Source organism: Silene latifolia, chromosome 1, assembly GCF_048544455.1.
Source record: "Silene latifolia isolate original U9 population chromosome 1, ASM4854445v1, whole genome shotgun sequence".
NCBI lineage: Eukaryota > Viridiplantae > Streptophyta > Magnoliopsida > Caryophyllales > Caryophyllaceae > Silene > Silene latifolia.
The window spans coordinates 24090183-24162271 of record NC_133526.1 but is presented as its reverse complement, the minus strand read 5'-3'; the positions used below and the strand labels follow the sequence as shown (position 1 = coordinate 24162271).

Below are 72089 nucleotides of genomic sequence, written 5' to 3'. Positions count from 1 at the left end.
GTTCTTGTATCATGACCATTGTTATCGCAAGATGCAGAAAGCATTGAATGGAAGACAAGAACTTCGTCAACCTCCTAGAATTTTGAGTGGGCATGAAGTTTATCAGAAAGTAAAGCATATTCAGATAGATTATGGGAAGAAGAGGGACTCTAAATTGTCTACTTGTGGGTATAAGAAAAGATCCATATTTTTTGATAAACTTCCATATTGGCCTGACCTGGAGGTCAGACATTGCCTCGATTTCATGCACATTGAGAAAAATGTCTGTGATAATATTATCAATACCCTTCTGAATGTTCCCGGTAAAATAAAGGATAACGCCGCAGCTAGGGAAGATATGAAAATGATGGGTATTAGGCTAGAGTTGGCACCACAGAAGAGAGGTAATCGTACATTTTTACCGCCAGCAGCTTATACCCTTTCACGGAATGAGAAAAAAGAGTTATGTGCATGCTTGAATGGAATTAAAGTGCCACATGGTTATTCGTCGAACATCAAAAGCCTAGTGTTGATGCAAGACCTAAAACTCACTGGGTTAAAGTCACATGATTGTCACACTTTGATGCAACAATTACTACCTGTGGCTATTCGGTCCATTTTACCTGAAAAGGTAAGATATGTTATAACTAGATTCTGTCTCTTCTTCCAGTCCATATGCGAGAAAGTCATCGATCCCGATGACGCGGATTCATTGCAGAACCTCGTTGTAACCTCTCTTTGTCAGTTGGAAATGTATTTTCCACCCTCTTTCTTCACTATCATGATTCATCTGACCATTCACTTGGTTAGGGAGATTTTGTACCTTGGGCCCTTGTACTTGAGATACCAGTATCCTTTCGAAAGATTGATGAAAGTCTACAAGGACTATACATCTAATCGGTATCGTCCGGAAGGTTGTTTTGATGAACGCGCTATTTTAGACGAAGGTCTTTCATATTGTTACGCTCATCTCTCCCCTGAGGATTTTATTGGCGTTCCTAAGAATCGTCATAGTGACTGGATGACCGGAAAAGGTATTAGGGGCCGGGTTGAAAAAATTGTGACACGTGAAATGTTGCATTTAGCACATACGTATATGCTAAACAACGAAGATGAGGTGCAACCTTATATTCAACAACACAAAGATGAGCTCAAATACGATCACCCAAACAAGACCGAGAAGTGGATTGCAAACGAGCATACGGAGACGTTTGCAGAATGGTTTAGGAATATTGTCTTAGAGTGTACGAATCAAACTGGTGATGACATCTCTCCTAGGTTACTACGTCTTGGTTTAGGTCCAAATGCCAGGGTCACCTTTTACAGCAGTTTTGCCATTAATGGATATACTTTTTACACCCGCGAGCAAGATGAGTTGAGCACAATGCAAAATAGTGGTGTGAGTTCTGAATTTGAGGCAATGCACTTTGCTACTTCAAAAGATAAAAAGCCTATTTGGGGAAAATGCCTTTATTATGGTGTTATTCAAGAAATATTGGTACTATATTACATTGATTTCACAATGCCTTTGTTTCGATGTAACTGGGTTGATAACAACATCCATTGTGTCCGAAAGGATAAGATGGGATTTACGTTGGTCAATCTGGGTAAGGTTGGCAATAATAAGGATGATCCTTTCATAATGGCATCCCAAGCTAAACAAGTGTTCTATGTCACCGATCATATGGATAAGAAGTGGTCTGTTATACTGTCTATAAGGAGTAGAAGGAGTAGTCCATCCGATAATGGTGATGATGATCAGGATGTCGTTTTTGAGGGAATGGATCACTCTACCACTGTATCTTATTTCGACGATGTTGACACTGATCATGAGGACACTGAAAGCATCTATATGCGTGATGACCATGGTGAAGGTATTTGGGTTAACGAAGAAACTATGATATCCAAGAAACCTCCCCGATCCTGAGATGGTCCATAATGTAAGTTATTACTTCCTCCGTTCTCATATGATCTACCCACTGTATCTTATAATGAAATAGTAGCTTTTATTTTTATTTTTATTTTTTAAATATATATATATCTTCCTTTTAGTTTTTTTTTTAAATAACAATCTCCACTGAACAGATTAGTAGAAGGAACTGCATATTTAATACAAACGTACTGGAAATCTTACAAGACCACAGGGTTACACATTATCTTTATTTAAGTTGCCTTTTCATACAGGCCCACGACACTGCTTATGATAGGTGGATACAGACACATACACAGTTTGACACTCAACAAATAACACACGACATTGCTTGGAAGTTTCAACCACAACCTGGTTGTAGACACGGACACATTTTGTAGGGGTTTTAGGGGTACATTGCTTGGAAAATAGCCACAACCTGGTTGTAGGCATCGACGCTTTCTGACCTGGCCGACTGCTGCCCATTAATGATGGTCGCATATGGCACTTGGACATAGTCCACGGTATTCTTCGAAGCTCAAAGATCCGAGTCCGTGGCTACCAGCAGGTATGGTTCGAGTGTTGACCTATTCGGAGCATTCGGTCGTTCTGCCATGGCCTCCGAGTTGAAACATCATGTCAAGCTTAAATGCGATTCTCGCATGTGCGGTGATGTTCCAAACTGAATGAGTAGACTCCCTTTGAATCTCCATGGCCCCCATTGTGGCTTAACTTTGCTGACCGAGTATCCCAGCTCAATAAGCTTATTCCTCAAAGGATTAAAGCTCTTGGCAGCAAATTTTCCATTGTCTATATCTATGTGGTCTGGGGCATTCATCAGGACACAGTGATATGGAAGACCAACATTTTGAGTCATTTTCAGACCAGTAATTTGATGGTTTAATTTATTTGTGAGTTGTGGGGAGCTAATGGGATACCTCTTTTCTGAATTTATAGCAAGTTTGAGATGTGTTGTCTTTAACTTTTGGTAGCTTTAAAAAGCCAATAGAAGCAATGGTAATTGTTAAAGATTCCCAAATTTGCATGGCATGGTAAATCCTGTAGATATGCGATGTATGCATGCATCTTTGGTGTTGTCTTATTTTCTTGATCTTATTATTAGATGTGGATCTTGTTGTTTAAATTGAATAATGTTGCGGTATATAGTGCTTCTCTCATTACGATGTATGTATTATTCTGAGTTTGGGCTGTAATGGAATTGAGTAATTTAAAAAAAAAAGGTTCAACAATAACAACGGTTATATTTAAATTACCCGTTGTTAATACTTTCAACAACGGTTATAGTTACATTACCCGTTGTTATTACTATCAACAACGGTTATAGTTACATTACCCGTTGTTATTACTTTCAACAACGGGTGTAGTACCCCTACCCGTTGTCATTTATTTTTTAGACATATTTCATTTTGGCGCAAATTTGGTGAAAATATATTACAACGGGTATATTTTAACCGTTGTAATAAAGTTTTGACAACGGTTGACTTTTATTGACCCGTTGTTATTAACATATAACAACGGTTTTGTTTTGAGGACCCGTTGTCAATAGTTTGTCTTAATAAAAAACTAATTTACAAACACATACAGCATACCACACAACACCAGTTCAACCGTTGGTATCCTGAGTTTATTATTCTCTCTCCCCCGCTTTCTACATTCTCGTTGCCGGCCGTCGCCCAGTTTCCGACGCCCAGATTCCGTTGCCTTCCCTTATCATCCTGCTCGTTCTCTTTATCATCATCATCATCATCATCATCAGGTATGTTCATTTTAATTTTGTGTTTCGTCATTAGGGTTTTAAGACGATCATCTTTTTTTCTTTTTCATGCATCTGTTTGTTTTTCGTATTCTTTGTTATCTTTATCATCCCATATCATCTACTTCACTCCTCTTATTAGGGTTTAGGATTTTAGAAGCTCAAACTGTTGTTTTAAATTTTCATTCCTCTTTAGGTTTTAGATAATACACTGCATGACGTTGTTAAGTTGTTCATTTACTATTTCATTCATATTTGGGTTTTAGGATTATCATGGGTGAAAAACGGAAAAGAAGTCAAAAGAATAATAAGCGTGGGGATGATAATAAACCTGGTGAGAGGGGTGGTATGAAGTGCCCGCAAGCCCTTGCAGCTATAGAAGTTAAAGATCCGCTTAAAATAACATGGAGCTCGAAGGGTTTCCCTACTGGTCCAAATGCGGGTTTTTTATCCAGTTGGATTGGATGTTGTACAAGACAGTTTGTGCCTATCCATTTAGATGATGTTAGAAATCTGAATCCAAAATTGGGGAAGTTATACTTGGCTCGTATAAAGGAAGCCTTTGATATACCCGATGAATGCCATGATAAGTATTTAATGCAGAAGGCAGGGGGTGCCCTAAGGCAGTGGAAGTGTGACGTTGCTAGGGATTGGTTGTATGTGGACAAGGCAACGGGGGAGATGCGTAAGAGCCCACCGGGAGACAATAAGTGTCCCACCACCAGTCAGGAACAATGGGAGCTTTTCAAAGCGATGAGAACTAGTGAGAAGTTTCAGGTTAAATATCCTCGCCTTTTAACGATTTACCTATCATTTTTTTAATTAATGAGTTCTTTATATAGTCTTTTTATTATCTCATCTACTTGCGATTTTATATAATTTGAAGGCCGTTAGCAGAAGAAATCGTGCTAATATTTCATGCAAGAAGGGGAAATGGTATGGTTCTCGAGGCGGTTACAGATTGATAGAGGACAACCTCGTAAGTAGCATGCATTCCCCTGTGAGATTTGATTTTTTTAATCACACTTGGACTTAATACACATTTACATGTATAACTGTTACCATGTTAATGTGTAGGTGGCAAAGGGAGTGACCGACTTGGATCGGCATGTAACTTATAAAGAAGGGCACACGCCTAAAGGATCCCGACCGCGTGACAAATATGATGAGGAAGTGTTGGCCAACATAGTAAGCATTATTTTATTAAGACGAGTTCATTACTAACTTTATTATTTTAGTCACAAATATAATTTGAAGTTTATTTAATATATTATAGGACAAGGTAGAAGAAGGAGGTAGAAGAAGGGAAATTCACTCCCAATGGTCGTGAAGACGTTCTTGCTAGAGCGATTGGCCGACCCGAACATCCAGGTCGATTGAGGGGTGTCCCGTTACAGGTTGGAGTAACGAAATATTATGGGACAACTGCCCCGAAAAAGAAGAAAAGGAAGACTAAGGCTGAGAAGGTTGACATGGTACCATTTATTCTATTATTTTCATTTAAGTTCAATTCACATGTTATTGTTGGGATAAAAATTGCTGAAACATTACATTCTTGGCACGCAGCTTCAGTTAATGGCATCCGTACTACTAAAGATGAATGCTGGAGGCAAGCTTTCCGAAGAACAAGTGAAGATGATGGAGGATGTCATTAAAGGGGGTAATAAGGTACAACAGATTGGTCAAGAGACCGAGAACACTACTACCTTGGCAATACATGAGAAGGAAGTATCGGTCAACGAGATTCAGAAAGATCGGGTACCTAATGCTTCTGAAGTTGTAACAACTAAAGCCGATCAGGTACCTAATACTTCCTTATTTTTCTTTTCTTTTTTTAGGGTAAGATCAGGGGGTGTGTTCCCTGCCAGCTCTAATGCTATAACTTCTGACATCGTGCCATTGGTTAATTTTATTAGGTAAATAATGGGTCTGAAAAGGAGATGCAACTTGAGAAGATGGCTGATGGAAAACAGCATACATCCCCTTCAAGTCAGTTCACTGTTTTCAGTAAGGTATGCATGAAGTGTTTAATTAGTTAAATTTATATGAATTCTATTAAATTTTGGGATATAATAATGTATGTGTATTCTTCAGGCCGTAAACAAGAGGCCAGTTATTCTTGCTGACCCTAAATTCGATAACCAATTGTGCGTGTTGGCCGGGCTCTCGTAGAAGTGCCCACCAAATCAGCAGCGGAAACTAGAGTGGTTGTTCATGGCGAAAAACTTTTGCCGAATCATAGAAAAGTGGAGATAACTGAAGTCTTTCCAGGCCATGAAAACTTTTAACTGCCCGTCCCAGTTCCTGACGACATTACCATTCTGGGAGATGCGGTTGGAAGTTTCATCCAATGGCCTGAATCTCACATCTTCCTGGCTCGTTCGTCTCCGCCTCAGCCGAAAGCAGTTGGGGTTAGAAAAAATACCTTTATATGTTAAATTTTTAATTGTTGAATGTTTTTATATGTTAAATTTATATGTTATTTTTTTTATAGGGAACAAAAAAGCTGGCTAAGGCAGATAAGCCTAAGTCCACAGACATGCCAACTACCTCGTCGAGATAACAACTTGATGATGTATTTAATTAACTTCTCCATTTTTTTGAAAACCTCCCTTTATTTATAATTTTTCTGTATTTCTAAAAAGCATGGAAATTTTTTGTAGGGAACAAAAAAGCCGGCTAAGGCAGATAAGCCTAAGTCCCCGGACATGCCAACTACCTCGTCCAGACAACAACTTGATGAGGTATTTAATTAATTTCTCCATTTTTTTAAAAACTTCCCTTTATTTATATTTTTTCTGTATTTCTAAAAAGCATGGAAATTTTGTGTAGGGGACAAAAAAGACGAATAAGCCTAAGTCCCCAGTCATACCTGCTACTACTACCTCATCATTGAAAGAGCAGGTTGATGAGGTATTTAGTTAAGTACTCTTTTATTTTTATTATTCCAACTAGCTAGCTAGGATATGTTACCTTTGGATTTTTTATTATTTTAATTATTTACATGTGTAGGCTGGTGGTAGTAGCACAAAATCAAAGAATCATTATTTCCCCAAACTGAAAGATGTTAGGAGTTTAAATTCCACAAAATATTCTGGGAAGGATTACATGCTAAAAGTAAGAACGGTGACGATGAGGAAACTGCATGAGGAGGCTTGCGATAGCATAGAAAACGAGCAATTGATAATTATTCCGCTCGAGGAGCATATTCTAGGGGTTGAGCGCGAAGCAATTATGTCATGGGATATGCTAGCCATTTGGGCTGGCCTAGACGAGATTGATGTCCAACACCTATTTGTTTGGATGAAGTAAGTTTCTTAATAAATAATTTCATATTCTAATATTCTGACTACTAGATAGTGTTTTAAATACCGGAATTAATACCGTAATAATGTAGGATATTGAAATTGAGAGTGATCCCCGAGAACAAGATTCCAAGTGATCAATACAGATTCTTGTGCCCCTATGTTTTATCTATGTTTATCTAGATTTTTTCGTTCGAAGATCGGGTAGATTATATTGCTCAGCAATTGGCGACAATCAAGAAGCTGGTTTTTGCCCCTTATAATGAAAACGGGTAATAAACAAATTAATATTACGTTTCCCCTACAATTGCATTTTCATAACTTATATATGTACTTGTTAATAATGATGATGTCTCTTGATGTAGGACTCATTGGGTGCTAGCAGCCATCATGCCGACGAAGAAGAAAGTTTTTTGGTTGGACTCTATACATAATCCACCAAGCGAGACTTTTAAGCGCTTGATTATTAAGTAAGTTTATAATACTGATTTATTTATAATAACATTTTCAATTTTTATTTATAGCAAAAAGCTCAATTTTGCCGCTAAAAAAATGAGTTTCTGCCTCCTTTTTTTTTTTTTAAAAAAAAGGGCCTTTGAGAAGAAAAGAGCTAACGAGCAGGATCAACCCACGAAAGATTCTGATGATGGCCCTACTTTTATTACGATAACAGGGGTACGTGCTCAAATACAATACCTTAAGTGCAAAAATCTCTGTTTAATACTAATATAATACCTAAAGTTCAAGATTCTGATGTGAGCCTTCTCTCGTCTGTTTGTTTTTATGTAATAATAGGTCCCTCGCCAGCCGGCTAGCATACAATGTGGATACTATGTTTGTCGGTTCATGTACGAGATTATTATGCGAAGATATATCCTTATTCCAGAAAAGGTTAGTAATTTAATAATGTGTTTATTACTTTTTTTAAATTAGAGCTGATGTTGTCTTGCTTGCTGCTATACCATGATGTTGCTATGCTGAATGATGTATGTTGTTACAATAATGTCTTGTCTTTGTTTTTTCCGCAGTATGTAATCAGCGCACCACAAGAACTTCAGCAGTACAAATCGCAACATATAGACGAGGTAAGGGACATGTTGGGCAAATACGTCTTAGAACATAGCAATGCTGAAGGCTAAATGCATGATACTCAGCTTAGATCAGCTTATTAGTAAAAATTTTGTTGAAGTTAGGGAATGATTAGTTCATGTAAATTTAACTCCTTGTAAGTATATATATATATATATATATATATATATATATATATATATATATATATATATATATATATATATATATATATATATATATATATATATATATATATATATATATATATATATATATATATATATATATATATGATCTTTGCTATTGTGGTTGAAATGAATCTATTGAGTTCGATGAACCCAATTTGTGATTTATCTTTGGTCTTTGATATATGCAGGTTTTTGAATGGCATGAAACAAATTTAATTTTTAAAAACATTAGGAGTTGGTAATAAAAACGGTTACTAAAACAAAAACTGTTGTAAATACCTTTCACAAATACCCGCCGTAATATTCAACAACAGGTTTTAAAATAAGAACCATTGTAAATACCTTTCACAAATACCCGCGCATAATATTCAACAACAGGTTTTAAACGAAGAACCGTTGTTACTACAAATTTCAACAACGGGTTTTTAGCATATACACGTTGTTAAAAGTCTTTACAATTTTGGTGGGAAAGTTACAACAACGGTTATTTATATGATAACCGTTGTTATATTTTTCCCACCAAATTTTTGAAGCACTTTCCACAACGGCTTACACGCAACAACAACGGCTTTTAACCGTGGTGAATACTTTCGACAACGGTTTAAGTAAATAACCTAGCCGTTGTAAATACCTTTTACAACGGCCGCTATAACAACGTCTGCTTTTTGTTTTTACAACGGTTTTTACCCGTTGTTATAGCCTGTATTTGTAGTAGTGAAGTGCAGCGTGATCTGTATAAATAACAACTTTAGTGCCAAGCAAATAAGAACGAAATTTTTCTAAAGCAAACACAACAGCCAACATCTCTTTCTCGTTGAATCACAAAATGGGGATTTTAGAGAGAGGTTTCTCTGCCTTCTCTCTAGGGTTTTGATTGCACAATGGCAAGAAAAATCACCAAAAAATCCCAAAATAATAACAAAAAACATACAATTCGATCTAGGGCTAAACTTCGTCTTTCATTTTCTCATTGCTCTGATTTGAACTTAGATATGGATGTTGCGGAATCGTCTCAAGCTACTGTTTGTCCTCAATCTGAGAATGCGAAGAAGACAAAATCTATGAGTGAAGTTGTGGGTATTCCTGAAATTAATCTCTCGGAAATAGTTGTTGAAGATGCTGTTATTCCTGAGCAGGCGGATGATGGCGGCGGTTGGACGGAGGTTTCAGGTAAACGGTCTTCTCCTATTAAGGTCTCGGCTTCTGTTCCTTCTCCCTCTAAGTCCTTGTTGCAGCTTACTCAGGAAGATGTGGATGAAGAGATTAAATTTTGGGATACTGCTGTGGTTTGTTATGTTCTTGGGGGTAATCCTCCTTAGGAATTACTTTCTGGTTTCATTACTAAGTTGTGGGGAGTCTACAAATTCGATAAAATATCGTTTCTACCCAATGGAGTTTTTCTAGTTAGATTTCCTACGAAAGAGTGTCAGAACTTAGTTTTACAACAAGGTTTCCCTATGTTTGATAACAAGCCTCTGGTTGTCAAGCCCTGGACTGAGTCGTGTAGCCTATTGAAAGAGCGTGTCAAATTTGTTCCTACTTGGATGCGTCTTTGTGGGTTGCCACTTAAATTCTGGGAGAAGACTAGTCTTGAGAAATTGACAGGTCTTATTGGAAAATTCATAAGAAGGGATGGAGCTACTGAGGATAAGACAAGGCTTGGTTATGCTCGTATCCTGGTAGAAGTGGAAGTTGGGCAAGAATTTCCTGATAAGTTGCTTTTCTTAGATGAGAAGGGTAACCAAGTGTCTTGTCTTGTTGAATTTGAATGGAAACCTACTATTTGTGGAGTATGTAAAGGGATAGGACACACTACAGAAATGTGTAAGAAAAAGAAAGTGGAGGTTCCTAAACCCAAGCCAGTCCAGAAGGTGTGGAGACCAAAGCCACCAGGACCTGCTGCTAGGCAATCTGGTAGCAAGGTTTCTGCAGTGTCAGAGGTGCCTTTTGGGGGGCCAATTCATCATGACTCTTCAAACATCCCATCTGTCTCAGTGCTGCAACAGGTTTCCAGACATGAACACCAGTTAGAAAAGACCCATCTATCTCCATCAAAATCTTATGCTGAAGCACTAACTGATACAACAGGTGACATTTCAATGGAAGGGGGACTGGAGGAACCACCTGGGATTATAATTAATGGATAATATAGGCAGTTGGAATGTTAGGGGAATAAATGGGATCAATAAACAAATGGATGTTAAAAAATTCATTTTTCAGAATAATATTGGTCTCTATGGATTAGTAGAAACTAAGATTAAGGGGCATGATTTTCCCTCTGTTTTGAATAATGTTGCTCCTACTTGGCAAGGTGTTAATAATAATGATTTCCATCCTGGGGGAAGAGTATGGATAATCTGGAATCCTAGTGTGTTTTCTATTACAACTCTGCATACTGATGCTCAAATTATTACTGTTAGAGTAGTTGAGATTTCTTCTGGTGATTCTTTCTTATTCTCTGTGGTATATGGCTTTAATGATGACAGTCAGAGGTCTGATTTATGGGCTCAGCTGAAGCATACTCATGACTTGTATATTGGGCCTTGGGGAGTTTGTGGTGACTTCAACAATGTGTTACACTATAATGAAAGGATTGGGAGAGATGTAACTTGGAATGACATTGTTGAATTTAGGGAGTGTGTCCATTATTGTGGTCTTACTGATATTAAAGGTCAAGGTGCATTTTTCACCTGGAATAACAAGCAAAATCCTGCTTCCAGGGGTTTCTCTAGGATAGATAGGTTCCTAGTTAATGATGACTGGATGAACATGTACCCTAATTCTTATGCTCATTTTCTTCCTGAGGGCCTTTTTGATCACAACCCTTGTGTATGCTACAGAAGACATACCAGGGAACAAAGGAGGCCTCAATTCAGGTACTATAATATGTGGAGTTTGGATCCTTCATTTAAGAGTGTAGTGCAAGCTGTCTGGAATCAACCTGTGACTGGTACTTTAATGTTTCAAGTGGCTACAAAACTTAAAGCATTGAAGAAACCTTTGAAATTACTTAATAGGAACAAATTTGCTGATATGGAGAAAGCTGTTGGGGTGGCCAAAGTTATTTTGGATGATCTGCAAATTCAAATGCACAATTGTCCTACTGATCATGTTATTATGGCAGTTGAGTCTGAGGCTGCTATTTCTTATCGACATTTGTGTAAGGTTCTGCACTCTTATCTTAGTCAGAAAGCAAAGATTGATTGGCTTAAGATGGGGGATGAGAATACAAGCTTTTTCCATGGTCAGATTAGAGCTAGGCAGATTCATAACAGGGTGATGTCTATCAGGGGCATTGATGATATTCTTTATACTAACTCTCATGATATAGAGGCTGCTTTTTTAACATACTACAAGGAGCTGCTTGGGAGCTCTCACAGTACCACACCTGTTCATTTTCCCACTGTTAGAACAGGGCCTGTCATTTCTGAGGCTCATGCTGATCTTCTTTTGGCTCCTGTTACTGCTGATGAGATTCATTCCAGTTTTCTCTCCATTCCTTCTGTGAAGTCTCCTGGGCCTGATGGCTTCACTATTCAGTTCTACAAAGACTCATGGGAGGTAGTTGGAGCTGATACTGTAGCTGCAATCCAAGATTTTTTCAAAACTGGTAAAATTTTGAAGCAAATTAATACTACTACCCTTACTCTTATCCCCAAAGTTTCTAATCCTAAGTCAGTTTTGGAATTTCGACCTATATCTTGCTGCAACACTATTTATAAGAGCATTGCTAAGGTCTTGTGTAATAGACTCAACAAAGTTTTACCTGATATTGTTAATGAGAGTCAAGGAGGATTTGTGAAAGGGAGGAATATAGTTGAGAATGTTTTGATTTGCCAAGATTTAGTGAGGCTTTATAATAGAAAATCCTCTTCACCTAGATGTATGATCAAGATAGACCTGAGGAAAGCCTATGATTCTGTTGAGTGGTCCTTCCTTGAGCAAATGCTTCAGGCATTAAAGTTCCCAAAGAAATTTGTTGACCTTGTCATGGCTTGTGTGACATCTCCTACCTATTCTTTGTCTGTTAATGGTAGCTCATTTGGCTTTTTCCCTGGCAAAAGGGGTCTGAGGCAAGGAGATCCACTCTCCCCCCTCCTCTTCACTTTGTGCATGGAATATCTCTCCAGGATTTTAGAGGTGGTTGCTCTACAAGATGGCTTCAGATTTCACCCTTTATGTGGTCACATCAGACTAAATCATTTGTTATTTGCAGACGATTTGCTTCTTTTTTGTAAGGGTACTGAGACCTCCATCATGTGGCTGTTGAGGAGCTTCTCTACTTTTTCTAATGCTTCAGGCTTGACCTTGAATAAAGCTAAGTCTGAGATCTTTTTTAATGGCATGCCCTCTTCTGCTATGGAGAATATTTTGCAAGTTTCTGGCTTCCATAAAGGCCAGTTGCCTTTCAAGTACCTGGGAGTTCCCATTTCTGCAAAAAAATTGTCTAAAGCTGAAGGTATGAAATTGGTGGATAGAATTGTAGCCAGAATAAGAGGGTGGGGATCCAGACACCTTTCTTATGCTGGTAGGCTTATTTTAGTTCAGTCTGTCCTCTCAACTCTCCACTCCTACTGGGCAACCATCTTTTTGATTCCAAATGGTATTATAAACAAAATTAATTCCATTTGTAGGAACTATTTATGGAGTGGAGGGGATGAGTATAAAAGGGCTCCAAATATAAGTTGGGATACTTGTTGTCTTAGCAAAGAGGAAGGTGGTTTAGGTCTAAAACATGCTAAGAATTGGAACATGGCTCTGTTGGGTAAATCTACTTGGTGGCTTGCTAAAAAAAGGATCATCTTTGGGTCAGGTGGGTCTCTCATGTTTATATGAAAGGCTGTGAATGGTCTAGTTACAGTCCCCCTGCTGATTGTAGCTGGACATGGAAGAAGATCACACATATTATGAAAAAATTTCAGCAAGCATACACCAATAACCAGTGGCTAAACTCTTCTACTGAGTATACTGTGAAAGCAGGATACTCCTGGCTTTGTGGCAACCAGCCTAAGGTAAGATGGAGATTCCTTTGTTGGAATACTTTAAATATTCCTAAATCCTCTTTTATCTGCTGGGGGATCATGCATCAACGTTTGCTTACTAAGGATCGTTTGTTGAGAATGGGTATCATTGTGGATGGTGGATGTGAAATTTGTGCAGCGGCTAATGAGGATCACAAGCATCTATTTTCTGATTGTCAGTACACTAGACAGTGTCTGGGTCTTTTTCAACAGAAAATGCAAGTCCCTATGGACTTGAATGATATGATCACCTGGTTTTCCAAGTGTAGAGGCATTACAAAGTTCCAAAAGAGGTTTGTAGGGGCATGTTATGTGGATCTTTTATACTCTATTTGGCTTGTCAGGAATGATGCTAGGATAAATGGTCTGGTAAAAAGTCCAAGCTTTGTCATACAGAAGGTTATAGAGGATGTGCTTCATCGTTTTCAGAGACTGAATACTAGTAATCTGCAGTCACGGGAGAGGGCCTGGCTGCAACAGATTTCCTGAGAAATTTTTTGGTTCAGTTTACTCAGTTTTGGTTTGATGTAAATAGCATATATGTTGAGTTGTTTTTTTTTGGGAAAATGTAAGTCTTATCATTAAAATATCATAATCACCATACAAACAGCTTCTAAGGCAAAGTCCAAATGACCTTTGTTCCTTAATGACTCCTAATTACATTCAACCATGCAAGTATACGACCATTCTGACACTTAATCCTACAGTTTTTTAACCTATGGATAACATCACTTTTCACCTGCTCTACCAGTTTCTCAGGACGTAACAGAAACAAGTCCACCCTGCTCTTGTTACGGCCCATCCAGATATGATACATCAGTGATGAGACAATGATGCCAATTACCTTCTTCTGAGTAAGAGTCCTAGACCTCAAACCTATCCACCATTGTATACAGTTTGCCAGTGGTATCTGAACGGAACACCAGTCAGACACCATCCTGCAGCATTTAGAACTGTAAACACACTCAAAGAAAAGATGCTTGTGATCCTCAGGCGAAATTCCACAAAGAAAGCAGACATTCTGTTGAGCAATCCCCATAGCCATCAATCTGTCCTGAGTGAGAAGCCTATGTTGAACAATCAACCAACATATAAAACGATGCTTAGGCAGCACCCATCTGTTCAGGTGCCATGAATACCAATCAACAGAGTCAGTATCTGGCAGCAGCCATCTGTAACCAAAATTAATAGAATACTGAACATTCTGAGACCAAATGCAGTCCTTCATCAGTGTTTTAATTTGACAGATCTTTCGCCATGCCCAGCTGGAATTAAGAGGGGGTTCATAAGTTTTCCATGTAGCACCCTTGATATAAATTGCATGGACCCATTTTACCCACAAGTGATCTTCTTTTTTCTCAATCCACCATACATACTTAGCTATGGCAGCACAATTCCAAGAATGAAGGTTTTTGATACCTAAACCTCCATGTTTCTCATCTCTGCAAACCTTAGCCCAAGCCACCATGGCAGGCCTACTCCCAGTCTCCTTGCCATGCCAGAGAAAATCTCTACATATGGCTTCAATCTGCTTGATCACCATTTTGGGCAGGATAAAGATTCGTGCCCAATAGCTGTGAAGTGTACTAAGTACTGATTGTATAAGTACCACCCTCCCAGCATAAGAAAGCTGTTTTGATCCCAGACCACGAATTCTGTCAACAACTTTGTCCACAAGGCAATTGCAATCCAAGATAGATAACCTCTTGGGGGAGACACTAACCCCAAGATATCTAAAAGGAACTTTACCTCTACACATGCCCGTAGTTCTCTCAACTTCTTGTACCAGACCGTCATCTACTCCATTATAATAAAAGTTGGATTTACCTCTATTCAGCTGTAATCCTGAAGCTTTGGAGAAGAAATTGAAAGCATTCACCATTAACTCTATTGAGGCTCGATCTCCTTTGCAAAACAGGATCAAATCATCAGCAAAACATAGATGAGTAAGCCCAATCCTCTTACATAAAGGGTGGAATCTGAACCTAGGATGTTTCTGAACTGTTTGAAGTATTCTACTGAGATACTCAAGACAAAGGGTGAAAATGAGAGGGGAAAGGGGATCCCCCTGTCTAAGACCCCTTTGTCCCTTAAAAAAACCAAATACTTCTCCATTTAGAGCAATGGAATAAGAAGGTGTACTAATGCATTGCATGATAATTTGCACCATCTTATCAGGGAACCTCAAAGCTCTTAACACTTTGATTCTTTGATATTAATATACTTAACTTTCCCCAAAAAAAACATCTCTTTCTCAGTAGCCGAGTAGTTGCGTTGTGCATCATTAAGGGTCATAGATGCATAATGAATAACATGAGAAACTCTCCCATTATTTTGGCCCAGGACCGCTCCAAGAGCATAATCGCTCACATCACACATGATCTCAAAAAAAAGAGACCAATCATGGGCCTGAATAATCGGAGCATTTATAAGACGGATTTTCAGCTGATCAAATGCCGTCTTACAAGCCTCATCAAACACAAAGCCAACCTCCTTTTGCAGCAATTTGCACAATGGTTGTGCAATCTTGGAAAAATCCTTAATGAACCTTCTGTAAAAACCTGCATGTCCAAGAAAGGAGCAAACTTTGCGCACATTAGTAGGATAAGGTAAACTCTTAATTGTATCAATTTTAGCTTTATCTACCTCTATCCCCTTACCCGACACAACATGTCCCAAAACTATACCATGTTCAACCATGAAATGGCACTTCTCAGAATTAAGCACAGGGTTAGTTTCAATACAACGCTTCAAAACAAGTGATAAATGATTTAAACATGCATCAAAAGAATCACCATGCACAGTAAAATCATCCATAAATACCTCAATGAAATTTTCCACATACTCAGAGAAAATACTAATCATACAACGCTGAAATGTTGCGGGTGCATTACATAACCCAAATGGCATGCGGCGATGCGCGAATGTACTAAAAGGGCATGTAAGAGTAGTCTTCTCCTGATCCTCAGGAGCAATAGCTATCTGAAAATAACCTGAATATCCATCCAAAAAGAAGTAGTATGCTTTTCCAACGAGTCTCTCTAACATCTGATCAATGAAGGGGAGGGGAAAATGGTCTTTCTTAGTTACCGTGTTCAGCCTACGGTAATCTATACACACTCTCCACCCATTCTGGACTCTAGTTGGTACTAAATCCCCATCTTTATTCTCTACAACAGTGACTCCGCTTTTCTTAGGGATAACCTGAGTGGGGCTAACCCACTTGCTATCAGAAATAGGATAAATCATACCTACTTGGAGAAGTTTCAATACCTCCTTTTTCACAACATCCATCATAGGAGGATTCAACCTCCGCTGCGGTTGCCTTACCGGTTTTGCTACATCCTCGAGCAGAATCCGATGCATGCAAGTTGATGGACTTATGCCTTTGATATCAGCAATAGTCCAACCTATAGCTTGTTTGTGCTCCTTCAACACCTCAACCAACCTCTCTTCTTGTTCCCCGGTGAGCTTACTAGAGATAATTGCAGGGAATGTATCTCCTTCACCAAGAAACACATACTTCAAGTGATCAGGGAGTGGTTTTAATTCTACAACGGGTTCCTGCAAAATAGATGGTAACAAGGTTTCACTAGGCACAGTTAGTTTTAAAGGAGGTGGCTCTGTGTGCATGAATGACACCCCCGTCAGCTCAGTAGCTCTTTCCTGCAGGTTAGTAGGCAATAAATCATCAAAATCATCTTCTGCTATACCCTTCTCAATCACAACCTGGTACTCATCTGGATTGTTAAAATCAAAGGTATCCTGCACTAATGACTCAAACGTATCAATAAGACACAAAGAATGATCATCAGTGGGGAATTTCATAGCATCAAAAATATTATATTCCACCACTTGACCATCAAATTCCATAGTAAGAGAACCGCTAAAAACATCAATCTTAGTTTTTGCAGTTTTCATAAATGGTCTCCCTAACAGTATAGGGGCAGCTTGTCTATCATGCTCCATATCTAGCACATAAAAGTCCGCATGGAAAATCAATTTATCAACCATAACTAATACATCCTCAACTATTCCCTTTGGATAAACATTGGACTGATCCGCCAATTGAATGACAACATTTGTTTTACTCATAGGTCCGAGTTTTAATGACTGATAGAAGGAATGGGGAATTACATTGATCGAGGCACCTAAATCTAACATAGCGTTATAAATTTTGGTGTCTCCAATAGTGCAAGGTATTGTGAATATTCCTGGGTCTCCACACTTAGTGGGCAATTTTTGTTGAAACATTGCCGAGACATGTTCACTTACCTTCACCTTTTTGACTCCCTTAAGCCTATTATTCCTCTTTATAGTACAAAGTTCTTTTAAAAACTTTGCATATCGAGAGACACTTTTAAGTAACTCTAGAAGGGGAATATTTACCTCACATTTACGAAAGGGCTCGTAAACATCGTTGTCATGCTCCTTCTTGCGGGTATCCTTCAATGCTTCGGAAAAAGGTGGTGTGGGCTCATAAATCTGGATCGGTGGATCCTTAGCAATCGAATTAGGCACCACAATATCTTCCTCAATCACTTGTGAACTCCCCTCTTCTATCACAATCTCCTCTTCCTCTTGGATTGCAACTGCTTTAGACTTAGCTTTAGGCTTCTCTACTTCTACCAACTGCCTTTCATTTCTCAAAGACACTACACTCATATTCTTCCTCGGATTCTCTACCGTTTGAGATGGTAGAGAACCCGACTGCTTAGCTTCCAACCGATTGACAGCAGTAGCCAGTTGACTCACCTGGTTTTCAAGATTCTTAAAATTTTGCTTATTATCTGCTCTATCTTGAGTAACACTGAGAGTAATGGAACGAATCATATCCTCCGTAGACATTGATGAGCTCGGTGGTGCTTGTTCAGCTGCTTGTTGTGGCACTTGTTGAGTAAATTGTTGTCCTTGTGGTCGTTGGAGAAACTAGCCTCTAGGAGGGCCAGATGATGGACCGACTTGCGAATTTCCCCAACGAAAGTTAGGGTGAGCCTTCCATCCTTTATTATAGGTCTTAGAATATGGATCCCATTTCCTGTTATTTGTAGTACTCTCCCAAATACCATTCACCTCTTCTTGGCCACTTTCTCGTAAGTAAGGACACAAATCATTAGGGTGACCCTCAGTAGCGCATATGCCACAAACAGTAGCCATTTGTCTCCCAGATAACATGTCACGGAGAGTGGAAACAATATTATCAACCTTTTCCTCTAAACCAGGACTAACACCCATAGCATTCACTCCTTTTCGTGATGGTGTCCTCTCAAACTGTCTAGAGGTCTCAGCTAGCTCTGAAATAACCTCCCAAGCCTCATCTGGATTTTTGTTGGCTATATTTCCTCCACAAGCAGAGTGAATCATGCGACGGTCATCTTAGTTCAGTCCACCACAAAAATACATAATGAGATCATAGTCAGAGTAGCCATGATAAGGGCAACTAGCACAGAGCTTCTTAACTTTCTCAAGGTACTCATACATAGTTTCCCCGTCTTGCTGTTCAACATTACTAATGGCTCTTTTCAGTTGAGATAATCGAGAAGGAGGAAAATATTTCTCCAAGAATGCCTTCTTCATACCTACCCAAGTAGTGATACTTCCCGGTGGTAGATAGTTTAACTAGTCTCTTGCATTGTCCTTCAAGGTGAAAGGAAATGCTCTCAATTTCAACTGCTCGTCAGTAATAGCAGGTGGCTTCATACCAGTGCACACAATATGAAAGTCTGAAAGATGCTTATTTGGATCCTTAATGCTCATCCCACTGAAACTTGGTAATTGATGTATCAAACCAGATTTCAATTCAAAAGTAACCCCCATCATCCAATGCTAGGAAAGTGATGCACAATGGTTGAACGTTAAGATTTGGATCTGTGAGCTCTCTTAATGTTCGAGTCTCCCTAGCCATATTCTCAGTAGTGACAGGAATTTCTGCAGTATCTGAATCAGAGTGTATATCCTTCTCGGAATCTGGGTGCTCAAAAACAACTAATGAACCTTCTCCAATTTGCCTTAACCTGAAAAATATGCGTTCAATCTCTGAGTCGTAAAGCTCGAGTGGTTGGTCAGAAGAACGAGTATTAGGCATAAACTAAAACAATAAAATAAAAGTCTATACTAAAGAAACACAAAAATTACCTATTGCCCTCCCCGGCAACGGCGCCAAAATTTGGTGAGCCGAAGTCGTATGCTCCCAAAGATAGTATTTATAACACTTAGTACCTCTAACCAAATGATAGTATATGGTAATAAGGATCGATCCACAGAGAAGGCGATGTAATTTATGTGAATTAAAGTATAGAAAACAGGTAACCAAAATGGGGGGATTTTAAACGACTGAGTAACTAAACAAGAGATTAAATAAGCAGTTGAATGAAGAATAATAAATATGAATTCAAATGGTTTAAATGGTCTCGGGGTAAGAATTTCCACAAGCTGATTATCAAATTGATCATAGACTAACAACTTCCAATTGACTCTTGAGCAAACTATCATGGGAACAATTTCCCAATTCCTTTGTAATATTATTTGACTCGAAACGCGATAATCAAATAACCTAATTATCAAACAATCTAATACACGCGATTAAATTTAATTCAATAACAGCATGAACGAATAAGGAACGATAAAAGTGACGACCAATAAAACACGCGATTATTAGTTCGAATCACAAGTTAATTCTTTCTTTAACCTAAATATGATGAAACGCATCCAATAAAAAGGGTAAAGATTGTTACTTTATCTAGCGAGGTTGAACAATTACGGATTCATTCACTAGAATAACAATAGATTGATAATTGCGAAGATTAATTAGCTACTTTAATCTAAACATTCAACAACCATAAAATTAAAACAAAGAATTCACATTACTCAAGAGATAAAAGGAAGATGAATAATAGTCTCACAATTTGAATAAATCAGATGCTTCAAATCTTAATCCGAGATGGAAAGATTAGTTGCTCATGTCTTTCTTGCTAAAAAAATTAATTAGGGTTCTTGTTCTAATGATAATAGCTAAAATCCAAGATAGGAAAACTAAGTAAAATAAATAAGTCCTTTTATTCCAACAAATAACAAAACACGAGATTAAAGATCCGTCCGTCTTCAGTACTGGGCGGCTAGCCTAGTGTCAGGCGGCTCGCCCAAGAGGTGGGCTACTCGCCCGCCATGCTTCCGTGAATCTGATAATTGCACGCTCTCCCATGGCTCGCCCAACGCTCGCCCAATCCTCCATACACGCTTCTTGGGCTTCTTCTTCGGGCTATAATCACACAAGCTTCATCTTAATTTCTCTTGTTCAAAACATCAAACTCCAACACTCCATATGGTCCATGAAATCACGCACTAAACCCGTCTTTTATCCAACCCAAGACAATCCTCCAACATCACAACACAAAGATAATTAGCGATCCAATTCCAACAATTTAACACTTCAAACTCACCTATATCGCCCTCTTTAACACCTATTAAACACACTATATCAGCGTCGTTAATTCTGTGAAAGATAGTGACGCTTTCACCCTTTGAACCATGAAAAGAGTAGCTTCTTGAGCTTCCATCATAGATAGGGAGCAAACCCTTTGCTGCATACTACTGTTGTTATTGTTCTTGTCTTTCCATTTGACCCTGTACATGGGTGTAAACAGCTAATATTTATGAAGGCCTACTGTATTGCTAATTAGTCTCTACACCAGTTCCCAAACAACAGGCAATCCAAACGCCCCAATATCGCGCAGTACAGAATATACAATACTAACGCAGCCACTACTCGAATGGAATTTTTCCGAAACAACCAGGCAAGCATACGAGCGGAACTGTACCAAGGTATACTTGACACTCCAAAGTGGGCCAGGGAACGCAGTGTAGTGCAGCAAATGTTGGGCACTCTCCAAAGTGGGCTATTTACGTCGCGAGGTGACCTACTTACAGGTTCCCTATGCAATGAGGATCGCTGCCCAGGACCTTGCAAAGGCTCATAACAACAACGCTTATGCAGCTGTCTGCAGTACTCTTCTGCGTGCACTGTACCCATGAATTATAGTGGAAGCAAAAGACCAAGGCAGCGACGCAGTGTAAAGTCCGTTTAAATAGCTATTTGGCAAGCTATTATGTTTTCTTCTGCATTTTAAATGTGGGTTTTCAGCGTTCATTTATATAACTCGATTTGATGTATGGACCTTTTCCTGCAGTCTGTAACAAAGGCACAACGGTTTTTGCGCCTTGCCTGATCTAAATATTATGTGACGTTCAGTTATGCTTACTAATAGGTGTTCGACAGTTATGCTCATCACTCTAATACTCTAGTGAAGCAAATGTATGTTGGACTCTGATGGCATGATTAGGCAGGCCATCAGAGTTGCTGGGTTAAAATTACCAACTTTATCTTATGTTTGATTGATTGATTTTGATAAGTAGATATTCTCCCCAGATAACATCTCCCTAATCCCTGTCTTCGTATTTTTTTGGTTAGGTATGGCGTTAGCAAGCTAGACGAAGCTTTCAACTCGGTTCTCTGTGACTTGTACCTCATGTCAATTTCTAATTTCTCAATTCTAATTTCTATACTTCCATCTCAATTCTTTCTCAAACATACGTTACCCATTTTCGAGTGATTTTGAATCAAAAGTTTTATATGCTAACGTGATTCCCAATATTTTTCGAGCTTATCATTGATTTTAGCTTATTCCCCTTCTATATAACCCACTATATTTGATACCCTTCTATATTTGATATTAATTTAGAAATCTATATCTATCTGTATTATTAAAAGAAGCTTTTTTCGAGTGATATCATAGTCTCCAACTTGATAATGGACACCGATATTAATCACCTGCCTTACGAAATTCTAACATAACTAAATATCTATAAGAGTTCAAGTCGATCTCGAACTTTGTAGAAGCATAGAAAAGACTATATATATGCACCATACGCAAAAGTCAAATATTATGATTTATTCTTCATTCTTGAGGCTTGATTGATTGCAAGCCGACTCTTTTTTTTTCGTCTTATATATGTGTATTAATTTTTGTATAGAAGCACCTGACAAGTTACATGAATATACTTTATTGCATCTCTTTTTATGCTTTTACAAATAACAAAAAGTTTTGTTATCATTAATACGGAGTACTATAGAAATTATTATCTTTTGTATTAATAATTTGGATTAAAATTTAAGGTACGACTTAAATTAAGCGCGTGAGATGGTTGAATTTATGGATGAAAGCTCGAATCATTTATTCTTAAAGGTATGGTAGAGACGTATATTTTTGACAGGTTTTCTTTACTCAACCACATAATAGCTTTTTTTTTTTAATTCTGAATCATACAAATTCAACAAATATAATAAGCATGCATGTATAATATTGAGTAAAATTATATAAGAATACGGATCTACTCCTTTTTATCCTCTATGGCAAGATTTTGCCACAGCGTACCCCTCCTCTATGGCAAGATTTTGACAGAGCGTACCCGGGATAATGAATTTGATTATTATCAGGTGGTACTATTTTATTTTCGTGTTTGAAATAATAAAACTCACTAAAATAATATTGGATAGTGTAATACTCCGTATTTATGAGTCTTTGGGTACTCTATCGAGTAGGCCTTACTCTGTCGAGTAAGGGTAAATTGCGTTCTAGAAAAGTTTCTGACCTGTTGGGTACTCGATCGAGTAGCTGGGGTACTCGATCGAGTAAGGGGGTACTCGATCGAGTACCTTGGATACTCGATCTAGTAGCCGGTTTTACGGGAAGTTTTCTCGGGTTTTGTTAATGATGCGATTAAGATATATAACCTTCCGTCATTGTTTCTAAATCACTTTTGCAAAACCTAATTTACTGTTTAAGAGAGAAAGCAAGCAAGTTCACCATCTTAATCGCATTGTTAGCAATTCCTGGAGTTTGGGAGATCAGTTCTCATCGTTGGTTATACCGTTGAGTTCCTTGCGTCGAGGGTAAGATCTATGTACCCTTTTTATTGTCTTTCCTTTAATTTGGTTAAACCCTAATATAGGGATTTGGGGGTTTTTGAGTAGTATGTGACTTGGTAGCATTTATATGTCGTATGATAGGAGGAGGGTTCATAGAGGAAGCTTTTTGATACCGCAGTAGAGACCGTCTGACAGTGTGCTTTCCAGGTAGGATTTCCTACTCAGTATTAGTCCCATAATGGGATGATTGTTGATGTGTTGAGATTGGTTGTTTGATATAGTAATTATATTGTGACGGTTGTGATTGTGATTGTGATTGTGACTGCTGTTTGTGGTTCTCGAGGCGTGTCCTCGGCTGAGTGGGGTCACTTGCAGGAGTGGCTTCACGCCCTAGTTTCGCCTTCTGTGGAACCCGCCACAGAAGGGATGTGCACATTAATGGACAGGGTTATCGCTCACTATGTGGAGCGGGGATTTGGTGGGTACAGTGCGGTCCCCCCGCGTAGCGGGTCCGGTGGAAAGGGATCGGTGATTGAGATGATTGGAATTGGTTGGTTGTGTATCCGTGATGTGATTAAGTCATCTGTTTATCTTATTGTATATATATATATATATTGAGTTGTGTGATTAGTGACGACCCGGTTGTTGTTTTGTAAACTGCGGTGATCCATTCGGGGATGGTGAGCAGATATTGAGCAGGTATGAGATGAGAAATCTTGGGATAGCTGGGATTGCCACGACATGATGATAGGAGTCTTCATCTGTAGCTTATTAGTTTATCTACATTTCAGTTAGAACAGTCAGTTTGAGAACATGTATTACACTTTTGGTTTGGTTTTGAGAATTGTAACTCTTCGCTAAGTATTTATATTTAAACGTTGTTTCTTCATTGTTTATTTGATTATCATTGCCTCGGGTAACCGAGATGGTAATATCTTCATACCTGAGTGGTCCTGGTAAGGCACTTGGAGTATGGGGGTGTTACAAATGGTATCAGAGCCAGGTTCCTGAAACCTGTAACCAAAGAACCTAATGAATATAGGGAGTCAATTAAAATGAACCCGGGGTAAAGGTTGTAGGAGCTAATGCAAAGGCTTGGGAGACGTCCTGAAGCCGCGAAATCGCCCTACAATTTTGAACCGGTCACATGGGGGGTGTATGTCAAGGTCATATGTGTTGTTTGGTTAACTTGTGTGTGAATGTGATGAAGTGTGTGTAATTGTTGGATGTTTGAAGTAGAAATTTGAGAATGTGAAAGAAAGGTTGATGATATATGGAAACTTGTTGTGGGAATGATAACATGTTGGATGTTTACAAGGTGGCGTTTAATAACATGATATAATGATCTCGTAGATCGTATGAAAAGATGCGTAGTATTATACGTTTAGTTATGATATAATATGTGGTTTTATGAAGTTTTAGCATGTTAGTATATGACATAGCATGCGGGTAGCGTTTCTGAGTTAGCATGACTCAATCGAGTGGGACTGACTTGATCGGGTGGGTTTTTGATGATTTCGAGTCCAGAATCGTGTTTTTGGGCACTCGATCGAGTACCTGGGGCACTCGATCGAGTAGGGGGTCACTCGATCTCGGTCGAGTATGTTAGAGATCAGAAGGTCTGTTTGGGGTCTGATGTTGGGGCACTCGATCGAGTAGCCCGTTTCTCGATCGAGTATGTTTGGGCACTCGATCGAGTGGGTTCTGGACAGCGTGTTTTCGTGTTTTGAGGTTTAGTACGTGTGTTTATGTCTACCCTTTCTTATATAGTTTCAAGATGCCGCCCAAGAAAAACGCTTACTATGCCAGAGCTGAGACCATGAATATGGATGATATCGTTAAGATGTTGGAGCACCAAGATGCTCTTACTGAGGCTTTAAAGACTGTGGGGAAGGATAAGGATAAAGATAAGGAGAAGGAGGTTGATCATTCTAAAATCAGCCTCTATATAGCGAGGTTTAACCCGAAAGAGTACAAGGGAGTTGGGGAGCCTAACCTTCTTGATAGTTGGCTTAGAGAGATGGAGAACATATTAGATTTGGTTCTTTGTCCGACGAGATGAGAGTGGAACAAGCTGCGTTCTATCCGAGGGAGGCGGTGGTAAGTGGTGGGATACGGTGAAAGTGAGTGCTAAGGAGATATATACAAACCAAGGTTTACCTGCTATACCTTGGGAGGAGTTTCGTAGGGTTGTGAGAAAGGAGTTAAACCGGAGCATGTGAGGAGTAAGTTGAGGGAAGAGTTTGTCAGTTTTAAGATGACCGCCGAGATGTCCGTGGTCGAGTACTATAGGCGAGTTCAATGAGAAGTCTAGGTATCCGAGGATATGGGTTTGAGTGAGGAGAATCGGCGTTGAGGTTTGAGAGGGGTTGACCACCAAGATTATGGATAAGTTACCCGTGGGAATCCTTGCGATGTTAAGGAAGCTTATGAGAGGGTCGGGAGAGCGATAGGTTGGTGGAGATGGCTCGGGAGAGGTCGGGTGGTGAGAAGAGGAAGTCGAGAGCGAGGGTGGTGGCCAATCTAATCACAAGAAAGGCAACCACAATCGCCTAAGGGGTTTTCTTGGGTCGGGTTCGATCTTTGGGGCTTCCTTTGGGCACGGCCGTGGAAGTGTTAGTGGTAGTTGGGGAGTGACATGCTATAGTTGTGGTGGTGTAGGCCACAAGAGGCATGAGTGCACAAGTGCACCGGGATCTTTCCGAGAGACCGGTGTGAGCTATGCGAGCAATGCAGACCGGTGGGTCATGGCCAAACCAGGGAAGTCAAAGTTACCAGAGTGGAGGCAACCGCAACGGCGGTAATTCTTATCAGAAACCACCAACGAACAACAACAATCAAGGGTCGGGTGCTAAGCCGACCACTTCACTAATCTTGTCCGGGGAGGTGGACAGAAGACCAGTGGAAAGTTATTCATGATGGAGAAGAAAGCAGTTGAGGAGGATGCGCACGTTATCACCGGTACTTTCCTTGTTAATGGTATTCTTACCTTTGTTTTGTTTGATTCGGGGGCTTCTCAGTCGTTTGTATCTTCAAGTCATGTTAAACGGTTGGGTTTGAGGGTATATGAGTCTGTTAGTGAGCAAGTTTTTATACCTTCGGGTGAGTCTGTATCATGTGGGAGGTTGTTTAGGGATGTATCTATGATAGTTGGGCAAGTTGATCTACCTGTAGACTTGCTAGAGTTTCCTTTTGACGGTTTTAAGATGATAGTCGGGATGGATTGGTTAGGAAAGTATAAAGCTAAGATAGACTGTCATCAAAAGAAAGTGTCTTTAAAAGGTCCTAAGGGTGTTAGTGTGTCTTATCGTGGGTTTCTAGTCAAACCCAAAGTTAAGTTGATTGCAGCTGTCACCTTGAAGTCTTATCTGAGGAAGGGATGTCCTTTGATCTTGTGCCATGTGAGAGATGACCGGATAGAGAGTCCGACAGTTGATGAGATACCAGTAGTGGGAGAGTTTGCCGACGTTTTTCCTGATGAGATTCTGGGGTTGCCACCGAAGAGGGAGATAGATTTCACCGTTGAGTTGAAACCAGGGACGGGGCCAATCTCTAAGGCACCGTATCGTATGGGTCCTAAGGAGATGGAGGAGCTTAGGAAGCAGTTGGATGATTTGATAGAGAAGGGATACATTAGACCAAGTGTATCGCCGTGGGGAGCACCAGTTCTTTTCGTGAAGAAGAAAGATGGGAGTTTGAGGTTGTGCATAGATTACGGGGAGGTGAGCCGAACCGAGTGACGGTGAAGAACAAGTATCCTTTGCCAAGGATAGATGACCTGTTTGATCAGTTGAGTGGTGCATCGGTCTTTTCCAAGATTGATTTGAGGTCGGGGTACCATCAGGTGAAGATTAGAGAGGTGGACATACCAAAGACAGCTTTCACGTCGAGGTATGGCCATTATGAGTATGTGGTGATGCCGTTTGGGTTGTCTAATGCACCGGCAGTGTTTATGGATTTGATGAATAGAATCTTCAGACAGTTCTTGGACCAGTTTGTAGTGGTATTTATCGATGATATCTTAGTCTATTCTTAGACTAAAGAGGAGCATGAGGAGCATCTGAGGATCGTGTTGCAAACGTTGAGGGAGCATGAGTTGTATGCTAAGCTGTCCAAGTGTGAGTTCTGGTTAGAGAAAGTTGCTTTTCTGGGGCATGTGATCTCTAAGGAGGGAGTGGCGGTGGATCCGGCGAAGATTGAGGCAGTGACAAAGTGGGAAGCACCAAAGAATGTTGCTGAGATCAGGAGTTTTCTGGGTTTAGCTGGATACTACAGACGGTTCGTGAAAGATTTCTCCAAGATAGCTAGACCTATGACAGCGTTGATGAGAAAAGAGAACAGGTTTCGTTGGGATGAGAGTTGTGAGACGGCGTTCCAAACATTAAAGGAGCGTTTGACCACAGCTCCTGTCTTAGCATTGCCTGAAGGGAGCGAGAACTTTGAGGTTTATACAGATGCCTCGAAGAATGGGTTAGGATGTGTGTTGATGCAAAATGGTAAAGTGATTGCCTATGCTTCTAGGCAATTGAAGCCTTATGAGGAGAACTACCCTACTCATGATCTGGAGTTGGGTGCGGTGGTGTTTGCTCTCAAGATTTGGAGACATTACCTTTATGGAGCAATCTTTAAGGTATTTTTTGATCACAAGAGTCTCAAGTACATCTTCACTCAAAAGGAGTTGAACATGAGACAGAGGAGGTGAAGGGAGCTGATTGGCGATTATGACATGGAAATCATCTACCATGAAGGGAAGGCCAATGTTGTTGCTGACGCTTTGAGTAGGAAGAGTGTACATTCTCTGTGTACAGCTCTATCTTTGATGAGGCTGAGAGATGAGGTAGCACGGTTTGGGATACATATGATGCAGAAAGGTGATGCCATGGGTGATATGACAGTACAGCTTGAGTTTTATGATGACATTCGAGGTAAGCAGGCTTTGGATCCAAAGATAGTTGAGTGGAGAGTTGGAGTAGAGAAGGGGACAGTGTCCCGATTTTCTATTCATACAGATGGTAGTTTGAGGTTCGATGGTAGGTGGTGTGTCCCTAATGATGAGGAGTTGAAAAAAACTATCATGACAGAGGCACATTGTACACCATATTCAGTACATCCGGGTGGTGACAAGCTATACAAGGATTTGAAGAAAACGTTTTGGTGGCCTGGGATGAAGAGAGAGACAGCTGAGTTTGTGTCCCGTTGTTTGACATGCCAGAGAGTTAAAGGGGAACAGCGACGACCACAAGGTAAGATTCAATCTTTAGAGGTACCTGAGTGGAAGTGGGAATCCATTTCCATGGATTTCATTGTGGGTTTGCCAAAGAGTCAACAAGGTAACAACATGATTTGGGTAATAGTGGATCGACTGACCAAGTCAGCTCACTTTGTACCAATGAAAGATACATGGACTAAGGCACAATTGGCTATGGCCTATCGAAAGAACGTGCTTAAGTTACATGAAGTCCCTAAGGACATAGTGTCTGACAGAGATGTGAGATTTATATCAAGGTTTTGGAAAGAGTTGCAGGAATCGTTGGGAACAACTTTGAAGATGAGTACAGCATTTCATCCTGCGACAGACGGGCAGACTGAGAGAACAATTAAGACTCTTGAGGATATGTTGCGAGCTTGTGTGATGGATTTTGGTGGTAGCTGGGAACAGAGGTTGGACTTGATAGAATTTTCTTACAATAACAGCTATCACACTAGTATTGGTATGGCACCGTTTGAGGCTTTGTATGGGAGGAGATGTAGGAGTCCAATCTGTTGGGACGATAGTGCTGAGGCAGTGGTTTTAGGACCAGAGATGGTGCATGAGATGGTGGAACAGATTAAGATGATCAGGGAACGGATGAGAGCAGCTCAGGATAGGCAAAAGAGTTATGCAGATCTACATCGCCGAGACATAGAGTTCCAAGTTGGGGACAAGGTTCTTTTGAAAGTGTCTCCTATGCGTGGGGTTATGAGATTTGGGAAGAAAGGCAAGTTAAGTCAGAAGTTTATAGGGCCTTATGAGATCTTAGAGCGAGTTGGGGAAGTTGCATATCATCTGGCTTTACCAGCTGCATTAGAGAGAGTGCATAATGTGTTTCATGTATCGCAGCTGCGGAAGTATGTGAGTGACCCGTAACATGTGTTAGAGGCAGAGAGCTTAGAGCTAGATGATTCCTTATCATATCATGAGGTGCCTAAACAGATTCTTGACCGAAAGGTTAGAAAAACTAGGAGTGGTGAGACAGTTTTGCTTAAGATCCTTTGGTCTAACCACGAGACCGAGGAAGCTACATGGGAGCCAGAGGAAGCTATGAAAGAGCGTTACCCTTTCCTTTTTGATCAGGTATGTATGGTTACCGGGACGTAACCATGTTTCTTTTAGGGGGTAGGAGATGATCGCGAGCAGTTTTTAAGAGTTTTTATACCCCTTTTGTATGTTGTGTCGGTATGTTTGTCGGGATGAGTTGGGTTAGTAACATGTTTTATGTTGAATTTTGTTTCGATTGTTGAGTCGGGAGTGTTATGGGAGTACCTTTGTTAGTAGTGGTTTGAACTTCGGGGACGAAGTTTTTTTAAGGAGGGAAGACTGTAATACTCCGTATTTATGAGTCTTTGGGTACTCTATCGAGTAGGCCTTACTCTGTCGAGTAAGGGTAAGTTGCGTTTTAGAAAAGTTTCTGACCTGTTGGGTACTCGATCGAGTAGCTGAGGTACTCGATCGAGTAAGGGGGTACTCGATCGAGTACCTTGGATACTCGATCGAGTAGCCGGTTTTACGGGAAGTTTTCTCGGGTTTTGTTAATTATGCGATTAAGATATATAACCTTCCGTCATTGTTTCTAAATCACTTTTGCAAAACCTAATTTACTGTTTAAGAGAGAAAGCAAGCAAGTTCACCATCTTAATCGCATTGTTAGCAATTCCTGGAGTTTGGGAGATCAGTTCTCATCGTTGGTTATACCGTTGAGTTCCTTGCGTCGAGGGTAAGATCTATGTACTCTTTTTATTGTCTTTCCTTTACTTTGGTTAAACCCTAATATAGGGATTTGGGGGTTTTTGAGTAGTATGTGACTTGGTAGCATTTATATGTCGTATGATAGGAGGAGGGTTCATAGAGGAAGCTTTTTGATACAGCAGTAGAGAGACCGTCGACAAAGTGTGCTTTCCGGTAGGATTTCTACTCAGTATTAGTCCCATAATGGGATGATTGTTGATGTGTTGAGATTGGTTGTTTGATATAGTAATTATATTGTGACGGTTGTGATTGTGATTGTGATTGTGATTGTGATTGTGATTGTGATTGTGACTGCTGTTTGTGGTTCTCGAGGCGTGTCCTCGGCTGAGTGGGGTCACTTGCGGGAGTGGCTTCACGCCCTAGTTTCGCCTTCTGTGGAACCCGCCACAGAAGGGATGTGCACATTAATGGACAGGGTTATCGCTCACTATGTGGAGCGGGGATTTGGTGGGTACTGCGGTCCCCCATCGGGTGGGGGTCCAGTGGACGGTCAAGTGATTGAGATGATTGGAATTGGTTGGTTGTGTATGTGTGACGGTTAAGTCGCATCTGTTTATCTTATTGTATATATATATATATATTGAGTTGTGTGATTAGTATCGACCCGGTTGTTGTTTTGTAAACCTGCGGTGATCCATTCGGGGATGGTGAGCAGATATTGAGCGGTATGAGATGAGTACTGGGATTCTTTGGGATTGTCACGACATGATGATAGGAGTCTTCATTCGTAGCTTATTAGTTTATCTACATTTCGGTTAGAATAAATCGGTTTGAGAACATGTATTACACTTTTGGTTTGGTTTTGAGAATTGTAACTCTTCGCTAAGTATTTATATTTAAACGTTGTTTCTTCATTGTTTATTTGATTATCATTGCCTCGGGTAACCGAGATGGTAATGTTTTCATACCTGAGTGGTCCTGGTAAGGCACTTGGAGTATGGGGGTGTTACAGATAGTGAGTCTTTTACCAAACTAACAATTTCATTAAAACTATTTACCAAAATAACTATATAACTATGTTATTTATCAAATTGACAATTTTCCTTTAATTAAAAGGTTGTCAAAATAAGCACTAAACCAATTTATTTGTTTGAATGAGCCGGTTCACCAATGCTACACAAAAATCTCTTTAAGTAATCCGGTTCAAAGAAATTTCAACCCCAAATAAAATCGGTTAATCAGGAAGATTAAAATTAGCCATAATAATAAATGGCAATGAATTTGAAAGAAGAACAAGACTACCACGAACGAGCTTACGAATTACTATAAATGGATGCAAATACGCCAGAAATTACTTTCACTTTTGAGTTTTGAGTTTGTTTTCATTTTCTTGAATTTATTCTGGGCATTTATTAATGGTAGATTAATACTCCCTCGCATTTAGTTACGGAATACATCGTAGTTGTTTACATTTTATAAAAATACACCTCACCAAAGATTAATAGCATAATCAACTGATGTGAGGGACTATAATTGTAAGTGATATTTCGAAAATAAATACCAGTTGAAATTCAACCGCATGAACTTGGATATTGAGAGCTTGTGGTGCTTCTTTGGTTATGGACTTCACTCTTTACATTGTTCTCTACGAGTATTTGCATCAATTTTACAACGTAAAGTCTCGCCCTATTAAAAATTAATTAAAACAAAGAAGCCCCCGGCTTTGCATGGATCTATTTACAGAGCAACTGAATTTTGGAAATAGGACACTAAAAACCAATCATAATCCTAATACTCCGTTACTATCATTTTCGATTGGACGAATAATTAATTAAGACTGATTCCTGTATCAAGTGAATTACTAATGAAGTTCTTTAGCTAAAATAATTCCTATCTAATCTGTTCGATTTTCAAAACATTATCATTGTTTGTTAAAAACATATAGTTGATCTTACAAAATATAGAATTACATTTTCAATTGATCAACCGGCTGGAAGATGAGCCTGCAAGGCTGCAAAGAGCAACTAAGCAAGATAGTAGTGTGTATATATGAATACTCCGTAATACATATGGCATGCACTTATCTTTTGGAAGTTTAAACCCTCCTTATAACCCAAAAAAGTACTAAAATACATATGGCTTAATTATTTGACCTTTACATATTTATATCGAAACCAAAGCTACAAAGACCTATAATATTTATAGGTGAAAAATTAAATGACTTAATACTATACACTAATATTCTTATACAAAATTGATTATTACTGCTTCTTTAATAGATTAAACTCCATGTTTTATACACGGAAAACAAAAAAAGAATAGTTGAATAACATTTTGTAAGTAATGACCACATTATATACAATAAAACACTATAAATAAGCCCAAGCGCCGAACATGCCGGTTGTACGGGTATTTAATATCTTCACAAATTAACTCTTACTTCAGATCATTCCAGTTCACCGCCATTCAGTTTAGTTTAGTTTTCAGCTCCATTCAGTTCATTTCGGCTCTTTTCAGCCAAAAAGATCACGACCTTACTTCAGTACAGTTTCATTTAGTTCCATTCAATTCAGCCTCTTTAAGTTCAATTCAGTTTTATTTCGATCTTTTCAACCGAAAAGAATAGAGCCTTAACTCTTACAGTCTTCCTTCCAGTTCAGCTCCATTCAGTTCAGTTTAGTTAACCTCCTTTAAGTTAGGTGAAGTTCAGTTCAGGTCTTTTCAACCGAAGAGAACAAGGCTTAAATAAAGTATTCTGAGGGTTGACAAAAAAACTCTACCAAGCGGCCCGTGCATCGCACGTGCATTAAATCTAGTATATATATAAAAAAGAGTTTTTTCGAGCGATCTGAGAGCGTCCACATCATCAAAAATAAATTTAGGAAAGTATAATTTTTGATGTAAAAAATAAAGTGGAGAATCTTTTAATTATTATAATATGTATATTTCTTAAATTATATTCAAGTGATATTTCCAATTTTTATATCAAACTTTTACATTTCATTTGTCAAAAAAATATTGTTAAAAAAATTATGAAAATAATATAATTAGCTTTGTGGTAAAAAAATGCTATCATTAGAGTATAAATTTCATATTATTTGCACATATTAAAGATGGTGTACTTCTTAATATGTAAAATTGTGTACTTTTTAGTATGTTTTGTCCCACATTAGAAAATAAGTAGGTGTAGTGAACATACTGCATATAAATAGTAGAATTGTCTCATATCAAAAGATTAGTATAAGGTGGGTGATTCTATAATTATAAATAGGAGGCATACTTGGAACTTAGACATCAACCCAAAATCTTTTGAGTCTCTTAAGTATCTTGAAGAGCTCTTAAACGTTTATATCATTATTTTATATGTACCACATTGAAAAATAATGTAGGTGTGATAAATATATACTACGTTTAAATAATATAATTAGAATTGTGTTAAAAAAATTCTATCATTAGAGTGTAGGTTCACATCATTTACACATATTTTAATTATGATAAAAAAATAAAAAAAAACAAACGTATGAATATTAATAGATAATATAGTATTTGCTTATTATTAAATCAAGTTGGATATCGAATTAGGTTCAAAAAATATGGTGTACTTTGAAATATGTTATTCGTCTCACATTGAAAAATAATGTAGGTGTGATAAATATATACTACGTATAAATAGTTGAATTGTCCCACATCATAAGATTATCATAAGGTAGGGTGATCCCATGATTATAAATAGGATTTATCCTTGGAACTTAGGTATCACCCCAAATATATTGAATCTTTCAAAGTATACTTATTATATAAGAGATTTTAAACATAATCTTGAATTAAATGTTAAATTTTTAAAGTTGTAACATTTTTTAGGTGTGAGAAAGATCGATAAAATGGTCAATATTATAACGGAAATTTTTCATGGTACCCTCGAATTTTGTTAGATTACACATAATACCCCTAATTTTAAGTTTGTACATAACGCCGTTACTCCTATGAGTAACTAGATGAGTAATTGAGCATGCCATGCTATCTGTGTTTTGTTATTTAGGTATTAAATGTTAGTTTATTAAATAAAATATGGATTTAAGAATTAGATGATGAAGTGTTTGTGTAATAGATAACTAAAGAAAAAGGCGTCAAAAATCATAGGAGTAATGACGTTATGACGGAAGTTGTCAAATGGTATTCTGGGAAAGAAAAAGGTGGACACATGGGTACCATTTGTAGAACCTTAAAATTAGGGGTACCATGTGTAATCTATCAAAGTTTAAGGTTACCGTGAGAAATTTCCAATATTATAATGATATAGTTAATTAAATTTTCATGTAAAAGAGAGAGATATCCGTTACAATAAAACAAGAAAGGGGGTATTATTTTTTAATTGTTATTTTATTGTCACGCCATCAAACTTAACGTCCATTTAACAGCCTTTACTTTAGGGGGTACCATGGGCAAAAAAAAATTGCAACCTCAAGGATACCATAGGCAGATTCCTGACAAAATTAAGGGGTACCACGGAAAATTTCTGTATCTCAATTATGATAAAAAAAAAATGAAGAAAAACAACGAAAAATATTAATGTAGAGTACTTGATCATATTATTAAATTTAAATATAACTATTAGATATAATGAGTATCAATTGTCCGTATTCGGTATTCGGGATCTGGTTGAGTGTCGAACTATGTACAAAAAAGATGGTGTAATTCTGAGTATGTTATTTGTCCCACGTTGAAAAACAATGCAGGTTTGATGATATACTACGTATAAATAGTAGAGGTGTCCCACATCAGAAAAATAATCCAAGTTTGGTGAATATATTACTTATAAATAGTAGCATTGTCCCACATCGAAAAAATAGTACAAGGTGGGGTGATTATATGATTATAAATAAGAGTTAACCCACATATATATATATATATATATATATATATATATATATATATATATATATATATATATAGAGAGATAGGATCTTGTGAGTTTTGTTTCTTACGGTGAGTTGTGAGTTTTGAGCTTTGAAATCTCAGCCACTAGATTATATTAGAGATATGTGGCCTTGATTTAATCTCACGGATCATATATAAATGAGTTTTCCTTCTTTTTCTTGTCATTTTCTTTATTTTATTTCTCTCTCTTCGCGATCGAATCCTACTAATTTTTCTCACTTCTCTCTCATTTGTTACTCTGATATTACACTACATTTTCATCTGTTTTCTCATCACAAGTCATCATATTTTCTGCAATTTAAGGTATTTTATTGACTTCTTTCTCCTCTTATTCTCTTCTTTTATACTTTTATTTAATATTTAATCTTCGATTTTTCTCTTCAGTATCTCTATTTTTGCTTTGTTCGGTATTTTTATGTGGTTTTTCTTGTGTATATATGTTTCCATTGATTTTTACTTTGCTGTTAACTAATGATTAATGATAAACTTATACTTCCTCAACTCCAAATTCTCTCCTAAACTCGACCTCAACCTCTTCGAGTCAACTCACCGAGTCTCCCAACTTGATTCTGAGTGATTTCAATAGACACACAAACTCGCTGATCTGATTTACCACCTCGAAGCGTTGCTTCTTTCTTATGCTTCTTCTTCTTATCATATTAATGGCGATGTTGCACAAGTTTTTAAGTCCGCATCTTCTAGCGACTCGAATTCAGGTAATTTTATGAATTATTGTGTAAATTAGTTTTTTTATGCTTTGATTTCGTAATTCTTCGACTCGAATGTGTTTTTCAATCACAAATTTTCTATCTGCAACTGATTCATCTTAGCTTCAAGTTGCCTTTCAAATTCATCCACTAATGATACATCTTATCTCAGTTCAAGATCTGCTTAGTTTTCTCTTGCTAGAATGTACAATTTTCGAATTTCATGTTGTATATCGATGATGAGTCTGATGATCATGATTCCTTTCATTCCTTAAAGGATGATGATTTAGAACGCTCGGACTCGGTTATTTTAGGCGAATGAGTTATTCTTTATGTATGAACAGAAAATAAATGAAATATCAAATTGTGTTATGTTAACATTATGTTCTGATTTGTACAATGTTGGTCTGTAGCATCTAGTGGATGTTACAATTTATAATCAGTACTAGATTACTTCATGAATTGTACGGAGTAATCGTGAAATAAGAGCCGAAAAATAAAATTCGTGCACGAATCTATATCTTATCTATACTATCTTCCAATTCCATAATTTGAGAATTCGTGCACGAATCTATATTTTCTGAATTCAAGTATTTTTGTGTGAAATTTGATTTCATTAATTGTGGTTACATTTTGGCGACGAAGTTACTGGTATATCTTATCTATACTATCTTCCAATTCCATAATTTGAGAATTTGTTTTGCGTTTTTGTGTGAAATTGAAGTTTGAATTTAGTGTTAGTTTGTTAATTTGTGTGATTATTATAGTCAATTATGTGTGGAAGCTTGTCGATGGAACTGAGATCGATACCTCAACAATCTCCCCCTTTCACATGTGTGTGTGCTGAAACTCCCCCTCACTTGGCGCTACTCCGCACCCGACACAACCCCGCGTCAGGCCGACCAAGCTACTCCGCACGATGCTACTCCGCATCTCTGGTCAACCAAGGGAGAGAGTCCAACGGTGGTGCTACTCCGCAACCACGACGTTACTCCGCGCCATCTCGAGCACCGTCACCACATCGCACCTTGCGGTCCCAAGCCGAACCATCGGCTCTGATACCACTTGTTGAGTCCTCCGCAGCGGGCTTATAGAATTAGGTGCATGAGACCGGCCCACAAGCAAGTGAGGTTCCATCCTAAAACCAATTGGTGATAGGAGGAGTAGCCCACTTACTTATAAGCTAGTCCCCTCACTATTATTCTACCGATGTGGGACAATGCCCCTCACACACATATGGGAAGAGACCTCAACACATCTTATCATTTCAAGGAACTATTAAGCCGACTATGGTTTTATGTCAATGTCAATTAGACTATACACGCCATATACTAATTAACTTCTGACAAAATTCGTGTCGATGTGTCATATGTTCAATGCTCTTCAATTTCATCTTACTTTCTCTCTCTTCCCATTTCTTTCATTTTTCCAAAATAATATTACTCTTATCAATTTGATCAGTTTTGAGCATGCCAAATTTGTTGATGATATGTCCCTTTCTTGTTGATTTTTAATTGATATGTGCATCGGCTTTATCTTTTCTCTGGTGGTTCTCATCTAATTGATAGTATTAACATTGAAGCTTGACGAGTTTCGTAATTTTTTTGGTTGCCGGAATGTTAATTAGGCACAAATATAATAAGGATGATGATAAACGTTCTGGCAAAGATTGAATTGAGGAGTTGCTGGATTGACAGACGAAGTATTGACCTTTGCGTGTATACTTTTTTTCAATTAAATTGATGCACTTAAATTAGTTATTATGTTTTCGGTTATTATGCTGAAAATAGCTCATGATCGTAGGAATGACTTTTACACGTTTACGTTTTTGTCGATTTTGAAATCATTTGATGATTATTTGCTTCAATTGTGTTTTGTAAATCTCTCCATCACATCTGCATCTCTTCGAGATTTTCAAGACCGATTTTGAGTCTGACTGAAGGAGGAGGCAGACGAGCTGATGTTTTCTTATTTTTGGTGAAAATTGAAATGTGCTATGTTTTCTTATCTTGATCCAATGATTTTGATGTTTTTGTCTTCTTCTTATGATTAGAATGTTTTAATTTTGGTTTTATGGTGCCTTTGGTCATGATCTACTCCATCTTATGATTTTACTGTTTTAATTGGTGATGCAACAGGTGCGCGGAGACGCGTTTGAAACCGAGTCAAACTGTTGAGCAAGTGATGGCCAACATTGATGGATGCTTCGATTATGATGATAGTGAGATGGGTGTTCTGCTAGAGGATTATATAACCTGTTAAGAGTAGAGTAACACCACAATAACACTACAATTACACAAGAATAACACTATAATAACACCAGAATAACACCAAAGTAACAACACAATAACACCATAATAACAGTGGAGTAACAGCAGAGTAACAACACAATAACACCACAATAACAACGGAATAACAACAAAATGACGCCATAGTAACACATGTTAAAAACAAGAAGAAGAATAACAGTGGACTAACAGGTGGTAACACAAAAAAAAAGGTAAAAAATAACAAGTGGTTAAAAAACAGAAGAATAACAGTGGAATAACATGTGTTAACAAAAAAAAAAGTAAAAAATAACACGTGTTAAAAAAAAAAGAATAACAGTGGACTAACACGTGGTAACACAAAAACAAAGGTAAAAAATAATATGGGGTAAAAACAGAAGGATAATAGTGGAATAATACGTGGTAAAAAAACTAACAGTGGAATAACAGGTGGTAACACACAAAAAGGTTAAAAAATAACACGTGGTAAAAAAAAACAAGAAGAATAACAGTGGATTAACAGGGGTAGTAACACAAAAACAAAGGTAAAAAATATCATGTGATAAAAACAGAAGAATAACAATGGAATAACAGGTGGGAACAAAAAAAAAGTAAAAATAACACGTGATAAAAAAAATAACAGTGGAATAACAGGTGGTAACACATAAAAAGTTAAAAAAATATTATATGGTAAAAAACAGAAGAATAACAGTGGAATAACAGGTGGTAACACAAAAAAAGGTAAAAATAACACAGGGTAAAACACAAGAAAAAGAATAACAGTGGACTAATATGTGGTAACACCAAAAAAAGTTAAATAATAACAAGTGGTTAAAAAACAGAAGAATAACATGTGGTAACACAAAAACAAAGGTAAAAAATATCATGTGATAAAAAAACAGAAGAATAACAGTGGAATAACAGGTGGTAATACAAAAAAAAGAAAAAATAACACGTGATAAAAAAAAAGTAACAGTGGAATAAGAGGTGGTAACACACAAAAAGGTAAAAAAATATTACGTGGTAAAAACAATAGAAAAATAACCGTGGATAACAGGTGGTAACAAACAAAAGTAAAAAATAACACGTGGTAAAAAAACAAGAAGAAGAATAACATTGGACTAACAGGTGATAATACACAAAAAAAGGTAAAAAATAACAAGTGGTTAAAAAACAGAAGAATAACAGTGGAATAACAGGTGGTAACACAAAAGAAAGTAAAAAAATAACACGTGGTAGAAAAATAACAGTGGAATAACAGGTGGTAACACACAAAAAGGTAAAAAAATAATACGTGGTCAAAAAACCAAAAGAATAACAGTGAAATAACTGGTGGTAATACAAAAAAAAATTATTTTGTTTTAAATTACAGATCTTGTAATTATGTTTGAGGAAGATGATGATGAATGATGATGTAGGGGATGTGGTGAAGGTTTAAAGTAAAAAAAAAATGATTTGATAATCTGTAAATAGGAATTGAGATGAAAAGAGAGGGAGAGAAATAAATACAACGTGTGAAATTATGTTTAGCTTAGCCGCGTCTTTTTTATTATTATTACTAGGTTTAATCTAAACAGTCCATTTGTCTTCATCTAATGGATGAGATTTTTATTAGATTCAATCTTAGCCATCTATTTCCCTTTATCCAATGTATTTGAGATTTTGAAAGCACACAAACTCACAACTCACCGTAAGAACCAAACTCACGAGATCCCGCCTCTCTATATATATATATATATATATATATATATATATATATATATATAAATTGCATCAAGTGAGTCTAGGTATCTTAGGTGAGTCCGTCCCGCGAATCTCAACCATTAGATTTTGTGATTGATACACGGCTGAGATTAAATGTGGAATCAAGTATATAAGCTATGTCATTCACAATCACGTTCATAATTTGTGTTGACTTTCTCTCTCTTCAATCACTCTCCCTCTAGATTAATTTCACTCTGCTACATCTATTCATTCTCCTCCCGTCACAAAACCTAATTCCACTTTGCAATTATACAAACCTAACAATTCAGGAATCAATTAATTGAACAATTCAATCAAAGTCGTGTCATATTATTCAATTAATCGCTAACCTTCAGTCGATTTTCAGTTGATTTTTGAATTTCGTCAGATTCAATTCATCGCATACTTTCTGTCGATTTTCCAGGTGATTTTCGTTTGCTTCTCGCATTTGTTATTCAATTCTAGTCCTTCGAATTTCTTACTCAATTGATATTAATTTACAATTTCTAACGCATACTTTTGATGTATTTTTTGTGTGTTGTTGTTATGCGAGAATCTCAGATTTGATGCGCCTAATTAGTTTTTGCATTCATGTCTTTCTTTTAATTTTAGTTGTGATCGATGTTATCGCTTGTTCTTGTGGTTGTTCTTGTTAATTAATTTCTGTTTAATTTAGGTTTTCGTTTTCAACAAAAAAATTAGGGTTAATGTTTTGCTCAAACTAAGTAATTGATTTTTCGGCAAAAAATTATGTTTAATTTGCATGTTCTTTGGTGTTCATAGTGCAATTTTATGAGTTGTTAAATCGTGTGATAATATCATTTTTATCTTTTCGTTGTCGATCTTATGTATTTATATTATTTGTCAAAAATTTAGGGTTATGATATTGAGAAATTCATAACTTGATTTGTTTTCATGAAAATTGGGGATAAACCGAGACGATTAAATTAGCTTTTGTAAATTCTCAAGACATGTTATCGTAATAATGTTATCAGATATTGTTATTCTTGTAAACAATTGTTACTGTATTATTGTTACTATAACAATGTTACTGTATTATTGTTACTACATGACATAATGTAGTTGGTATTGTCAATGTTTATCATGTTTTCTCCAAGTATTCTTGTTTTGTATGTATTATATTCTAGTTTCAGTTCCCTTATAATCCAATTGTTAGTTTAAAGGCTATTAGCTCAAATGGGAGAGCAATGTGCAAAGTTTGCATAAAGGTATGGGTTCGAATCCCATATAGCCTTTCTAGTTACTTTAAGATTGTATTGTCATCTTTTCAAACATGGCATATAGTCAAATGTTGTTTATTTAAATGGTGAACGCCATTTTATTGCTTTAGTTTATTAGAGAACTTTGTGCGTTTCTCTTATTTCTGATACAATCAATCTTTATGTTGTCACGTTACAGTAATAGTGTTAGAGTAACATCAATCATTTATCAGAGTAATACAGTATTACTGTAACATCTTGTTTCATTATTTAATACATAAAAGGTGCACCAATATTACTATAACAGTGTTACTGTAAACATATTGATTCATTAATGTTATTGAAGCGAGTATTATTTATTTCTGAAATGTAATGGTAAAGATTAATTTTAAACATATTTAAAGTAACGGTGTTACTATAACATCATTTGCTCATTAAAGTAACAATGGAACAATAATTATGTTACTATAACAACATTGATTTAAGTTAACAAAAAATATAGTACTTATGTTACTATAACAACACCGATTCAAGTTTCTGACAAATATACATCATAATCACACATAATGTTAAAAGTCTCTACTAGCATTTCAACTTCAATAACGTTGCCTTTTTCACTCCTATCTTCATGACGGATTTGTCGGTGTCTTTCTCTTCTTTGTATACACCATTTCGTTACGCGACTTGTTTTATGTTGCTTCATTTCTCAAACCTTCTTCGAATTTCCTGACATTGAAAACAAAACATTGTAGCATTAATAATTAAAACATATGTGAAAGTCGATGGTCCATGATTAATTATCAACATCTCTTGTTAGTTAATAACAATGTTATACCAACAAATTTAATTAATTAGGTTAAATCACACAATATCAAATATACAATGTTGTAATAATATTTCAAGTTCAATTCAACAGTAACTGACGATTCCTCAATAATAACTACATTATAGCATGCAGTAATAATGTTACACTAACAATGTTACAAAGAATAATTTTTTAAATTGTTACAAAGAATAATGTTACAAGTAATAATGTTGATAATAATGTTATTGTAATAATGTTCTTCGTAATAATGTTACTGATAAAAATAATGTTATCAGTAACAATATTAAAGTAACATGTGCCGAGAATTTTACAAAACATAATTTAATCGTCACGGTTTAGCCCCAATTTTCATGAAAACAAATCCAGATATGAATCTCACAATGTCATAACCCTAAATTTTTGTCAAATACTATTTATACTTAGAATCAACAACGAACAGTAAAAAATGATATTATAACACGATTTAACAACTCATAAAATCGTAACCATTACATAATTTAATCGTAAATTAACAAAAACAAACAAAGTAAAACTATGAGTTTGTAACAATGTTATACCAATATTTCAGATTCAATTCAATAACAATCGATATTCCTTAATAATAATAATCGATATTCCTCAATAATAACTACAAATTAAAATTATTGCTCAATTTCACCATCTCATAACCCTAACTTTTCAGTAAAACACTCGAATACATACATCGACAATAATAATATGAACAATCGACGATAACAATAAGAACATATAAAATATCAGATCGAATATATAGAAAATAAGAATTAAAATAGCGCAAAGAGAGTTGATTCTTACCTCTTCATTTGTGTGTAAGAAACGAGATTCATGATAAGAAGGATATTTGATTTTGATATTTGATTGATTTTTGCAGATTTTCGATTGACTTACTTTTTCAAAATAAGAAGCATGTTTGATTTTGAGAGATTTTGATTATACTCTTACATCTTCAATTGATTTTCGATTGATTTTTGCAGATTCCTTCTTGAATTTGGGGATTTTAGCTTTTTTTAGGGTTTTGGTAGAGAGAGAGAGAGAGAGAAAAAAAAAAAGTTCTAGAAATTTCGAAAACGTGAATGAGAAAAATCACTGGTATGAGTTTTCTTATGAGGATTTTTTTAGGGTGACGTGGCTCAATGAGAGCTGTTGGATCTTGTTGATCCAATGGTCCTTATTGATATGCTAGACTCATCTAAGATGATAGACTCATGGGATGCTCACTCTATATATATATATATATATTAATCTTTTATTTTTTTGAAAGAGATATTTTAATAATATGTAAACAAATCATTAGACATAGAATGTAAACATTAAACCCTTATAACGCTTTTTTTGCATTATAAATAAGTTAATTACCCCGTTGCAACGCACGGGCATTCAAACTAGTTAGAGAGTAAATTACACATAAATCAATGCAACTAATGGATATATTAAGAGTAAATTATCAATTACACCCACGTCAAATGCACTTTTTTACATCAACTCCCACGTCAATTTTTTTTAATAAATTACACTCAAGTTAATAGCTCAGTTTATAAATTGCACCCAATATCGGATTCCGACCACATTTCTGTCAAATTTCAAATTTTTTGGGTTAAAACATATTTTGTAAGACAATTTTGCCCTTCTGCCTTTCTTTATTAACCTTGTGCTTGTTTGATGTTTAACATCTCTTCCCTTCCCTTCTTCATCCTTCTCTCTCATATTTTCCCTAATTTGTAACTTCTTTACCCATATTTATTTTCCTGGTATCAATATCCTTGTCTGCATAATTGAAGGACGGATCCATGAAGTACGCTTGTCTCGGTGTTTTCTTACTCCAATAAGGTTCAGCATAGTTACCAATGTTCCCTTTCATAGCCATCTCTCACGCTTCATTCATTAATGCAAACCCCTAAACACTATAAACCCAGAAATACAAACCCAAATCCAGAAATGCAAACCCAAAAATACAAACCCAGAATTGCATAACTATACAATTAAAACCCAGAAATGCATAATTAATTCAATGGGTAGCAATTATAAACCCGCAAATTAAGGTAAAAAAACATTGAATAATTTCATAGCAATGATTGAAAATTTGGGGGAATTTGAAAGAGGAAGATTTTGGGGAAAATTGGGATGAAATTAGGGCAAAAACTGAAACAGGTTGATTCAGAGTTAGAAACACGCAGGGGCAAGTTTGTCATTTCATATAGTTTTTCACCTGAAAATGGCTTGGGGTGCAATTTCTAACCTGAGCTATTAACTTGGGTGTAAATTAAAAAAAAAAAAAATTGACGTGGGAGTAAATGTAAAAAAAGTACATTTGACGTGGTGTAATTGATAATTTACTCATATATTAATTATTTATTTTGTCTTTAAGTTGCTTAAATACAACCCAGGTTGTATTTATCATGACCCTTATTATAATTAATTATTATCACTTGTTTGATTGCTTGATAATTATTTAGGTTTTGATTGCTTTTGACGATTTTGATTTTGATTGATTACACTACTGTTGTTGGTATCAAATGCAAGGATGGAATCATCATGGCCCATGGGATTTGACAACGAGAAGCAGATGAACGGATTGATTACAGTACCTGGGATTTGATAACGAACGCCGCCAGTGGTACGATGATCAGATAGTTGCATTAATTATCTAGCCTTTTCCATTTCTTATCCATTGTTTTTGCCTGCCTTGGATTTGTTAACTCTATCCGCTCTTCATAATGGTTTTGTTAGGAGTGGCTGCCAAGAGGTTAGCGAGCAGCTTTGGAAGACTGGGATCTTAGAAAATCAAAAGCCATGTCTAAGATGATGCAGTTACAGCAGAAGAAACAGACGACAATGCCGCTGATCTGGCTGTGTCATATGATATGGTAGACATGTCTAAGATGAGAATGAAAAAAATCAGTGGTTAGAGACTAAAGAGTAGCATTGATCAAGTTCTTGACAACCAATGGTCTATCAATTCTTTCCGCTCGTTGGCATTAGAGTGCCTTCTTTGAATGTTTCTCTTTATTCAAAAGGATGGAACAGCAAAGAACCCGCAGTAGTTCTAGAGGTGAGCAAAGAGACGCGAAACATAATGAAAAGAATTCTGCTAGGGTTCTCTTTTCATTCGAAAATCCTTTAGGGACTTAGACTGCAGTGAAGACATGATTGAATCTTTCAGAGAACAAGATTTTGTCCATCCGTCAGACATTCAGGTATAAACTTTACTTGACTGTGACATTTGAGTATACTACACGACTATTATCTTTTAGACCTTTCAGAGTTGTCAAACATGTTACGTGTTGGTTGAGCGCCACTCACAGGCAGGGTTTAAGATCGCAGTGTCGGTTGCGTTTGCATTCACAGTAATGGACTTTCGTAATTGTAGCTTCTTTAAACTCCATACCCATCGTGGAAAAAAGTAGTTTCTTAACCCTAATTGTTTGGTTCATATTCTCTGACTAAACTCACGTTTTTCCTATTTTGTGCGACATGTAACTTCACTTCACCGAAAGTTTGATTTCTGAACAATGACAAGAAATTAAAATTTTAATTCCACTGATACTGGGTCTGTACTTCTCGATAGCTGCCTATTAGGTTCTTCCGTTATGCAATTTATATTGTGTTAATTGATTTGATGTATTTGAAATTTAGTGGATACTCCTCATTGTGTGCTTTTGTTCTTTGTGATTATCAAAATCACCAAAGGGCTCCTGCATAAATATGGTCCACAAAAGGTTATTGATACTCCAATTGCCAAGGTAGTTTTTTAAATTACCTGATAACTAATACGCACATACAATTACTGATTGTCTTGAAAAAAATGAAGTAATGCATCTTGATTAGCCGAAATCAGACTGTGGTTAAAGAAAGTAAGCAATAATTGGTTTAGGAAATTGCGAATTATAAGATGTTTGTAAAATGGATTTATTAAGTTACTAACTTTTCAGTTGGCGGGGCCATAAATCACTATATGTTCAGTCCGTCTTGGTCGTGTCAGTCACAAGCTTGTGACCTCTCACAACCCTCTCCCACTTGCCCTCCCACTTGGCCCTTTGTCTCACGTCACAAGCCTGTGACGAAATTTGTCCGTCACAAATGAGAATTCTCGTGCCCTCCATGAATAGGGAGGGTTATTAAGAATAGGAGGGAGTATGTTAGATTAATTCAAGACATTGATTTGGGTGGCCAGAACTTTGAGTAGAATATGAATTTGGAGGAAGGGAAGAGAAGTATTACTTGGGGAACATGGATGTCGACATTGCATTTGACTAATCTGATGTGATTATCTGTAGGCGATGAAGACGGCTGAATGCCCGGAGTTGAGGGAACTATGAATGGTGTGCCTATTCCAGGCGGCAAATGCTATAGACTTTTGGTGGTATTGCCTAGGATAGGAGTGGATCTTATAATAACCGGTGTGTATTATGTTTATGGTATTTGATATCACATTATTAGAATTCCTATATTCTTCTGTTCGGAAAAAAACTTTGGGTTTTTCTATTTCAATTTTCCATCGGTTTTATATTCTGCCTTCTCTGTCTTATTTATTTCAAGTTGTAATCGATATATTTTGTTTCCCAATTGTAGGCAGCGTGGGGAGAGCACAAGTAACTCAGTCGGTAATGCCCTGTGAATTTGTTATACTTTTCAGTACTCTATGTTTGATAGCTTGTTACCGTTCCACTAACCATACTTCCTTTGAAACATGAAAAATATGTGTCGTCGTAGAGATAACCTCTAGTTTAATTACTTCAATGCATTCACTATTATAGTTCTCGGAGTAGTGATTTCCAAGTTTATTGTGTTGTTACTGATCTTGTGTTCATTTCTTATTGTTCCAGAGGATTACAAAGTTGTGCAAGAGATTGAAAGGGGAAAATATAGTGAGGTATTCATTTAACATCTATTGGTTTACATTGTGTTGCTGATTTTGATTATTTCTTACTCAAATTTGGGATTTGCGGGATATCTCTGGAATTAAATTATATGGTTTCATGTTTTTTGGGTTGTCTGTAACTGGTAATACTAGAGTATAGTGATTCTAGGTTTATATTAATCGGAGAATTGTAGCGTGATAAATAAGATGTGTCAGAGTGGTCGAGCTGACGAAAAGCGAGATTATGTTTTGGACCCAGAAATTGATGATGATGATAATCGAGAGTATTGCTATTGGGTTACAGACTGATGAGTTTATAGTACACTGTTTTAGCTTCTATACGCGATTCTAGATTTGATATACCAGGGATGGGGATTAGTTTATAAAAACCTTTGCCACCTCACTGCCATTAGATAAACAGGATACATCATACTCACAACAAGCCTATCACCAAGTCCTCTATTCTCTATCCTTGAACATTAAAATGTGCTACGTTGTGCACTTACCAGCGTTGAGCTATACCGTAAATCAGGCTTCACCATCTCTGCCTTCTAATGTTGTGCTATGCCATCTCAAAGCAAATAGACAATAACAATCAGTTCATGCGCAAATCATCATATCATAGTAACATCATAGCAAATAGACAAAAAAACTGAAATGTTAATCCCTTCCTTCCATCACTGCCGCTGTATGGACGTGCACACTATTTGAACAGGAATATCTTAAGAAATTAGAGAATTTGCAACACTAGAGAATGTAACACGGGCGAATGTGACTATCTGAGTACAAACTTGGATGAGCTTGTGATCACCTCAAAAATTTAAGCTTGAGCACGAGCTCAGCTCCAATAAAGGTTCAAGTTCAAACTTCAAATTGGGGTCAGTTAATTAAGCGTACAAAGGCAGCCTTCTTTTTCCCAGTAAACTAAGACAGCATCATGATCACCACCTTCATAAACCCTTCCTGCAGTGGTATTTTCACCCGCCCGTCACTGCCACCGCACCAGGGTGACAGGCTGAAAATTTTAAAAGAGTCTCAAAGCCAACATGCCTTTAGTTACTCGAAAGCAATGTCACCCTTGGTCCTTGGATCCTTTTAACTTTCACTTAATATCATACATAAATAGCATTTAGGTGTTCAACTATCTCATCATCTTCCTTTTTATGCCTATGTAATGTCCTTACACAAACAATGAACTGAATCTGCCTGAGTAGAGCCCTCAAATCAGTCGATTTCTCTCCTGCGAGATTGCATAAGCTACAGCCCCTATACAACATCTATATAGAGTCTTGTACCTCACCAAGCAATGTCAGTCCACATATCAATGCCAAAGTGCGGTAGAGTAACATCATTTGAAGAATAATTGGGAATGTGATTCCCCAGCCTGTTTGCACAAGCTACACCAGTTAACCAGGTGAGTCCGTCCTCTAGCATTGCAAGAGACAAAGCTATGCTTAGGCACCACATTTGCATTCCTAATCACCCTGGCCCTTCTTACAATATTAAACTGTGGCCTAAGAATATCATATGTTGTGTTTGTTTCATTGTTTGATCGGAGGGTGGAGAAACTAGAAGTAGACAAGGATTGAGATCTGAAATTGTCAAATGGTGCATAACTACTTTGGAAAAGCTGAAAGAAGCATCTCCATTGAGCTTAAAAATCACTCTACATTCTGATAATTGTTCACAAACATATTCATAAAATAGAACTACTGCTAAGTAGTTTAGCTAAGTAGTGGGCTTATATAGCCACTTTGATGTAGGTAACCAAAAGGCTCATTACAACTTAATTACATTGCTAAACAAATGGCGTTACTAAATCACGGAAATAATCAACCTCTCTACAACTTTTACAAACTATGCAAAAAATCGCTCAGATTTTAAACTTGGTAGCAAAATTTCCTACCGTATAATCTTGTCTTGAAAATTAGACATCGCAATTTGCAAATTGCTTTTGACATCTAAACCTTGATTACACTAATAATCAACAATCAATAATACGATGTGTATTAGCTTGTTATATTGTCTTAAAATCCAACAAGCAAGCTCTCGTCTCCTTGTTATAACTTACTCCGTATAACTCAAGAACTACTTTCATTTTCTTTCAACAATAATTTTAACCCCTTTATTTCACAGTTAGGGTTATTCCTAAACAAAATCAATGATAAATATTGTGACTAAAAAAACCTGAAAATTAAATTTTATTAGGGGCAGGAAACTAAATCCAACACTAACTTCTAAAAACATTTAGGGTTTTTTTAACATGATAATAAGCTAAGTAAGGAAAGATTTTCAAAATTATTTCAATAATTATGGTAAATATGTGTTTCCTTAATTAGATTAGACATTTAATGGGACGTTTGTAGTTTCTTCTACAAACATTTAATGGGATGGAGTTAGTTTGTGAAAAAAAGGATAAAAAGATGGGCAAAGGACTGAAGGAGGCTTGAAGACATACCAGATCAAATGAATAACTACACCCACTGAGCTACTGAAGTTTTGATGCTTAATCATTGCGCCTGTTGACATTTATTTGTTTTCTTAATATTCTAGAGATTTTAGGGTAGCAGGATTTTAATTTTTAAACCGATTTTTTTGGGTGCTATTCCATGTAACAAGGTAGCTCCTCCCCTGATTATGATAATAAGGTTGAAAAGAGTATCATTCTAAAGTGGTAGAGAGTTTCAGGGTTGTTGCTATCTCGACACTTCTCGAAGAAGGATTGTGATTTGTGTGTACAAGAATACAATCCCTCTATTGCTACTCGTTGAAGCACTATCTTCTCATCGGCAATCTCATGAAGGATCTTGCAACTATAGCAAAAACAAACAAACAAAATTATATTACTTGTCAATATTTATGTTGTGCGGAAGCTATACGGAGTAGATGCAAAAATAAAAGACACACAAGATTTACGTGGTTCACTATCAATGCGATAGCAACATCCACCAGGGCGAGGGAGAATAATTCACTATGTCGGGAGAATTACAGATTACAAAAGATGAGCACAGAGTTTTTCTAGATCTGCCTCCTAAAACTCTCAATGTGTTTGCCTCACAAATCTCTCCTTAAAAGAATAACTAGGTTAAGGTAGTGTTTATATATTAAACTACCCTAACAAAGATTATCCTAATTAAGAAATATATTATAATTAATCACACAAATAATATTCCTAAGTAAACTAGAAAATCAAGCCACAAAGTGACGTCAACTTCCAAAACAAAAGTCAACGCTTTAACTCCTTTGTACACCAATATGCGCTTTTCACCAGAAACTGCGACCCGCTTGGACACTCGCCCTTCTTTTCTTCCTTAGTCAAATATTATCTCACCGTAATCAAACTCTGATATACTTCGTAAGTGACATACGAGTCACATACTAACAATTCTCCACCTTGACTCGGACAGTCGCATTTAGCAGACGACCTCCAAACCACTCGTCCATTATACAAGTCACTCCCAAGTAAACTTGTATCTGCCATGTTCCAGCAAATGACCGCTCACACTAGAACACAATAGACTCCACCTTGAGTCTATAACCATCCAATATACCCTGGACTGGGTCTGCCATCCAATTAGCCCTGGACAAAGGCCTGCGTCCATTTAGCCCTGGACCGGGCCGCTCAAGGCTCCACCTCGAGCTCAGCACCCCGAAGGGTCTAGACATAACTGTCTATATTCAACAAGTCCAAGCAATGTTTGAACTTCCTGAATCGAACCGGCTTAGTGAAGCAATCTGCAGGATTGTCAGCTGTTCCCACTTTCTTCACTTTAATTCTCTTCTCGTTCCTCAGAAAATGATACCTGACATCTATGTGCTTGGTTCTATCATGATGCACCCGATCCTTCGCCAAACAAATAGCACTTAAGCTATCACAATACAACGAAGCGATCTCTTGATGTAGACCAAGCTTACTTACAAGACCCTTTAACCATATAGCCTCCTTAGCAGCTGTTGTTAAAGCCATATACTCCGCCTCCGTGGTTGACAAAGTCACATAAGATTGTAAAGTTGACTTCCAACTAACAACAGAACCACCAAGTGTAAAAACATACCCGGTTACGGACCTCCGCTATCTACATCGCAAAGATAATCGGAATCAGAATATCCAACAACTAAACACTCATCATCATTCCCATAAACGAGACCAACATCCGTCGTTCCTCTCACGTAGCGGAAAATTCTCTTTACCGCTAACCAGTGTTCTTTGCCAGGTTGAGCCATAAACCTGCTAACAACACTAACAGCATGTGCAATATCAGGCCTAGTGCAAACCATGGCATACATTAAACTGACAACTGCACTAGCATAGGGAACCGTTGACATATAAGACTTCTCGACAGTTTGAGGTGCGAAGATATAGTTAACTTACCGACAAAGATAAGGAGTATTTAAAGGTCTAGCATTACCCATACCAAAATGGCCAAGTACCTTCTCAATGTAGCTTTTCTGAGATAAGAAAAGCTTCCTTTTAGAACGATCCCTGTAAATCTCCATCCCTAATATCTTCTTCGCGGACCCAAGATCCTTCATATCGAACTCTGAATTGAGTAGCTTCTTCAAATTATCAACATCTGACCTTTTCTTAGCAGCAACAAGCATATCATCAACATATAAGAGTAAATAAATCAAAGACCCATCTTCTAGCTTGTTATGATAAACACAACAATCATATGGGTTTCTCTCATACCCATGCTCTACCATAAAAGTGTCAAATCTCTTGTACCATTGCCTTGGATATTGCTTAAGCCCATACAAGGACTTCTTCAGATGACAGGCAAAATGCTCTTTCCCTGGAATTTCGAACCCCTTTGGCTGCTTCATTAGAATATCTTCCTCCAACTCACCGTGGAGAAAGGCGGTCTTGACATCAAGTTGCTCAAGCTCATAATCATAATGTGCCACTATAGCTAGTAACACACGAATAGAAGTGTGTCTCACAACAGGAGAGAAAATCTCCACATAATCAACTCCCTCTATCTGACTAAACCCCTTAGCAACAAGTCTAGCCTTGTATCTAACTGTCTCAGCCTCTGAAGTTCCTTCCTTTTTCTTGAACACCCATTTACACCCTATCAATTTTCTCCCTTCTGGGGGTGGCACAAGTTCCCAAGTATTATTCTTGTGGAGAGACTCCATCTCTTCACCCATAGCAGCAAGCCATTGCACCGACTCACTACTATCAATTGCTTCTTTATAAGATGATGGTTCTTCAGACTTAATTTCATCAGCTACCTGTAATGCATAACCAACCATCTCCTCAACATAGCAATTATTGCCACGAACTTTGCGGCCCTTAAGCTCCTCAATAAACCTACTAGTCTTCTTGCTTACACGTTTAGGCAAGTCAATAGGATCAGTTGGTTGATTAGAAGATTCACCATGTTGACTTTCCTCATTAACTGGAGTAGGAGTAGTCACAGGACTAGAAATAACTGGTTCGGCATCCTCCTCGATCACAACCCGTGGTAACATAGATAAAGTGGCAGGAGCCACCCCAAACTCCACCTGTTCCTCGGCACTATTATCCTTTTCAACACCCTTGGACACCCCTTTAGAAATAAACATGGAATTTTCATCAAAGGTAACATCTCTGCTAATAATAACACAACCCTCTGACGGAGACCAAATCTTGAACCCCTTAACTCCATCTCCATATCCTAGAAAGCACCCCTTCCTTGCCCTTGGATCTAACTTACTATCTTTTACATGATAATAAGCTACACATCCAAAAACTCTAAGTGTAGAATAATCCGGTACATTGCCGCTCCATAACTCATAAGGAATCTTGCAGTTTATTCCCATATGAGGACCACGATTGATCAAGTAACAAGCTGTAAGAACAGCTTCACTCCAGTACCTTCTAGCAAGACCTGCATTAGAGAGCATGCATCGAACTCTCTCTAACAAAGTGCCTGGTTCATTCGTTCGCTACACCGTTCTGTTTGTGGTGTACCCCGATGGTATGATGCCTTCCTATACCTTCATTCTTACAGAACTCATTGAATTCTCCTAAACAGAATTCCAAACCATTGTCCGTTCGTAGCTTCTTGATCTTCTTACCTTTCTAATTTTCCACCAAAGTCTTCCATTGCACAAAGACTTTGAAAGCCTCACTCTTCTGCTTAAGCAACCTAAGCCATGTGTACCTGGAATAGTCATCAATAAATGTAACAAAATAATAATAACCTCCCATACCTTCAACTCGAGCAGGCCCCCAACAATCTGAATGGATATAATCAAGGACTTCTTTTGTTGTATGAACACCCTTGCTAAATTTAGATCTGTGTTTCTTACCAAACACACAACGTTCACAAAACTCAAAGTTCCTCACCTTGACACCGTTAAGAAGATCCCTCTTGGACAACAGCTGCATCCCTCTCTCACCCATATGACCAAGCCTCTTATGCCAAAGGTTAGTCATCTCTCCGTGATTTACGGATGCACAAACCGAGAACTAGTCGTGTTTCACCTTGAAATACATACAAGGTATTTTGTTTGACACCTTTCGAGTAATCAAACGAGAACCCTTTGTGACAGACAAAATCTTCCCTTTACCCCGGAACTCATATCCTAAATCACTTAATGAACCAAGTGACATAAGATTCTTCCCCAAAGCTGGAACATGCCTCACATAGTCAAAGTACACTTCTTACCCTCAGCAGTCTTCACCTTGATCGACCCAATACCCACTACCTCACAAGTAGCATTGTTGCCAACAACAACGTGACCCCCATTAAAGGACTCATAAGTACTAAACCAATGCTTGTGTGGACACATATGATAAGAACACGCAGAATCTAGAATCCAACGATCTATAAGACGAACAGAATCAACCGCAAGAGCATAGTCCGCCTCAGAATCGTACTCCACATTCTTACTTTGAACTACAGCCGCAATAGACTTAGCTTTCAACTTAGGACAACTAGGTCTTTTATTCCTGGGTTCTTTACATAGGTAACGAGATAATGAGAATTACTAGCGAGTATTGGTGTCCAGGAGCCTTAGCCTTAGCCTTTTTCTTCCGACCTCCACCCTTTTTAGTGTTATTAACAACTAAACCTGCCCCTGATCCGTCTCCTAAGTCAACAGTTGCTTTTTGTCGCAACTCCCTAGTGCAAAGTGTTGACTTCACTTCCTCTAGGGTCAATGTCTCTTTACCAAGAACAAAAGAATCTACAAAATTCTCATACGACGCAGGTAAAGAAACCAGCAGAATTAAAGCAGCATCTTCATCCTCAATCTTAACATCTATATTACGCAGATATAGTAATATAGTATTATATTTGTCTAAATGATCACGAAGTGTCATACCTATCTGCATCTTGAAAGAGAACAGACGTTGTTTCAACAACAACTTATTGGTGAGCGACTTTTTCATGTACAAACTCTCCAATTAGCCATAACCCCATTGCAGTCGACTCATCGGCTACCTCAGTTAGGACATCGTCTGACAAACTCAACAAGATCGATGAATGAGCCCTCTCCTCCATTGTTAACAAGGCAGGATCTTCCGTCTCAGTCACCCTAGATTCAGCACCCGCAGCCGAAGCTTCAGTCTTCGTCACCTTCGTAGAGAAACCCGGCGCCAAGGGTTTCCAGATGCACCGCTCCTTTAGCAAAGCCCTCATCTTCAACTGCCATAGTGCAAAACTATTCCTCCAATCGAACTTCTCAATCCTTATAGTCTCACTCGACATCTTCTCCTCCCTAGATCCAAAAACTCAAAGCTCTGGTGCCAATTGTTGTGCGGAAGCGATACGGAATAGATGCAAAAATAAAAGACACACAAGATTTACGTGGTTCAGTATCAATGCGATAGCTACATCCTCCAGGGCGAGGGAGAATAATTCACTATGTCGGGAGAATTACAGATTACAAAAGATGAGCACAGAGTTTTTCTAGATCTGCCTCTTAAAACTCTCAATGTGTTTGCCTCACAAATCTCTCCTTAAAAGAATAACTAGGTTAAGGTAGTGTTTATATATTAAACTACCCTAACAAAGATTATCCTAATTAAGAAATATTATAATTAATCACACAAATAATATTCCTAAGTAAATTAGAAAATCAAGCCACAAAGTGACGTCAACTTCCAAAACAAAAGTCAACGCTTTAACTCCTTTGTACACCAATATGCGCTTTTCACCAGAAACTCCCGCGACCCGCTTGGACACTCGCCCTTCTTTTCTTCCTTAGTCAAATATTATCTCACCGTAATCAAACTCCGATATACTTCGTAAGTGACATATGAGTCACATACTAACAATTTATGTTTGCATGTATACAATTCAACCAAAACAAACAAAAATATTGTAATATGAAATCAACATTTAAAGGTGATTGACTAACTACGAATTTTTCCTAACTAACTAAACCAACAAATTCTTGTAAAAACTCATCAATGTAATATGAATTAGGAGTTTATGAGCAAATAAACGTCTGATAATAGACCATGATAATGCCGAAGTCTAATATAATTAGATGTCTATCTATATAAATTACACAAATCAATAGAATAGAAAGAAAATCTAACGGTGTACCAAAGACATTAATTTAAAGAAGTCATTTTTTTGAGTATCCGGTTGTCGATTAAAAATCATGAGGAAAAAAAAAAGTTAAAATATCATTTAACTATCGATCTCTACGGTTCCACATATCAAGCACTACTCCTCAATCCTCATATAGATAAGGTGCATAAAACTGTACTCTTAAAATCGGAAGAGGTAAATCATGACCCATACTATAATTAAAGATTTTTTTTTTTTTTGAAAACTACTATAATTATATTTTTTTGCTTTTTATCTCCAAATTGGTGTGTAAATAATGGTGACAAATCAATCCAATAAACCTAAAGTCCCAGAGTGAATATGTAGGTTGAAGAGATAAATGATGAATCTTGTGAGGTTTTATGAAAGCAAGGGTTGTAAGAGACCAAGTGGGATTTATATACTTAATCTTGATTATGACGGATGTTTTGAGAAATAATCTTTTACTTTTAATTTCATGTAGAATTAGAATTTTTTTTATGTGAGTTTTGATGTCTTAGAGTTTGAGTAGGAGTAAGAGAACAAGAGGTTTCACAAGACAATTGGTAAAAGCTTTCTTACGGTTTTATAATACAAATCCTACGAATGATAAAATATTTGTTATAACGGATGTAAGAAAGATAAATAAATACGTGAAAAAGACAACAGATTTACGTGGTTCACTAACAATTTGTTAGTAATGAGTTATATTGGGCTAGTTTAGGCCCGGAAATATTATGTGTATCGTATTATTAACATAGGGAAGTAACCCTAGTTCGAATGTAATATATATATCGCACTTAATATCAATAAACGGCAGATTTGGTTTTCGTATCTAATATACAATTCTAGCATGGTATCAGAGCAACCTAAAAATACAAAATAAAAATCTTACGAACACCTCCTCGCTCCGCCGCCATGGCTGGCGATGACCTGCCTCCCCCTCCTCCTCTCAAAATTGAGCCTTCTTATCCTTACTACATCGAAAATCATGATAAACCTGGGGACCATATTACTGGAACCCGTCTTAATCTTAACAACTTTGATGAATGGAAGCATGCAGTTCGTACCGCTCTTAAGGCGCAACGTAAATTTGGATTTCTTGATGGCACCTACACCGAGCCGAAGCCGCCATGTACATAGGAGGATTGGGAGATGATTCATTCAATGCTTGTTTCCTGGCTCAATAACCTCATTGAGCCTGAGGTAAAACGTCTTTTATCTAATTATGACGATGCAAAGCGATTGTGGGATGATCTTCATGATCGTTTTAGCATCATTGATGGACCACGCATTTATCAAATAAAAGGTGAATTATGTGATTGTAAACAAACTGAAACTATGTCGGTTGTGGTATATTATGGTATCTTAAATCAATTATGGGATGAATTAGATAAATATGAACCAATTATAACTTGCAAGTGTGCCTCTGATGTCGGGAAACAACACTTAGAACGTAGGGAGTCGGATCGTCTTCATCAATTTTTACTCGGCTTGCTCCCTGCTCATTATGAGACCTTGCGGTCTGTTATTTTATCTCAAACCCCTCTGCCCACGGTCAGTCGTGCCTTCCAATTGATCAGCCAAGAGGAACGTGTGAAGGGTATTAATAAAACCAGTGAGATTGTGCCGCAATCCGAGATAGCCACTTTTACTGTTCGACAACCTAATTCACGTCCTGGTTTTTCTCCTCGACCTTCCGCACAATTGTCTCGTTCTGAACGGCAGAAGTTAGTATGTACTAAGTGTAATCTGAAGGGGCATGATCGTAGTATGTGCTTTGAGCTCATGGACGAAATACCTGATTGGTGGTATGAGCTTAAAGGTCTGAAATCTCCAAATCATGGAGGTTCTAGTGCTTCCCGTGGTGATAATAATTCGGACAAGGGACGGGGTGGTCGCTCTACTGCTCAAGCAAGGCCGGAAAATACTGTGAATACATCTAAACCCGAGAGTAACAATGCTGTGATTACTAATGCGCGTGACGGAGAATCTTCGCAACCTCCTGTTACTATATACGGCACGCCTTCTCATACCTTTTCCGGTAAGTGGTTAATTGATACGGGTTGTTCGCATCATGTTACCGGGAAGCTGGATTCTTTACTTAATGTTCGTCATATCCCAAGTCGTGTTGTTGGGCTTCCGGATGGCACGCATGTTCAGGCTTCTCACGTTGGTAGCGTGAAATTATCTTCGACCATCTCGCTTGACCCTGTGCTTTATGTACCACAGTTGCACTGTAATTTAATATCAGCTTCACAGTTGAGTGATGCTATAGATTGTGAGTTTGTGACTAATGCTAATACTTGTCTTATTCAGGACCGGCATTCGAGGATGGTGATTGGCACGGGTGATCGGCTGGATGGACTGTATTACCTTCGTCAGGAGCCGCAAATTGTCACGAGTGCAGTGGGTGTTGATTCTAGCATAAATTTATGGCATAAACGGTTGGGTCATCCTTCCAAAAAAGTTGTTAAATTGCTTCCCTTTATTAGTAATAAGAGCACGTTGAACAAACCTTGTGAAATTTGCCATCGTGCGAAACATATTCGAAATCCTTTTTCGTTAAGTGATAATAAAATTGATGGTATTTTTCATCTTGTGCATTGTGATTTATGGGGGCCTTATGAGTCACCGCCTACTAGTGGTGCGCGCTATTTTCTCACTATTGTTGATGACTACTTGCGTGGTGTTTGGATTTATCTACTAACAGCTAAAACTGAAGTACACTAAAAAATTCATGAATTTTATTGCAATGATAAACCATCTGCCCAAGAGGAAAATACGAACAGCCTCATGAGTCACCCCTCTGTTTACAGCGATGACGAGGATACGGAACCGGTTACCGGTCCAGAGGAGCCCGTGGTGCCCTTGGACACTGGTGCCGCTGCTGCGAATAAAGAGCAGCCCGAAAGTGAAGTTCTGCCTGATGCACCGTCTGCCCAAGAGGAAAATACGAGGCCTGATTTGCAAATGGGACATGGTCACCGTCCTAAAATACCCTCTACTGCACTCCGTGACTACGTACTTGAGAAAACTGTTAAAGGTAGTCGTTCATCCACGGTCTCACATATCGCTACGCCATCAGCATCCTCAGGTATTTTATATCCACTCATTAATTATGTAAGTACCGAAAAATTTTCTGTCGAGCACCGTAATTTTTTGGCAGCTATTACGATACATAAAGAACCTCGTTCCTTCAATGAGGCAGTCACGGATGAGGGTTGGCGTGCAGCAATGGATGCTGAAATGAAGGCGCTTGATGAAAATGAGACTTGGACTCTAGAGCCGCTCCCAGCAGGTAAGCGGGCACTTGGTAGCAAATGGTTATATAAAATAAAATACAAGTCCGATGGCTCAATTGAACGGCTTAAGGCTCGCCTAGTCATCCTCGGCAATCATCAAAAACAGGGGATTGATTATGAAGAGACGTTTGCTCCTGTAGCAAAAATGACTACAGTCCGTACATTTTTTGCTGTTGCTGCTGCTAAGAATTGGATACTGCATCAGATGGATGTGCACAATGCCTTCTTACACGGTGACCTTAATGAAGAAGTACCCCCTCCATTCAACAATTATCACCTCATTTCTCCAATTTATGTGAGAGGTATTATATTGAAGTGGGGTGATAAAAGTTGAATGAAGGGAGTATATATGAAATTACCTCCTGGATTTCGGTCTGATGTACCCGGAATGGTCTATCGCTTGCGTAAATCGTTATATGGCCTCAAACAGGCACCCAGATGTTGGTTTGCAAAATTCGGTGCCGCTCTAAAAGAATACGGGTTTATTCAAAGCCTTGCCGACTATTCTCTGTTTACTTACACCTGAGGTACAGTGCAATTGCATGTTCTCTTGTATGTCGATGACTTGTTTATCTCTTCAAATGATCCGGCTGCGATTTCCATTTTTAAAAATTACCTCCACTCCCGTTTTCACATGAAAGACCTGGGAGTCATGAAGTATTTTCTTGGGCTCGAGGTTGCACGGAATGCCGATGGCATTTTTGTTTGCCAACGGAAATATACTTTAGATATTGTTGCGGAGTCTAGTCTTTTAGGCTGTAAACCGTGCTCTACGCCCCTTGAACAAAACCATCAGCTAGGATTGTCCACCCGTCCTCTTCTAGCTGATGCGAGACGTTATCGACGGCTTGTGGGTCATCTGGTGTATCTTGTTGTGACCCGACCCGATCTGGCATATGCTGTTCATATATTATCCCAGTTTATGCATGCACCACGACAGGATCATTGGGAAGCAGCTATTCGTACCGTCCGATATTTGAAGGGTACTCCTGGGCAGGGTATCCTCTTACGTTCTGATGCTGCTTTATCTCTCACCGGTTGGTGTGATTCTGACTACGCGGCCTGCCCTCTTACACGTCACTCACTCACCGGCTGGGTCGTATTTCTTGGCTCCTCTCCGGTGTCGTGGAAGACCAAAAAGCAACCTGCTGTATCTCTTTCGTCAAAGGAGGCCGAGTATCGGTCCCTAGCTGCTGTTACCTGTGAACTTAAATGGCTCAGAAGCCTTTTGTTGTGTTTAGGCGTCACACAACAGACGGCTACCCCTCTGTTTTGTGATAATATGTCCGCTTTACATATTGATAATAATCCCGTCTTTCACGAGCGGACTAAGCACATTGAGGTTGATTTACATTTTATTCGTGATGCTATCAACGACGATCTTCTTTCTCCGTCTCATGTCTCTACTGTAGACCAGCTTGCTGATGTTTTCACTAAGGCGCTCGGCTCAGCTCGTTTCTTGTCCTTGGTTGGCAAGTTGGGCATTCTTAATCCGTATGCTCCAACTTGAGGGGGGAGGGGAGGGGTAATGAGTTATATTGGGCTAGTTTAGGCCCGAAAATATTATGTGTATCGTATTATTAACATAGGACAGTAACCCTAGTTCGAATGTAATATATATATCGCACTTAATATCAATAAACGGCAGATTTGGTTTTCGTATCTAATATACAATTCTAGCAGTTAGCTACGTCCACCAGTAGAAGAGAAGAATATTATTGATCTTGATGATTACAGATTTCAGAGTATTCAGATTTTAGACGACTCAGATTTTTGACCGATTCCTTAATGAATAAAACAGACAGCTTATGAGAGTTTATATAGTACCCTCATAACAGATATTTTCCTTAACAGAATTAGGAAACCCTAACATATATATGAAACCCTATAGCAATTTCCTAAACAGAAACTAAATAATAATTTCCTAAACAGATAAGAAAACTAAATCAGATGCGAAATTCAGAACAAATTCAAGGCATATTCTAACAATAGCAAATTCGATGCAAATGTCTCAAAGTGCACAAAGAAACATGTAGTTTGATTACTCATCTTTAGAGGAAGTTAAACAACGGACATCATTCTAGTTTCATTTCTATTTCTCTTGTTAATTATAGTAATCTCTATATTTTATTTTGTTGGTGAACTTTTATGTGAAGAGCTTTAACGCCTATCTCAATGAATTTCAAAGAAATAAGGATACACAATTTGTATTATTATACTTCTTCCTTTTTTTTAATTATCATCTCATTTGCTTGTGAGCAATAATTAAGATTAAGAAAACATAAAAACCAATTGAAAATAAAAGGACAAAGTTTGCAATTGGTGGAATAATGTGAGAATTTTACCCTTAAACGATGACATTATTTTGTAATTTAAAAAAAAAAATATAAGAAACATTTAGTAAAATGTACGTCCCAAAGTAGAAATGAAAGAAAAAGGGTGATAATATAAAAATGGACAAAAAAAAGAGAAGTGGGGTGATAATTAAAAAATATTATGAGATAACAAAAATATATACAAACAAAAAAAGTAAACATTTCTCGAAGAAAGATTGAGAGTGCTAGAAGAAAATATTTGATGGAAAACAAAAAAATGATTTAAAGGTTTGAAAGCATTCAAAATGGAACAATGGATTGGAGAATGATCATCGGATTTCGCTCAAAAACCATGCAAAATATTTACCTTGTTGATCCGCATTAAAAGATACGATTTATATCCTTGGAGCATATAACTTCAACAATTCCATTAAGACATTTGATTTATAATCTGTTTGTCGACTAATATTTGATTTATAACCTGATTGACAAAATACAAGTTGAAGAGTACACGGAAAACTAATAAAGTGCATGAAAGGTTATAAGATAATTTAGTACAATGTACAAATTTGTCAATTAATATTCCAAAGGTTGGAATATATAATGTAACATGTCACCAATAATTAGAGATTCATACTAGCTACAATTTGATATTGCGCATACATCATAATAATAAAAAAAAATGAAAACTCAATGAAAATGAAAAATATATTCAAGTCGAAAGATAATTGCAAAGAAGTTTCATAACCATTATTTCCAATTTCATGCAATGTTTTTGATATGTGAGTATGTCATCCTCCTGCAATTTTTATACAAACACAAAAATAATAATTAAATAAGATTCTAACTATTAATTAATTCAAAACTTAATAAGAATAAAAAAGTTAAATATTTCAATTAGTTATATATGCATACTTTACCTATCAATTTTTTGGATAAAAATGAAAAATAGGATTGTTGTGATTTTTATATAAGAAAATTTTTGTAATTAATTATCTAATTAATTTCAATAATTTATTTGAGAGAAGAAGAATAGGGGAGATAAAAAGTTATGGTGAAATAAATGCAAAGTATATAATTGTGAGGAAAACCAAAAGACCATCTATTAAAAAAAAAGAAAAAAAAAAGTTAAATGAATAGGTAGATTAATACCAAATTTATGAGAGGAAAATAAAGAGTTTGTATTAATTTTTTTTTTGTATTTGCCACTAATTTTTTTTATATTTTATAAGCATGTAACACATGGTATTTAGAGATTATTTTTAGTTAGATAATTACTTAATTTTAGTTAGATAATTAAGTAATTAATATAATTGAATTATTATTAACCAATAGAAAAAATACACGTGGATTAAAATTAAATGCTTTACGTAGGCTTTTAACTATATTGTATAGATAGATAAAATGCAAAGAAAAATAACATAAAATGTGGCATTTAAAATTGCTTAACATGACACACGTCAAATAATAAACTACTCATCTTGTCTTTTTATTATATTGTGTAGATACTAATAGTTAAGTCATTTATCATACTAAATTTTGAAAAAACAATTTATTTGGAATAAATTTTAAAGAATAATTAAACAATAAAAGTGGAATGGAGAAGGTCTCATTTAAATTATCCTTTATGTGATATAATTTCATGAACTAAATATATGGTATTACTACCCTTTTAAAATTTTGTTATTAGTGTTTAATTTACTTATGTATTTACAGAATTTGTTTGTAAATTATTTAAATTAAATAAATATTTTCTTTTCCATATATTTTATATTTTCCAAAACCTTATCCTTTACGTGAAATAATTTCATGAACTAAATACACGGTATTACTATCCTTTTAAAATTCTATTATTAGTGTTTATTTAAGTATTTACAGAATTTGATTGTAAATTACTTAAATTAAATAAATATTTTCTTTTCCATATATTTTATATTTTCCTAAGAAAATATTTTATATGATATTTAATACTCATTTGTTGATTAATTAGTTCTGTAAAACATCTTCTATATACAACAAAGTTATAATAAGTGAATTAGTGACAAATCTGACAATATAAAAAAAAAATTGTTTTCAACTTCATTTATTCTTCTTCGTTCTTAATTTCTTATGTATTCATTTTTTTTACTTCGAATACATATAATACTAATCCATATAAAATTTCTTGAAATTATTAACTTATAGTTAATGCGTATTTTCTTATTGTAGTTTTTTTTAGTTAATTAAGTTTAAAGCTAATGGAATATGGATGAATTTTTAAAGGAAATAAGTGAATTAAATTAATGCAATATAATAATAAATTGATAATCCATGTCATATAAGTTTGTCAAGTCATATTGTTATTGTGTACGTGGCTTTTTTTCATCCCATGTGGCATTGTCTACGAGGCCTTTTTAGGCTAGCCTTTTAATAATATTTTATAGATTACGAGGATAAATCAACAATGATAGAATTAGATTGATTTTCATGTATTAATAGCAATAATTAGTAAGTAATACATTAACCATATTAATTATTTTATTGCTATTATGTATGTGATGGATTTGAGTTTTTGTTTAATTTGCTTTACATTGCCTATTATGTATTTTCTATTTGCAAGTTTTTGATAATGATTTGAAAATTTCTTCTTCCATTAGTTTTGTTAATTCCGTTGACTTACAATAGTGGTATAAGTATGTAAGTTTGTTGATACTCCCTCCATCCCGATCATTTATTTATCTTAATTTTGTTTTGACAAAAAGACCAAAAAAAGGAGATCATTTAAGGGTGTTATTGAGTGATAAATGAACTTTAGATTATGTGGTAGGACAAATTACTTTTCAAAATTATTCTTCGTATAAAATGATAAACAAATGACCGAGACACCCATAAATGGAACACGTTGTGAATTTTTTTTTCCTGGTTAATTCATGGTATATTTTTGCCAATATATGTTCGATTGTGTCAACTTTACTTGACGCGCAAGTATTAGTAAGCATTTACATGATATTGATGGTTAACTTCCATTTCGGGTAAAGAAAACAACAGTTGCAAAATTTTAACTAATAACTAATTTTTTAAGAGTCCTAATCAATACGAGTATTAAATTTAATCGCAATTTATCAAAATGTATGTAGGACCTTAATAAAGGGAACTCTTTTATCTTAATAAAGAGACCAAAATTATCATATTTTTTTCCATCAAGGATCTCATCTATCAGAGTTTTCCGTTAAGGACCTTAGTACTCAAATCCGTTAACTCTCCGTTAGGCGTTAGATAATCAATCACAAGTTGGCTTAAAAATAGAAAAAAGACTGTCGTATCTGGTTTCTCCAACTTATAAGATGTGTAGTTCAATCTTCAATTTTTTTTACGGGTCTCGTATCTTCTAAGTTCTAACTGCATTTTTCTTGTAAGGTTTATCTTTTTTTTCTTCTACATCTATTTCCTTGCTCAACTTGCCTATCTTTCTTGTGAATTGTTTCAGACATATTGTCCATATCTACTTCTTAGAAAAATTATAAATTGTTTCAGTCAATATTGTCCGAATGTCCATCATAAATCGTATTACTAAGCATGTCTTGCTTGAAACCCCAATGACATACACCCATACTTCTCAAACAAAGGCAAATCAATCTCGGAATAGAACTATCGAATTACAGACCGGAAAAAATGGTTGAAATTGAAAAGTTGCGAGTCGATATTGTTTCCTACGGACAGCCGGAAAATGGATCGGTAAAATGATGTTTTCTTCTTGTGAGTTTAGGATGAATAAAGATTGTCCTTTTCAATATCAAATTTATGATGAAAAACCTAACGTATACGAATACTTTTTTCTGAGAATTACTTGGGTAAATTGATAAGTTGGTAAAATAGAAGAATGAATGAAAAAAAAAATTGAGATATAAGAGACAACATATTAGTGGAAGAGAATGAATAGGGAGGAGAAATGGATAATCTTTTGCACTAAATTTTCCTTTCATTATAGACAGAGCAATCAAATTTATAAAAGTAAATATTTTATAAGAAAGTAACATTTAACAGCAAAACTAACAGATTAGGGCTTGAGATCCTTATCTTACCCATAACTCAATCTTAGTGGGTTAGATTTGAAATCATTACGTCTGGTGTAACATTAGGGAAATTATAAAACTTGGGATTGATCCAGTTTTACTAAGTTATATACAAACCTCTACAAGACACATTTACTCGCCACATGTTCCTTACCTTCCGAATACAAATTTACCTTTGCTCAATTTTCATAGAAAAACCTAACCACCTAATTTAGAACTATAAATTTTAAGAAAATATAAATAATACATCATTTAGGAAAATTCTAATAATCTGAATTTCCTATGCTTTTTTTAACAACCAACAACTAATTTAGGTTGGTAAGACATACATTATTCTACAACCGTGTAACGCACGACATGAAATCAATTATGAGTTAATTAAGACTTCTCTACTATAATAAATTTTAATCTCAAAAATAAATAATTTAACAAAATATGCCTAAGGAAAACAACATACAACAAAGAATTAACATAGTAAAGAAATGTTATTATTAAAAAAATTCAACATACGTTTGTTTGCAACGAAATAGATCAATCGCCGAAGTAGCTGCAACCCGAGCGACAATTTCACAACCGAGATTCAGTTCGAGGTTTGTCGATGCATGGTTGAGATTGAATCTCCATAATCTTTCGCAATTTTATTATGACAGAATTTATGATTTTGATCAAAATTTTATTATACTATTTTATAATAGGGTTATTTAAGATGGGGTGGTAGAAGGGACAGGATTGTGAGAGAGAACAGTGAGGAGAGGAGAGCTAAGATTGAACAATGGAACAGGGAAAAAGAGCAGTGACAAAAGGTTATGGTATACATTCACTTCTCATAGCTGTGAGGTTATGTTTTGCATCAAGTTTTTTTTTCATCTCTTTCTAGTTGTTGTGATTTACTCCATCAAGTATGGAAAGAACAGTAGACAATCCTACTTAATTGCACCTCTCCAGCAACTAAATGAAAAATGAGGAAAAATTAAATTAAATTAAAAATTGCTGAACCAAAGTCATTTTTGAGGTGTCCAAATGAGTTGTTTTGACGTGGGTTTGCTAATTTAATGTGCTTTTGGTAATTTAATGTGCTTTTTACTGAACAAATTGCTTGATGATGACCCGAGGAGAATGAATCCTTCCAGAATCAAGATGCTCTTAAAGGCAAAATGGGGAAAATTAATTTAATGGATGATAATTAAAAGAGAAATATGGAGGAAATTAAATAAATGGTGATGTTGATGAAGATGATATTGGTAAAGGGGATGAGGGAGAGGGTAGCTGTCAATGTAAATGGATGGAGGAACAAGATATGTAAAATTATTATTTTAAGACTAAAAGTGGGATCCACATATTAGTTAATCTGCTACTCTAAATGGGTATAATAGTTGAGTATAATACGAGTTAAATTGTAATTTGGAGTATTTTAAGGAGGCCACTAACAGTTTAGAATATTTTCATTAAATAAACCTTTATAATAATATGTTTTGATAAAAAATTTAAATAGGTACATGGGAAAAGATAGAGAAGTTCTATATAACAACGAAAAGATCCATGTCCGTATAGTTCATGGCCACTCTTTTTCATTTACCATATTTGGGTTATGAGAGGGTTATTGTACAAATTAAAATAGATACAATTCTTTTTTCTCCTTTCATTTGGTTGGTCATTAATGATATAATAATGATTATTGCTACACACACAATTTGTTGTCTTGCTTATTTAAACTCATAGCTAGATGAGATGTTCATTGTGGTTAAAAAAAAATTCTCCGGTCCTAATTATTTGTTTACCTCTTTTTTTTTTTTTTTTTTTTTTTTTATAAAGAGTGTTTTAATAAAAATTAAGAAATGGTTGACGGAGAGACTGAATTTTTGGTTATTGTGTTATTTGTGTACATGGTACTCAATACATGTGTAAGTGAACCTTGACATTCATTATAAGAGGTGAGAGCATTTACGTGATTTGAGCTTTTTTCCATAGATAATTTATACAAAAGGCTAAAAAATGTAGAAATTAAAAACATTAAAAAGTTAAATAAAAACCAAGTGAGTTGTATTGTAAAATAGAGGAGGAAGTAGGTATGCAAATAATTAAAAATGAGACATGACCGGTGATAAAAACGTTTTCATGCATGATAGTAAAACAATAATTTTAACTCAAAGTAATAATGGAGAATTTAGTGCATATTGTTCGTCGTGATGGTCGCATCTCCCATTCGGAGATGAGTCTTAATTGCCAGAGATTATATTTTGTAGTGATAATTATAATCAACAAGAGCGATTATTACATGTTGGTTTATTAAGTAGAATATGATCGAGAACAGACAAAACATGCATATTCATATTCCCAATTAGGTTGGAGATGAGATAGTTATCTATCAGAAAGTATGTTTTATAGTGATGCTCAGAAAGTATGCTGTTGAACATCACTATAAGACAATAACTAGTATTACGGAGTATATGTTGGTTTGTTAAATAGAAGATGAGATAAAATTAGACTATTTCCAACTAAGGTGGGTGGGAGATGAGATAGTACATTCTTTGTTGGTTTATATCCTCATACTCATATGTTTAGCAATGTACAACAATATGTGACAATTTCAAAGGTCACAGTACAAAGTGTTTTGACTTTGAAAGTTGCTTTTGGGACAGGAATGTGGTACTAATTTAACACAAATTTTCTAGTGTCGAGATATCCGTCTATAGTTATAGACATGTCAAATGTCCATCCACTTTAAGCATAAGACAAACAACAAGTTGCATGGTGGTGCCCAAAAATGTCACCACTTTAAGCATATTTGGTTCGTCATTCACTTTAGACAGATATATCTGTCTATAGTGAGACTAATTGGAAAATTTAATGCAGTGTCTGTGTATAGAATTAAATTTTAAAAATATTTTAATGTCATTTACCATTAGTTATGCATATTCAACACTACTATGGACACGTAAAATTCCCCAAAAATTCTCATTTTTTCGGTCTGAACGGATTATGCCCACCACTAACTGTATTCAAAACTACTATGGACACGTAAAATTGATTGATTGCAGTCCATAAAATTCCGCTCTGGACCTCATTTATTCAACACATAAAATTGATAAATTGCAATCCATAATTCTCTTACACTACTATGGACATGTACAATATTAAATGAGATACAAAAGTCCTTTATTCTCCTACATTATTATTGACACATAAGACAAAAATAGAATTAATTAAGATTAGCAGAAAGTTTATTTTATCTATACAAGTGTTTTAAGGAATACCAACTAACTTTTGCACCCGTGAAAATCACGGGTGACATTGAGATTTAAGTTTACGCATAACTGTACGTAGAGGCGGCAATCATTGACACGACCCGAAAACACGACACGAACCCGACACGAAGTTAGCGGGTTAGGGTCAAGACGTTTTGACCCATTTAAGTAATTGGGTTGACACGATACGACACGAAACTTAAATGGGTCGGGTTAGGGTTGATGTCTTTTGACACGAACATGACACGAAACCCATTTATTTAAAATTGTCATAATATATTTAGCTTGAGTCAATAATTCAACAAAACAACTTAAGAACTAACATTTTCATTCATCATGTTTGGAATATTAGGATTATAAATTATAGTTTGTTGTATTAGTTTATTGGGTTAAACGGGTTAAGTGGGTTAAAAATAACCTGCTTAAAGATAAATGGATTAAACAGGTCGGTTTGGGTTATAGAAAAATTAAATGGGTCGGGTTAAGGTTGAGTCAAATGACCCATTTATTTAATTGGGTCGGGTTAGGGTTAGGGTATTGGTGACCCGTTTAATATTGACATGAACACGAACACGATACGACCTGATCTGTTTGCCATGTCTAACTGTACGTAAGTACGTAAACACATTAGTATGAAAAAGGTTGACATTTGTGTTGCTAACATAGCCTCATAAAATTATATCACCTGAATTATACTTCATGTATTTTGGTGAGAACCACAATATTTTAATATCTATTTTTATATAATTTAATATATTATACGGGGTAAGTAGACGTAATACCGGATGAAAATAATATGGAACTACTTAATTGAAAATTGAGAATTGTGATACAAAATTAAACATGTTAATTGAATAGGCGGTAAGTCATTTGCTCATTTTCATCATTGGCCAACATTCTTTAATTTTAATAAGTTTCTCATATATTTTCATTACTTTCATCATTAAATATGTCAATTTCATATGAGCACCACTTATCGCCAGACTTAATTTTTTTTTCTTTTGCATTAAATTGTGTTTTTTTTTTCAATATATTTTTTGTTGTTTCATAGGATAACATGGCTTTATAAGAGTATACTTGGTGCTCTCTATGTAATCCATGTACTATGATATTAAAATTTACTACGATATATAATATTTGAAGTACGTTATATGAAAAAATATATTTTATTTTTAGGCTATTTATATATATAACAATTTCATTGAAATTAGCGGGTACAATTATAAAACATAATATTGCGCAAATAAATTAATGCGTTGTTGTAAAAATAAAATATTAAAAGCTTATTTATATGTTCAATTTTTATGCCTGTATAATTTTACACGGGTTCTAAGCTAGTAAGAGATAATAACATTTACAAATGTAATAAAAATTATAGTGATATAATGTGATATTTTTTCCGTGTATAAATGTTACCATGTTAATGTGTAGGTGGCAAAGGGAGTGAAAGAGGTGGATCGGCATGTAACTTATAAAGAAGGGCACACGCCTAAAGGATCCCGGTCGCGTGACAAATATGATGAGGAAGTGTTGGCCAACATAGTAAGCATTATTTTATTAAGACGAGTTCATTACTAACTTTATTATTTTAGTCACAAATATAATTTGAAGTTTATTTAATATATTATAAGACAACGTATTGAAAGAGGTAGAAGAAGGGAAATTCACTCCCAGTGGTCGTAATGACGTTCTTGCTAGAGCGATCGGCCGACCCGAACATCCAGGTCGTTTGAGGGGCGTCCCGTTACAGGTTGGAGTAACGAAATATTATGGGACAACTGCCCCGATAAAGAAGAAAAGGAAGACTAAGTCTGAGAAGGCTGACATGGTACCATTTATTCTATTATTTTCATTTAAGTTCAATTCACATGTTATTGTTGGGATAAAAATTGCTGACACATTACATTCTTGGCACGCGGCTTCAATTAATGGCATCCGTACTACTAAAGCTGAATGCTGGAGGCAAGCTTTCCGAAGAAGAAGTGAAGATGATGGAGGATGTCATTTCTAAAGGGGGTAATAATAAGGTACAACAGATTGGTCAAGAGGCCGCTACTACCTTGGCAATACATGAGAAGAAAGTATCGGTCAACGAGATTCAGAAAGATCAGGTACCTAATAATGCTGTAACACCCTGATTTATGAAGGAGCCTCTAGCAAGACATTCCCTAATAAACCGGACTGTTACCATCTCGGTTTCCCGAGGTAGTGAATAACAAATTAAACTCCAAGGCAAAGTACATAATTCCTTTAACTTAATTATTACAAAACCTCTTTTACATCAAATTACTAAGAACTAACATGAATAAAAGTGAAGGTCTTCTAAATAATGTTCTAGCTACTAAGTCTTCTGATCCAGTGTCTCACGCCCATCAAGCTCCCGTCCTATCTCTTAAACCTGTCAAGTCTGCTCGCCAATATTTGGGTAATCACAGGTGTTCACGAATACACAGGGTCAACCACGAGGTTGAGTAGGGTAATACAATGCAACAAGTATGTATGATATGCTTGCTCCTCCATCACCACCACCATCTCATCGCGACTCATAACCCGTACAACCCAGCCATACCGATCCCCGGTAGACTATATATCGACCGTAGCCGATCTTCCAGCTCGCAGCTGAGGACACCAGGGCAAGTCCTGCAGAACCCGCCTGAGCCTTATCACAACATCATAATCACCACACCACGTCACCACAACCTCCTCCATCTCCAATGCATATGAATGCTCAAGAAATTAATGCAACACAATATGTATATTATTTTTGGTAAATCATAGAATCATGGTTCATCGAATGTTGTGATAATATACTCAATACGATTAATTCAGTCAAGCACATTCCAGGATATGAATCATAACATGAATCAACAACCACGAATCAAGTCAACGTTCACAGTTTGGTCATATGAAACGCAAACAAGTCAACACAATTCAACAACAACGATAATAAGTCAAGTGTATTTCCCTACCTTTTCGCAATCCAAGCACACAAGCAATCAATTATGATCCTTCACATATCCATCACCTACATAACATAATTATGTATAATTACCACCTACTCAATCAAATAATCATGCACATAACCTAGACTCATCATAACTTAATAGGAATATCAACTTAAAGGACAAACACGATTTTTCCTGATTTTCCAGCACATGACAGACTCGGAATAAAATACATAACTAATTCCAGAAAAATCAAATTGATACAAGGCCAATTGGATTGGAACCCCATGAGTCTTAGCTACAAATTATATCTAACGTGTTTTTCTCAAATTCCAAACTTATCAAGGGTTTTCAGACTGATTCCAAAAACTGACAGAAACCGTCGCATAAAAAGTATTGATTCATAAAACGAGTTTAAAACATCATTTTGCAGAAATTCCAAATCCTATTATCATCTAGACTATAAAAAGATGATGTATGAAGAAGCCTCATAACTGAATCGACATAAAAATTAGGGTTTCAAATCATTTTCCACAACTAAATCAGATTCGCGGACTTTTCAGCGACATGTTCATAAATAAATCACCTAGGACAAACCATAAAGAATTTGGCTATGAGATTTTATATACATAAACTAGACATCAAATAAACAGGACTCTCTTTTCAAACTTTTTGAAGACGAACACTTTAAAATAGTATAAACAATGGAATTAAATCGACTTACAAACTGGGAAATCGAATTAGGTTGAAATCGATGAGAAATCTTCAATCAATTGAAAGGCTCGACAATTCTTCTTCCTCTCCCTCTATCTAGGTTTAGAAATGGTTTTATGAATGATAAAATGAAATTAGAAATGACTCAACTGTTAAAAGAGGGGAGAGGGAGAGCGGCTCTTAGATTAGGTTTAGGGTAAATGATGGTTACATGTTCCGGGTAAGGCAAATGGTTTAAACGGGTATGGTAATTGGGTAAATGTAGATGGGTAGATGGGTGATACGATTCT

At 36.5% G+C, this 72089-nt stretch overlaps 1 protein-coding gene and 2 long non-coding RNA genes across 3 annotated transcripts; 2 read left to right on the top strand and 1 right to left on the bottom strand.

The window, feature by feature from the left end:
- The first annotated feature begins 13058 nt into the window (after positions 1-13058).
- Positions 13059-13736, top strand: LOC141642085 (uncharacterized). The gene has a single exon (XM_074450773.1). The coding sequence runs from the start codon at positions 13059-13061 to the stop codon at positions 13734-13736; it is 678 nt and encodes a 225-aa protein (XP_074306874.1).
- A 32390-nt stretch (positions 13737-46126) lies between these two features.
- LOC141656482 (uncharacterized) lies at positions 46127-46882 on the top strand. The gene is made up of 3 exons (XR_012548519.1): positions 46127-46234; positions 46407-46438; positions 46661-46882. It is a non-coding gene; the product is annotated as an uncharacterized LOC141656482 (long non-coding RNA).
- Positions 46883-48343: 1461 nt separating this feature from the next.
- LOC141656431 (uncharacterized) lies at positions 48344-61780 on the bottom strand. The gene is made up of 3 exons (XR_012548508.1): positions 61764-61780; positions 61592-61642; positions 48344-49508 (listed from the first exon to the last, which is right to left on the bottom strand). It is a non-coding gene; the product is annotated as an uncharacterized LOC141656431 (long non-coding RNA).
- Positions 61781-72089: the final 10309 nt, after the last annotated feature.

Coding starts and splice junctions, on each gene's coding strand:
- LOC141642085 (XM_074450773.1), top strand. CDS start 13,059: ATGAAAGGCTGTGAATGGTCTAGTTACAGTCCCCCTGCTGATTGTAGC.